Raw genomic sequence first — 72089 nt, forward strand, 5'->3', positions numbered from 1 at the left:
ATATGACAAAAATGGTTTTGAACCCATACTAGGTGTTTAATACGCGTAAAAAGCTACTTCAAGCGATTTCCGGGTTATACAGAAAATCTGAGTTTTCTGATCAGGTTATATAGTTCAAAATACTTTATTTATCATATAAAATCAATAGCAATTGGATTTGTGTCAAAATATTATGTAGAACTCGCTTTATGCCCGAAAAGGGTATCATTGGTATTTACCGAGTCAAGGCCATAACCTTAGGTTATGAGCAGGTTAAAAATAATTAAAATTCTTTAAAAATCTCAGAATATTATATTACATCAGTGGGTAAAAGGTTTGGTGCCAAAAGTTGGGTTTAGATAGGCTTTATGCTAAGTGCGCCGTTTAATTAACAAAAGCTTCTTAATTGCGCTATTTAGCATAACTCCTATTCTGGACCTCGAACTGTTATGAAACTTTAGGGACATGTTTATAAACAAGTAACAAAGATTTTTGCTCTCACACATTTCCAAAATTCTCGTTTTATGGTCAAAAGGGCATTATGGTCAACATTTAAGCATTTAACGAAACGTGTAATTTAATCGGACAATCAACGAACCAGTCACAGAGGGTTATAATATCATGTAACCTGGTCCTAAGGAAGTCCTAAGGCATTTCTAAACTCTACTAAAACGGATCAGAACTGAAGTCAAAGCAAAAGTCAAAGTTTTGCGACTTTCGGTTCCGAACCGGGTCAAAACAGAAAAATTGTCGGACCAAACAAGCTTAGACCAGTTCTTATACTTGTTACCAAGTTATATGAGTGCTAAAATAGGTTACACGTCTTCTACATTGTTAATTACGCGTTAATTCGAAAATTAGCATTCTGTTGACTTTTTCTAAACAACTTTGACTCGACATTTGATCTAGTTAGAGCGGGCATCAGAGGTGTCCTTTTAAGGGTTTAATGCCCACATAACTACCAACTTATAACTATCTTTGATTCGACTAAACACTGAACCATTAATGATTAATCGCTAAGTCAAACGTTAATTACGACGGTTTGACTTTCAAGCTAAAACTAAGTAAAAACTCAAATAAGGGAGGTCAAGGGTACTTACCAAAGACCAATGCACGACCAGGGATGCTTAGAGAAAGCCCTTGAGCTCCAGAGATGACCAGAAGTTGAGTTGGGAGTGAATGATCAAAGTTTCAACACAAGGCCTTTATATAGTGCCTTTAATCCATTATGATCATGACAAGCAAGTCTAGCATTTATCCCAGATCATTACAAGTGTTCCCTAGTGCCTAGGAACTGTTAGGGGTCGCCCATGCTGGTGAGAAGACATTTTTAAGTCGGTTACAAGGCTGAACAGGCTGCTGCCTGTGTTTTCTGCATCTAGGCGTCTGACGCGGCCCGCGTATGGTTTTGCTAAGCCTTACGCGGCCCGCCTGAGATCTGCTGTCAGATTTCAAATCTTCCAATTATTACAGCTTGGCTCTTGGCTCTTCGAAAGGTTATTACTTTATTTACTTATAAGGGCCTCAAGACTTATTCCCACTTTGTTAAGTCCTTGGTCACTTTGTTATTACCCGAAAAGTCATAATTTCCAACGTTTACGCTTTAACCCCTCATATACGAATTTGATCATAACTTTCTCATATTATAACGGAACTTTATGAAATTTTTATCGTGCATTCTAGTGAGCATAATTTACCGTTACAAAGCTTCAGGTTTGCTGAAAGGTCACTCAGAGGTATAACTTAAACATGTTGACACATTAAACCCCCGTAGTTTGTAATCTCTCACTTTCTTTCATATTTAGCTCCATATGATCCATGATTTATTCGTTTGAAGGTATGAGCATCATGTAGGGTTACTGTAAAGTATATTTATCCCTTGTTGACATTTTGAACCCTTGAATTCGCATACTTTCCATGTTTGTCAACTTTAGTCCCTCTAGAGTATTCTTTATTACGTTCAAGCTTATGACACGTGTCAATACATTATAGGGCGTGAATTTTTGAGGTGTTACATCCTCACCCCCTTAAAAGAAATCTCGACCTCGAGATTTACTGAAACAAATGAGCGTACTTTTCTTTCATTGTGGACTCTACCTCCCACGTATACTCGGGACCTCTATGGGCATCCCATTTTACCTTTACGATAGGCACATGCTTCCTTCGAAGCTTCTTAACCTGTCGATCCTCGATCGACACAGGTTTTTCAACAAACTTCAAGCTCTCTTCTATGTGCACATCTGTGTGTGGTATGACTAGTGAATCATCAGCGACACACTTCTTCAGATTGCAGATGTGGAATACATTGTGAATACCACTGAGCTCTTCAGGTAAGTTTAACTTATAAGCAACTGATCCGACACATTCGATGACCTCGAATGGTCCTATGTATCTCAGGCTTAACTTACCTTTCTTACCAAATCGCATCACTCCCTTCCATGGTGATACTTTAAGCAACACTTTATCACCTACCTCGAATTTCAGAGGTTTACGCTTTAGGTCTACGTAGCTTTTCTGCCTATCCCTGGCAGCTTTCAGGCGTTCACGAATCTGGACAATCTTGTCCGTCGTTTCAAAGACTATTTCCGGTCCTGTCAGTTGGACATCTCCAACTTCCGCCCAACAAACGGGCGTTCTGCACTTCCTACCGTACAAGGCCTCAAAAGGCGCAGCCTTGATGCTGGTATGATAGCTATTGTTGTACGAGAACTCGATTAATGGAAGTGGTTATCCCAACTACCACCTAAGTCAATCACACACGCACGAAGCATGTCTTCCAAGGTTTGGATTGTATGCTCACTCTGCCCATCCGTCTGAGGATGGTAAGCCGTACTGAAATTTAAGCGCGTGCCCAAAGATTGTTGGAAACTTTTCCAAAAATGAGATGTGTATCTAGTATCTCTGTCAGAGATAATTGACACAGGTACGCCATGTAGAGATACAATCTTATCTACGTACAATTGGGCTAACATGTCGGAGCTATAGGTCTCCTTAATGGGTAGGAAATGTGCTGACTTAGTTAGTCTGTCTACGATCACCCATATAGTATCATTTCCTTTCCTTGTCTTTGGCAACTTGGTGATGAAATCCATCGTCACCATTTCCCACTTCCATGTGGGAAGTTCAGGCTGTTGTAGCAAACCTGACGGCTTCTGATGTTCAACTTTGACTTGCGCACATGTCAAACATTTAGCTACATAGGTAGCTATAGACTTCTTCAAGCCTATCCACCAAATGTTTGCCTTCAAATCCTGGTACATCTTGTCAGCTCCAGGATGAACGGAGTATTTGGAACTGTGGGCTTCCTGGAGGATAACATCTCGAAGTCCTCCATAAACTGGAACCCATATTCGTCCATTTAACCTTAGAATTCCATCCTTTCCATAGGATAACTGTTCTTTGGTTACTCCCAGCTTTTCACTAGGATAGTTAGCTTCCAGCACAGCTTCCTTCTGCGTAGCTAACAACCTTTCATTTAAACTATTCTTTATCTCAATGCTCTTGGCATTGATTCTTATAGGCTTCACCCTTTCCTTTCGACTCAAGGCATCAGCGACTACATTTGCCTTGCCAGGATGGTATCTTATTTCACAATCATAATCATTCAAAGCTTCCATCCATCGTCGCTGCCTCATGTTCAAATCCTTTTGGTTAAACAGATGCTGGAGGCTCTTATGATCAGAATAGATCACACACTTGACGCCATATAAATAGTGCCTCCATAGCTTCAGTGCGAATACAACGGCACCAAACTCCAAGTCGTGGGTGGTGTAATTCTTTTCATGCACCTTTAACTGTCGAGAAGCATATGCAATAACCTTGCCTTTCTACATAAGCACACATCCCATCCCGGTGTGTGATGCATTACAATATACTACAAACTCTTCTATTCCATCAGGCAATATTAACACCGGTGCATTGCTTAGCTTCTGCTTAAGGATATCAAAGGCTTCTTGTTGCTTCGGTCCCCAGTCGAACTTAATTTTCTTCCTAGTCAGAGAAGTCAGGGGTGCAGCAATCCTTGAAAATTTTTCAATAAAACGCATGTAATATCCTGCCAATCCCAAGATGCTGCAAATTTCTATGGGCGTCTTCGGCTCTTGCCATTTCATGACAGCTTCCACCTTAGCGGGATCCACTTGGATACCACGCTCACTAACCATATGTCCAAGGAATTGGACTTCTCGAATCCAGAATTCACACTTCGAAAATTTGGCGTAAAGCTTCTCTTGTTGAAGTAGTGAAAGAATACATCGAAGATGCTTCTCATGATCAGCTTGGTTCTTTGAGTAGATGAGGATGTCGTCAACGAAGACGATGACAAATTTGTCCAAGTATGGTTTACAGACACGGTTCATGAGATCCATGAATGCCGCTGTTGCATTAGTGAGCCCGAAAGGCATCACTAGGAACTCGTAGTGACCATAACGGGTCCTAAATGCAGTCTTGTGTACGTCTTCATCTCTAACCTTCAGTTGGTGATAACCTGACCTCAAGTCAATCTTAGAGAAGTAACTTGCCCCTTGAAGTTGATCGAACAGATCGTCGATCCTGGGCAATAGATACCTATTCTTGATAGTGACCTTGTTAACCTCACGGTAATCGATGCACAGACGCATCGATCCATCCTTCTTCTTTACAAATAAGATTCGTGCTCCCCAAGGAGACGAACTAGGTCTAATGAAACCTTTGGCTAGCAATTCATCCAGTTGTGTTCTCAATTCCTTCATCTCTGTTGGTGCCAACCTATAAGGCGCCCTTGCTACTGGTGCTGCTCTAGGGATAATGTCAATTCTGAATTCTACTTGTCTATCTGGTGGTAAACCAGGTAGTTCTTCAGGGTATTCAGAAATGACGGGGATATCCTCAATCTTGGGTTTCGGCTCATCGATAGTCACTTGTGCCATGTAGATGACACAACCCTTCTTCAAACACCTAGAGGCCTTGAGCATAGATACTTGCTCTGGCAGTCCATACTGGGTATCTCCCTGAATGGTAAGTGACTCACCAGACGGAGTCTTGAGCACTACTTGCTTCTTATCGCAGACAATCTGGGCCTGGTTATGAGATAACCAGTCCATGCCTAAAACTATGTCGAAACCGGCTAACTTTAGAGGAAGTAGGGACAACGGAAAAGAGTGGTTCTTAATGGATATAAAACATCCATCTAATATGGTCGAGGCGGTTTCTAAGGTGCCATCTGCTAACTCCACCTCATACTTCACACTCAGGGTGTTAACAGGTAAATTCAACAATTTACAAAACTTATTATCTACGAAAGATTTATCAGCTCCTGAATCAAACAACACTCTCGCATAAATATCATTTATAAGGAAGGTACCTGTGATCACATTGTTATCCTGCACGACTTCCTTTGCATCCATTCTGAAGACCCTAGCATTGGTCTTCTTTCCTTCATCAGCTTTCTTCGCATATTTTGGGCAATTTGTCTTAGTGTGCCCTTTTTCGTTGCATCTGTAGCATGTTGCGTCCTTCAGCTTCTTACACTCCAGGGTTTTATGTTCCGTGGATTTGCAAATCCCACAAGGCCTCGACTGAGATTGGGATTTTGAGTCAAGTCTGCACCTCCCAAAGTGATGCTTCTGACAAATCTTACACTTGGGCTTATCTCCAGATTGATGCCCATCCTTCTTAGAACCAGACCCCTTCTTGTGGTCATTGTTTCCCCGGTGCTTCTTGTCTGACCTTCGTGAGTTGTCATCATCACGCTTCCTTTTCTCGGCATCCGTGTTCCTCAGCGATCTCTGCCTGACCGCGTCCAGTGTGAGGGACAAAGATATATCAGTTACAGATCTGAAAGTAGCTGGCCGAGAGGCTTTTATACTTGCCTTGATCTCCGGGGCTAAGCCCCCAATGAAACGGGCTATTCTTTTGGGTTCCAGGGTCACCAGATAAGGAACCAACCTTGACATCGTATTAAAGCTCGTAAGGTAAGCTTGGCAATCCAGATTCTTCATAACTAATGACAGAAAATCCGACTCAATCTTCTCTACCTCATGCTGAGGGCAGTAGTTCTCCTTGATGAGGGCAACAAATTGTTCCCATGACATACTGTACAGTGGCATCTTTCCCGTAGCTTGAATCAATGATCTCCACCAGGCTAAGGCCTCACCTTTGAATGATTGAGACACAAACTTTACCACATCCTTCTCAGCGCACCCGCTGATATCAACCACTGTGTCCATCTCATCCAACCAAGTCATGCAGTCTATAGCCCCTTTTTCCCCGGTGAAATCCATGGGTTTGCATGACACAAAGTATTTGTTGGAGCAACCCTTATCACGGGGTCCTTGATTCAGCACGATCTTTTGAGATGGGACACTTTGCCGGTTTGAAGAGTGACGATCATCATCGTCTTTCTTTGGTTCATCTTTCTTGGAGGGCGGTGGCTTGCTGTGGGCCTCAGAATGAGTCTTAGGCTTGGAATGCGGTGCGGATAGGGTACGACTCGGAGTACCGCTCGACTCATTATACTGCCTATCCAAGGCTTTTGCAACAGCATTGTCAATTAACGTTTGGAGCTCTGCACCCGCTATGTTAATCTGGGTGTTATCGTGATTCTCCCTTGCGTGACTGTTGATCTCATCCGAGTTAGCCATGTAGTTGAACTGTTACATAAGATATTGACACTAGTTTATTATGGAATTGTCTCTTTTATGGCAATTCATTAACCATGGTAAACACAGACCATATTTGGTTGATTTGTTAATCATATCTATTTAGGATTTTTATTTATAATTATCCTAATTATAAGACAATAGCAGTAATATTAGTGGCACAATAGGCCTATTCACAAGGACATTAAGCCATGATTTCAGAGAATCAAAGCATTAGGGTTCGAACATAGTTCTTTACCTTTTCTGACAGGGAGTCGTAGACTACTACTGTCTTTTGTCTTATATGACAATGAGTATGGCCCGTAGGCATTACATCACCTATGGATGTTTAATATACGATCATCTTAATTGATGATTTAAACCCATGATTTATAGATCATTAAGTTAGGCTTAGGAATCTTTTGAAGAATCCTTATATAAGAATGACGCATGTGATTTTAGCAAATCACGTCTGCCAAGAGTGTTAACATGTTTTCAGATGTTAACAGAGATTTGAATCTTTTAACCAGGTCTTACCATCTTGGCCAGGTCTTATCAGGACACGAAGGCTAGGTTATACCGTTAAGATTCTAAATTAATATTTGAATAGGCAGATAAATTTTAAAAGGAATGATTTTTGATTTATTTATTTCATATATTTATGCATATAATGATAAAATGAAACTCATAAACTTAGCATTCCATTATATATTAAAAAGGATTACACATTGCCCTAAACGGGACTTTTCAATTAGACAAATTTCTCATGCAGAGGCTAAACAGAAATACAAGTCCACGCAGGGACCAAATACTAAGATAGGTGTCCTCGCAGGGACTAAGAAGACAAGTCCACACGGGTACTAAAAGACAAGTCCACGCAGGGACTAAAAAGACAAGTCCACGCAGGGACTAAATACACAGATAAATGTCCACGCAGGGACTTGATTGAAATAGGGAATAATACATATAGGGATTAATGATCCCTCTTCTTCTTTCCTTTTAACAGGCTTGCCAGGCCCTTGAGGAAACCACGGTTGTTCTTACGCTCTTCTTCAAAATCTCGTTCCACTCTGTTTAACCGGTGGAGGATTTCTTCTTGCTCCGGTGGGGAAAAACGTGGTGGCTGCGACTGCTGTTGAATCGGAGGTCGAACAGGTATTTGATACCCATGAGCTGGGTATCCCATTCCCCAAGGAGTTCTATATGGTCCTTCAGGATGGAGGGCGTTGTAGTTTTCCGCTACTAGGTATGGGTCGGCTTCAATATAGTTGTATTGAGTGTGAGCTGGTTGCTCAAATGGGTTATATGCCATGGAACCGACGTGTGTAGGTATCGGGTTATCATAACCAAATGGTGGCGGTGGTGGTGCAACTGGTGCAGAATTCACCTCTTGAACTGGGTTTGAGGGCCCACCCATTTGTGGGTCTTCCTGGAGTGGCGGGTAATGACTGCCACTGGAATGTCGAGGGGTGCTAAAGTGAAAATCCCCACTTCGTGCGGATATCCGCGCGCCTGTTCTCCTACGCCTTGGTGGTTCTGGAGGTGCTTGATGAACTGGTGGCGGTGGAGGAGGTGGCGTGACTGCCACAAAATGTGAATCCCCCAAGGGATCCTGCTGCTGCTGCTGGTGAGGCGAGGAATGGTGAGAGGGCATAATATACCATTCATAATGGTTGATCCTTGCTTGGTAACTGTCTGGACCATGATAGGGTGTTCCGTGGAAAGATGATCCATCAGAGACTTCAATAGGGTGTGTGGGAGTTCCAGACGGTGGTTCAATAGGGTCGGTGTCCTCATCCATATCCATTGCATTGTATTCCGAGAAATGGTCCTCCGGTCCCAATGGGTTAAAACCCACTGGTTGTTGAACATAGTTTGCCGGGTTAAACCGGCCCTGAAAGACAGGAGTAGGATCGCCGAAGGAACGGTGCGAAACGGAACGGAACGCTGGAGAGGTATGTATGAAGGTTGTGGGTTATCGGGCTCGTTTTCCGAGTGCGGCCCAAAAGAGTGACGGTAAAAAGGTGTTGAACTGTGTGAGACAGACCGTCTAGCGGGCTCAAAAAGGTTCCTCCTGTTTCTCTGAGGTTCGGCACTCATTGTAGTGGAAGGAGTTCGCAGGTGAGAAGGCCCGGTCTCGTGATCATTGGGGGCAGTGATTGGCCCCTTGCCTCCTCCTCCTCCTCCTCTTCTGAATCTCGGTGGCATATTTCCTGATTAAACAATTGAAATAAATAACAAACAATAAAGGACAAACTAAAGCAACAATTTGGATTCGTCCTAAGTTCTTTTCTAGACTCGAGTATGTGCAATTGTGTCATTGAGATTAAACACATAAGGCTAGTGTTTAATTCACTCAACGTTGGCTCTGATACCAACCTGTCACACCTCGATATTTCCATGTTTCACCGGTGGGCCCGGTGGGGGATTATTGTGACGTAGTTGGTAACATTACAGTCAAACAACACAATATTTAAATGCACAGCGGAAGCAAAAGATAGTTATATTTCAACTTTAATAAATTGTAATATCAAGTATCACAACAGTTGAAAGTACTCCACAGGGGGATCAAAATAAATAGGAAACATCGTTCAACAGTTTTGACATCCAAGCTTGCGAGAGTTATTGTGGACGCTAGGAGAAAGCCAGTCTAGTTCGCGTAGTACCTGCACTTAACCTTTTTGGGAAAATACGTCAGTTTACACTGGTAAATACATTCAACCGACTCATTTTGAAAAATTTAATAAAATTGATTTGAATGCACGAGGCACAACTTTTTATAACTTGGGATAATTATTTGAATATAATCTTGTAAAAGAATTACATGTTCCTTATACGTTCAGTAGCCCGATCCGCAGACCGGGTTAAAGATCAATAGACACACCACATTATTTATTTTTGGCACTGACGGGTGTACGCCTACACCCCGTACTTAGGTCATGGCCATTTCGTAAAATGATGCCAGGGATATCCGGGACATGGTCATTAACCCCCCAAAGGCTTTAAGCAAACAAAACATTTCAAAACGGAGCATATCAATGATTTAACCTCTAATCGATTAAAGATTCAATGTCCGACCAAGCGGTAGTTTATATACCATACCCCAAGCCCGTATAGGGAAGATAAGTTAAAAGTATTTACCTTTGCAAGTATCAATCACAAATAGCAAGTGCGTGTAGCTTTTACCGGGTCTCCTATTCTGGAACGAAGGTTTATAATAACCTATTAGAATCCTAACGGATCTTTAATTAAGTCTAAACTTAGACCGGTTAGTTTTAAGGAAAGATACGGTTCAAACGCACGGTTAAGCGAAGACCGGAATAGAATGTGATTTAGACCCGACAAGTTTGAAGAGTTGTATGATGTGGGTAATCTAACCACATTCTGGATTTTGAGATAAAAACGACAAGGTTTGACCCGTTTCGGCTAATTTATGCAAACTAGTTACATAAACCGAACCGAACGCGTATTTAGCGTAACGGGTAACCGTAAGAGTCCTTGTAACACCTCGAATTTTTGCGTCCAATAATGTGTTAACACGTGTCATTTGATTTCACGTGGCATTTATATTAAATAAAGGACAAATTTTGACAAACCTTGAAAGTATATAAATTCGAGGGTTATAAATGTCAACAAGGGTAAATATACTGTATAGTAACCCTAAATAATGCTTGAACCTTCAAACGAATAAATCATAGATCGTACAGAAGCGAAACGCGAAAGAAAGTGAGAGATTACAAGCTACAGGGGTTAACCGTGTCAACATGTTTAATTATACCTCTGAGTGACCCTTTGACGTTCCCAAGGCTTTGTAACGGTATTGTACACTCACTAAAATATAATATATAAATTTCGCGAAGTTTCGTTATGAAACGAGAAAGTTACGATCGAATTCGTAGGAGAAGGGTTAAAAGCGTCAATAATGAAAGTTAAGGCTTTCTGAATAATTAATAAACTAACCGGGACTTAACAACGTGGGTAAATAACACGAGGTCCTTAGTTGTAATTAACCGAGGGCCAAACCGCAAAGTTACCCCTTCAAAACCGAAAGGTCAGGTAAATCAATTCGAAAGATTTCGTTATTAATTACCAGATTCTGTCATCATTGCAAAAAGATTTAAAAATCCTGAAAACATAACCTCTCGCGGCCCGCGTGAGGTTTAGGCTTAAGTTGAGGCGGGCCGCGAGCCTCCTCTTTTGCACGCCTGAAGTTTGAATCTCAGGCGGCCCGCGTAAAAGTAGCATGGATTCTCCATGCGGGCCGCGTAGGACGCCCAGATGCAGAAACTTTGTATTTTCTTGCCTTTTGAGCATTATGAACGATCAAACATCAATAAATGAGGCATGGGCACCCTATACTTGACCCATAGCTCTAAGGGACACATGCCCATCATCCATGATCAGCTGTAGGCTGTTGTGTGATGATCTTGAGTGCATTGTTTCACTATAAATAGGCTAGTTTGGTTCATAACATTCACACAACTCAAACACTCCTATCTGATCATTCTAAGAAGCTCTCTAGCATTCTCTTCTGCTCTCTAAGCAAGATACAACTTCTGTAAGTCGTTCACACCTATTTTGGCCATATATTTCCATAGTTTTAGCTTATAAACTCAACCGTCGTAACTAACGGTTGTCATAGCGATAAATCACAAATGGTCCAGTGAATTGTCGGATCAAAAGTAGTTTTGAGTTGGTATTTATGTGGGTAATAAACCCCTAAAAGGGTTCCCTCTGATCATCACTCTAACTATGTCAAATGTCGAGTCAAACGTGCACTTAAAAAGTCAACAGAAAGCTATTTTGCCGTTTTGTACATAATCTGTAATGTATATGTTATGAAACCTGTTTTGATGATCATAAAACATGATATTAAGAATATAAACTTGTTTACGCTCGTTTGAATCGACCATTTGCTATATTGACCCGGTTCGGAGCCGAAGGTCGCAAAAGTTTGACTTTTGCATTGACTTCAGTTCTGACCCGTTTTAGTGAGGTATAGATATACCTTAGGACTCTCTTAGGACCAGGTTACATGATGGTATAAACCTCTGTGATCGGTTCATGAGTTATCCGAGTCTTTTGCGCATTTCCGTTAATCGCCTAAAAGTTGACCGTAACGCCATTTTGAAAATAAAACGAGTATTTCGGACACGTGAACGGACCAGAACCTTGCTTATTAAATTATAAGCATGTCCTTAAAGTTTCACGTCAATCCGAGGTCTAGAATGAGAGTTATGCTAAATAGCGCAATTAAAGTAAACTTTTGTAATAAACGGCGCAATTAGCATAACACCTATCTAAACCAAGATTTGGTCACCAAAACTTTTACCCACTGTTATAAAATAATATTTTGGGAATTTTAGAGATTTTTAATAATTTTTACCTTGCTCATAACCTGCGGTTATGGCTACGGTTCGGTAAATACCGAATATGCCCTTTTTGGCCAAAACATGAGTTCTACAAGGTCTTTTGACCCGATTCCAGTTGCTACTGATTTTAAATAATAAATAAAGTATTTTAGACTTTATAAACTGTTCGGGAAACTCAGATTTCCTGTAGAACTTGAAAAGCTCTTTAAAAGTCTTTAAAATGACCGAAAAGCCCCTACGGGGCATAATATTAACTTAAACTCGTTACGGGCATCACGGGAGGTATCCTACTGATACCACAACCTCTTTAAGGCATATTGACTTAGGAAATAAGCGTAAGACTCTCATGGATAACCGTTTCGCCTATTGCGCGCACGGTTCGGCTTATGAAACTAGTTTTCATAAATCAGCCGATACGGGTCAAATTATATCATTTGAACCCCAAAATCCAGAGTGTGAACCTTGAACCCATATAAAACAAGTCTCTGAACTTGTTTGGGGCAGAATCACATTCCATTCTCGGTTTTCGCCTTTCACGCGATTAAACCATATTTATACTCCGGAACCAACCAGTCTAGGCTACGGCCAATATAAAGACCCGTTAGGATTCTAAGAGGTTAATTAAAACCTTCGTTCCAGATTAGGAGCCCAGTAAAAGCTATCGGTGATTTAATCGAACTAAGGAATAATACTTGCAAAGGTAAATACTTTAACTTATTTCCCCTATACGGGCTTGGGTTACGGTATGTTAATACCGCTTGATTGAGCATTATATTTTTCCATCACTTAGGTGGTTAATTAAATAATATGATCGGCTCATTTAAACAGTTTTGTTTCTTAAAAGCCTTTGGGGGGTTTAATGACCGTTGTCCCGGATATCCTTGGCATCATTTTACGAAATGGCCACGACCATCGACATCCCGGTGTAGGCGTACACCCGGTATACATTGTCGACATTAAATTAAAAGACGTAGCCGTTGGTTTTTATACTACGGTTTTACGCAATGTGGTGTGTCTATAAATCTTTAACCCGGCACGACCCGGGCTACTGAACGCATAAAAGAACATGTAATACGTTCACAAGATTTTAATAATTTTCCCAAGTTATAAAAGAGTTTGTGCCTTGTGCATTCAAATCAATTTTAATAAACATTTTCAAATGTGTCAGTTGAATGTATTTACCAGTGTAAACTGACGTATTTTTCCCCAAAAAGATTAAGTGCAGGTACTATACGAAATTGGCTGGTATTAGCTTCCTAAGCATCACGAATAGTCTCGCAAACTCGATGCCGTATCTGAATGAACAATATTTTATTATTTTTGATCCGCCGTGGATACATTCGACTTCTGTAATACATTTGATATTACAACCAGAGGTTGAAGTATATATTTATCTTTAAGCTTCCGCTGTGCATTTATATAATTGTGTGGTTTGACTATATTGTTGCCAACTACGTCACGGTAATCCCCCACCGGGCCCACCGGTGATACACGTGGAAATCGGGGTGTGACAGTCCTATACAGGTTTCCTAAGTCAATATGCTTTAAATATGTTGTGATATCAGTAGGATATCTCTCATTATGCCCAAAACGAGTTTAATCTCATATTAAGCCCCGTAGGGGTATTTTGGTCATTTTAAAGATTATAAAAGAGGTTAATTATAATTCTGAGATTCGGGTCTGAAATAATCAATAGGACAATTTATTTTAACAGGTTATATCGGTTGGTGATAAGTCTTATATGACAAAAATGGTTTTGAACCCATACTAGGTGTTTAATACGCGTAAAAAGTTATTTTAAGCGATTTCCGGGTTATACAGGAAATCTGAGTTTTCTAATCAGGCTATATAGTTCAAAATACTTTATTTATCATATAAAACCAGTAGCAATTTGTTGGGATTGAACCCTACCAAAGGAACAGATAATGTAAAGCCAAAACCTGGTCACAACAGTGGATTCACAATAAGCAGATGTTTACACTAAGCTCTCCCCTTGACAGTGGTTATCTATCTGCTGATACACTCTAAACACTGCTCAGAAGAACAACTGATGAACCAAACACTGATGGAACAACTAAAGACTGCTAAAAGGCAAACGCTGAGCTCTATATACTGCTGTCTCTTAAGTGCTGCTGAAGATTCAAGCACTGCTCATTCAAAGACTGATCACCTTTTGAAGAAAGCACTGATGTTCAAGTAATCAGTGCTTAGGCTACAACAGTGGAACGTGAACAGTGTTAGACTTGTTTTGTATTGTACTATCAATCAGTTGTTAGACATCAGTAGTTTTGTATAGATCAGTGTCTATAGGTTGTTAGGCTGTTAGAAGTCACTATCATGGTGACGTCAGCTGAAGTACATCAGTAGTTTGGTTTGCCTATAAATATAACAGTACTCTGAACTGTTATATTTGATTCGTTTTGAGTGAGTTCTTCTCCTCAATTCAATCCTTTCATCTTGTGCAACCAACTCTGGAGTATCAGGCTGAGGGGGAGTTTAGTCTGTAAGCTTGCATTGTAACCTTTTGCTTTTCATTGTAATCATTCGACTCAAGGTGAAACAAGTGTTTAAACATACTACTCTCTTCTATGTTTGTTTTTACAAAGTTTGACTATATTGTTGGTTTGACTATATTGTTGCCAACTACGTCACGGTAATCCCCCACCGGGCCCACCGGTGATACACGTGGAAATCGGGGTGTGACAGGTTGGTATCAGAGCCAACATTGAGTGAATTAAACACTATCCTATTGTGTTTAATCTCAATGACACAATTGCACATACTTGAGTCTAGACAAGAACTTAGGACAAATTCGAATTGCTATTCCAATTTTGTCTTTTCTTTTATTATTGGAATTTAAGGTTTTATAAAGCAGGAAAATGCCGCCCGTAATATTCCGAGGAAGAGGAAGGGGAAGAAGAGGCAGAGGAGATGTCGTGACACATCACGATCACGAAGCTGGACCGTCAGGTACAAGACCTCCTTCAATGACAAGGAGCGAAGAACCACAACGACGAAGAGACCTTTACGAACCCGCGAGGCATTCCACCTCGCACAGCTCAACGCCATCATACCGGCACTCCTTTGGGCCAAACTCAGAAAATGATCCCAACAACCCACAACCTTCCTTCATACCTCTACAACGTTCGGTATCACACCGGAATTACGACGACCCTACTCCATACTTCATAGGTCAGTTTAATCCGGCTGACTACATACAGGAACCCTCAGGCTTTGTTCCACTAGGGCCACAAGATCACTTCTCCGAAGACCATATGGATGAAGATACTGATCCAACTGAACCTGCTCGTGGTACGCCCACGCATCCGATAGAAGTCTCTGATGGGTCATCCTTCCATGGCACACCCTATCAGGGACCAGACAGTTTCCAAGCGTTGTTCGACCGACATGAGTGGTACTACACACCACCTCAACAGACATCACAACAACCGCGACATCCACAGGATCCCTCTGAGGATTCACGCTTTGTGGCAGTTACGCCACCACCTCCGCCACCGGCGCAACCAGTAATGCCTGATCCGCCAAGGCGTAGGAGGACAAATGCTCGTATGTCCACACGAGGAGGAGGGGGTATCCACTTCAGCACCCCTCGACACTCTAGTAGTAGCCACTATCCGCCACTACAAGAAGAAGGACCTTCAAGTCCTATACAGGAGGCGAACTCCGCACCAGCTGCACCAAATTCGCCACCATTTGGGTATGACCAACCCATACCTGCTTACACGGGTCCAACGGCTTACAACCCGTTCGAACCGTCACAAGCACAATACAACTACAATTATGAGCGCGACCCGTATGTGGTGTCGGCTAGATATAATGCGCGCTACCCCGACGGAGCTCATGGGAACATGGGACCACCGGACTACTCAGCTCATGGGTATCCAATACCTCCCAGACCCCCAGCTCCGCAACACGCGCCACAACCACGATTTTCTCCTCCTGAACAGGAAGAAATACTCCATCGACTAGATCGTGTGGAGAGAGAGTTCGAGGAAGAGAAGAAAAGCCACCGAGGATTTCTCAAAGGCTTGGCGAACCTACTAAAGGGCAAAAAGAAGAAACGTGACCATTAGCCCTTAATAGTTGTACTAATGTAATTTCTATTTTGAAATAAGTCCCTGCGTGGACACTTATCGTATTTCAGTCCCTACGTGGACTTATCTTTTAGTCCTTACATGGACACCTATCTTGTATTAGTCCCTGCGTGGACTTGTCACTTATTTTAAACCTCTATGGAGGTATGTACTATTTGAAAGACCCATTTAGGGCAATGTGTGATTGTATTTAAGATTATGGAATGTATGTTATGAGTTTTGTTTTAATATGTATAAATCAAAACCATTCCTTTTAAATTGATCTGCCTAAATAAAGAATCTTAAAGAGTGAAACCTAGCCTGGTGTCTTTTAAGATCCGGTCAAGATGGTAGGACTTAATTAAAAGATTCAGATTCCTTGTTAACCGCTGCAAGCATGTTAACAACCATGGCAGATGTGATTCGTTAAAATCACGCGCGTCATTCTTATACAATAATCCTTTAAGGATTTCAAAGCCCAACTAAATGGTTTATAAATCGTGGGTTGAATCACCTATGCAGGTGATCAATCTTATTAAAACATCCATTAGTGATGTAGTGCCTACGGGCCAATCTTATTAAAACATCCATTGGTGATGTAGTGCCTATGGGCCAACCTTATTAAAACATCCATTAGTGATGTAGTGCCTACGGGCCAATCTTATTAAAACTTCCATTAGTGATGTAGTGCCTACGGGCCAACCCTATTTAAACATCCATTGGTGATGTAGTGCCTACGGGCCAACCTTATTAAAACGTCCATTAGTGATGTAGTGCCTACGGGCCAACCTTGATAAAGCATCCATTTGTGGTGTAGTGCCTATGGGCCGTAATAATTGTCTTATAAAGACAAAAGACAGTGGTGGTCTATGACTCCCTGCCAGAAAAGGGTAAGAGAACTACGGTTCAAACCTCTATGCCTTTGATTCTCTGAAATCTCGGCTAATATTATAAAACATCCTCGTGATTAGGCTTTATGCCGCCAATATTATTGATATAGCTGAAATAGGATATATTCAGATCCTAATATCTAATGAAGTAATAAGTTAACCAAATATGGTCTCTGTTACCATGGTTGACAAATTGTCATAAAAGACAATTATATAATAATCTCCTGAATAAAAAAAATTTTGTTATCTTCTGTAACAGATTCAAGTTACAATGGCGGATCCCAATGGAGAGAATAGCCATACAAATGAAGATGACTACGACAATGCGCCAGTGCATCTGACAGGCGTACAGCTAAAGGCTCTGATTGACAATGCTGTTCAGGCAGCTCTTGATCGTTAATATACTGAGTCCCAAGGCAGAACCGTATCAAAACCACCCTCTAAACCAAAGACACACTCCAAACCACCCTCTCAACCCAAGAAAGATGACGACAAACACTCGTCCACTGAGAACAGCGTTCATCGCGATAGAGAATATACTGATGCATCCAATGCTAAGGGTTGCACCTACAAATACTTTGTATCTTGTAAGCCCCGGGAATTTACAGGGGAGAAAGGTGCTGTTGATTGTATCACCTGGCTAGATGAGATGGACACTATTGTGGACATCAGCGGGTGTGCAGAGAAGGATGTGGTGAAGTATGTGTCCCAGTCATTTAAGGGCGAGGCCCTGGCATGGTGGAGAGCGTTGGTGCAGGCATCAGGTAAGTCTGCTTTATACAAGATGACATGGGAGGAATTTATTGCTCTCATTAAGGAGAACTACTGCCCTCAGCATGAGGTTGAGAAGATCGAGGCTGACTTTGTGTCACTGGTGATGACGAACCTGGACTGCCAGGCTTATTTGACGAGCTTCAATACGATGTCTCGCCTGGTTCCGTACCTTGTGACACCAGAGTCTAGAAGAATCGCCCGTTTCATTGGGGGCTTGGAGCCTGCGATAAAGGCGAGTGTAAAGGCCTCCCGGCCGACGACCTTCAGGTCAGTTACTGACCTCTCCTTGTCTCTCACCTTAGACGCTGTCCGTCTGAGGACACTAAGGAGCAAGGAGGCTGAGAAGAGAAAACGTGGGGATGATACCTCACGAAGATCAGGGAAGAAGCACCGTGGAAACGGTGAAGGCAAAAGAGGGTCGGAGGCAAAGAAAGATGGGCAAGCTGGTGAAAGGCCCAACTGCAAAATCTGCAAGAAACCCCACTCTGGGAAGTGCAGGTTTGCATCGAATTCACAGTCACAACCAAAGACTCCTTCCTGTGGACTGTGCAAGTCCAAGGATCATAAGACTGTGGAATGCAAGAAGATCAAGGATGCAACCTGCTATGGTTGCAACGAAAAGGGGCATATCAAGAGTAACTGCCCTAAGAACGCCAAGAAGGCGGAGGAGACCAAGAAGACAAACGCGAGAGTCTTCCGCATGGATGCAAAGGAGGCGGTTCAGGACGACAATGTGCTTACAGGTACTTTTCTCGTAAATAATATATTTGCAAGAGTACTATTCGATTCTGGCGCCGATAAATCCTTTGTAGACCAGAAATTTTGCCAACTGTTAAATATGCCGATCAAAACCCTAGATATGAAATACGAGGTAGAGTTAGCAGACGGCACGATAGAAACCGTCTCCACCGTATTAGAGGGATGTGAAATGTCCATTAAGAACCACTCTTTTCCTCTATCTCTACTTCCCTTCAAACTAGCGGGTTTCGACATTGTTCTAGGCATGGACTGGTTATCCCGTAATCAGGCCCAAATCATTTGCGGCAAGAGGCACATAGTGCTAAAGACTCCGAGTGGTGAATCGCTTACCATTCGAGGAGATACGCAGTACGGGTTACCCGAGGACGTATCTATGCTCAAAGCTTTAAGGTGTTTGAACAGAGGCTGCGTAATTTACATGGCTCAGGTGATAATAGAAGAACCTAAGCTGAAGATCGAGGATCTTCCTGTCATTTCTGAATACCCCGAGGTTTTTCCTGAAGAACTACCTGGTTTGCCACCAGATAGACAAGTGGAGTTCAGAATAGACATCATTCCTGGAGCAGCTCCGATAGCAAGAGCACCTTACAGGCTAGCTCCAACGGAAATGAAGGAACTGAGGACCCAGTTGGATGAACTGCTGGCGAAAGGTTTTATCAGACCTAGTTCATCTCCCTGGGGAGCACCAGTCCTATTTGTAAAGAAGAAGGACGGATCGATGCGGTTGTGCATCGACTATCGAGAGCTAAATAAAGTTACCATAAAGAATAGATATCCTTTGCCGAGGATCGATGATCTATTCGATCAGCTGCAAGGAGCAAGCTATTTCTCGAAGATCGACTTGAGGTCGGGCTATCATCAGCTAAGGGTCAGAGATGAGGATGTACATAAGATAGCATTTAGGACTCGCTATGGTCATTACGAGTTCCTAGTGATGCCTTTTGGGCTCACAAATGCACCGGCTGCATTCATGGATCTCATGAATCGCGTCTGCAAGCCGTATTTGGACAAATTTGTCATAGTCTTCATCGACGATATCCTTATATATTCTAAGAACCAAGCCGACCACGAGAAGCACCTCCGTTGCATTCTCGAATTACTACAGCGTGAGAAACTCTACGCCAAATTCTCGAAATGTGAATTCTGGCTACGAGAGGTTCAGTTTTTAGGTCACGTTGTGAGTGAGCGTGGTATCCAAGTGGATCCCGCTAAGGTAGAGGCAGTCATGAACTGGCAAGAGCCAAAGACGCCTACCGAAATTCGTAGTTTCCTGGGGTTAGCAGGATACTACAGGAGGTTTATTGAGAATTTTTCCAGGATTGCTGCGCCCTTGACTTCCCTGACCAAGAAGAAAGAAAAGTTTATTTGGGGCCCAAAGCAGCAAGAATCCTTCGAAATACTGAAGCAAAAGCTGAGCAACGCACCTGTGTTGACCTTACCTGAGGGTACAGAAGAATTTGTAGTTTACTGCGATGCATCGCACACAGGCATGGGGTGTGTGCTTATGCAGAAGGGCAAGGTTATTGCCTACGCTTCACGACAATTAAAGGTGCACGAAAAGAATTACACCACCCATGATTTGGAGTTGGGTGCCGTTGTATTTGCACTAAAATTGTGGAGGCATTACCTTTATGGTATTAAATTTGTGGTTTATTCTGATCACAAAAGCCTCCAGCACCTGTTCAACCAGAAGGAGTTGAACATGAGGCAGCGCCGTTGGATGGAAACCTTGAATGACTATGATTGCGAGATCAGGTACCATCCCGGCAAGGCGAATGTAGTCGCTGATGCCTTGAGCAGGAAAGAAAGGGTAAAACCTATTCGAATCAATGCCAAGAGCATTGAGGTCAAGAACAATTTAATTGAAAGGATTTTAGCTGCACAGCGAGAGGCTGTGTTGGAAGCTAATTATCCTAATGAAAAGTTAGGAGTAACTGAGGAGCAGTTGACTCTTAGCAAGGATGGAATCCTTAGATTAAACAGACGAATATGGGTTCCGATTTATGGGGGACTACGAGATGTTATCCTCCAGGAAGCCCATAGTTCCAAATATTCTGTCCATCCTGGAGCAGACAAAATGTATCAAGATTTAAAGGCAAATTATTGGTGGATAGGCTTGAAAAAGTCTGTGGCCGCCCACGTAGCAAAGTGCTTGACTTGTGCTCAAGTCAAAGCCGAGAACCAAAAGCCGTCTGGCTTGCTACAACAGCCTGAACTTCCCGAGTGGAAGTGGGAATGCGTAACTATGGACTTCATAACCAAGTTACCCAAAACCAGGAAAGGAAACGATACAATATGGGTCATAGTCGATAGGCTGACTAAATCAGCTCATTTTCTACCCATCAAGGAGACGTATAGCTCCGATATGCTAGCCCAACTTTATGTTGATAAGATTGTAGCCTTACACGGCATACCTGTGACTATTATCTCTGATAGGGATACTAGGTACACGTCTCATTTCTGGAAGAGTTTCCAGCAATCTTTGGGCACGCGTTTAAACTTTAGTACGACTTACCATCCATAGACGGACGGTCAAAGTGAGCGTACTATCCAAACGCTAGAAGACATGCTTCGTGCATGTGCAATCGATTTAGGCGGTAACTGGGATAAGAATCTACCCCTGATCGAATTCTCCTACAATAATAGCTACCACACCAGCATAAAGGCTGCGCCTTTCGAGGCATTATACGGTAGGAAATGTAGATCGCCTGTTTGTTGGGCGGAAGTAGGAGAGGTCCAATTATCAGGACCAGAGATTGTTTTCCAGACAACGGACAAGATTGTCCAGATCCGGGAACGTCTCAAGGCTGCCCGCGATAGGCAGAAGAGCTACGCTGATCCAAAACGTAAGGATTTTCACTTCGAAGTGGGTGAAAAGGTGTTGCTTAAAGTATCGCCCTGGAAAGGGGTGATGCGTTTCGGCAAGAAAGGCAAACTGAGTCCGAGATACATAGGACCTTTTGAGGTCATTGAACGTGCCGGATCAGTTGCCTATAAATTGAATTTGCCTGAAGAGCTCAATGGAATTCATAACGTGTTCCACATCTGCAATCTCAAGAAGTGCTTCGCCGATGAATCATTGGTGATTCCACATACAGATGTGCATATAGATGAGAGCTTAAAATTCATAGAAAAGCCTTTGTCGATTGAAGATCGACAGGTGAAGAAGCTTCGCAGAAAACACGTACCGATTGTAAAAGTCAAATGGGATGCTCGTAGAGGTCCTGAATATACGTGGGAAGACGAAGCTACAATGAAAGAAAAGTACCCCTATTTATTTGAGTAAATCTCGGGTCGAGATTTATTTTAAGGGGGTGAGGATGTAACACCTCGAATTTTTGCGTCCAATAATGTGTTAACACGTGTCATTTGATTTCACGTGGCATTTATATTAAATAAAGGACAAATTTTGACAAACCTTGAAAGTATATAAATTCGAGGGTTATAAATGTCAACAAGGGTAAATATACTGTATAGTAACCCTAAATAATGCTTGAACCTTCAAACGAATAAATCATAGATCGTACAGAAGCGAAACGCGAAAGAAAGTGAGAGATTACAAGCTACAGGGGTTAACCGTGTCAACATGTTTAATTATACCTCTGAGTGACCCTTTGACGTTCCCAAGGCTTTGTAACGGTATTGTACACTCACTAAAATATAATATATAAATTTCGCGAAGTTTCGTTATGAAACGAGAAAGTTACGATCGAATTCGTAGGAGAAGGGTTAAAAGCGTCAATAATGAAAGTTAAGGCTTTCTGAATAATTAATAAACTAACCGGGGACTTAACAACGCGGGTAAATAACACGAGGTCCTTAGTTGTAATTAACCGAGGGCCAAACCGCAAAGTTACCCCTTCAAAACCGAAAGGTCAGGTAAATCAATTCGAAAGATTTCGTTATTAATTACCGATTCTGTCATCATTGCAAAAAGATTTAAAAATCCTGAAAACATAACCTCTCGCGGCCCGCGTGAGGTTTAGGCTTAAGTTGAGGCGGGCCGCGAGCCTCCTCTTTTGCACGCCTGAAGTTTGAATCTCAGGCGGCCCGCGTAAAAGTAGCATGGATTCTCCATGCGGGCCGCGTGGGACGCCCAGATGCAGAAACTTTGTATTTTCTTGCCTTTTGAGCATTATGAACGATCAAACATCATTAAATGAGGCATGGGCACCCTATACTTGACCCATAGCACTAAGGGACACATGCCCATCATCCATGATCAGCTGTAGGCTGTTGTGTGATGATCTTGAGTGCATTGTTTCACTATAAATAGGCTAGTTTGGTTCATAACATTCACACAACTCAAACACTCCTATCTGATCATTCTAAGAAGCTCTCTAGCATTCTCTTCTGCTCTCTAAGCAAGATACAACTTCTGTAAGTCGTTCACACCCATTTTGGTCATATATTTCCATAGTTTTAGCTTATAAACTCAACCGTCGTAACTAACGGTTGTCATAGCGATAAATCACAAATGGTCCAGTGAATTGTCGGATCAAAAGTAGTTTTGAGTTGGTATTTATGTGGGTAATAAACCCCTAAAAGGGTTCCCTCTGATCATCACTCTAACTATGTCAAATGTCGAGTCAAACGTGCACTTAAAAAGTCAACAGAAAGCTATTTTGCCGTTTTGTACATAATCTGTAATGTATATGTTATGAAACCTGTTTTGATGATCATAAAACATGATATTAAGAATATAAACTTGTTTACGCTCGTTTGAATCGACCATTTGCTATATTGACCCGGTTCGGAGCCGAAGGTCGCAAAAGTTTGACTTTTGCATTGACTTCAGTTCTGACCCGTTTTAGTGAGGTATAGATATACCTTAGGACTCTCTTAGGACCAGGTTACATGATGGTATAAACCTCTGTGATCGGTTCATGAGTTATCCAAGTCTTTTGCGCATTTCCGTTAATCGCCTAAAAGTTGACCGTAACGCCATTTTGAAAATAAAACGAGTATTTCGGACACGTGAACGGACCAGAACCTTTCTTATTAAATTATAAGCATGTCCTTAAAGTTTAACGTCAATCCGAGGTCTAGAATGAGAGTTATGCTAAATAGCGCAATTAATGTAAACTTTTGTAATAAACGGCGCAATTAGCATAACACCTATCTAAACCAAGATTTGGTCACCAAAACTTTTATCCACTGTTATAAAATAATATTTTGGGAATTTTAGAGATTTTTAATAATTTTTACCTTGCTCATAACCTGCGGTTATGGCTACGGTTCGGTAAATACCGAATATGCCCTTTTTGGCCAAAACATGAGTTCTACAAGGTCTTTTGACCCGATTCCAGTTGCTACTGATTTTAAATAATAAATAAAGTATTTTAGACTTTATAAACTGTTCGGGAAACTCAGATTTCCTGTAGAACTCGAAAAGCTCTTTAAAAGTCTTTAAAATGACCGAAAAGCCCCTACGGGGCATAATATTAACTTAAACTCGTTACGGGCATCACGGGAGGTATCCTACTGATACCACAACCTCTTTAAGGCATATTGACTTAGGAAATAAGCGTAAGACTCTCATGGATAACCGTTTCGCCTATTGCGCGCACGGTTCGGCTTATGAAACTAGTTTTCATAAATCAGCCGATACGGGTCAAATTATATCATTTGAACCCCAAAATCCAGAGTGTGAACCTTGAACCCATATAAAACAAGTCTCTGAACTTTTTTGGGGCAGAATCACATTCCATTCTCGGTTTTCGCCTTTCACGCGATTAAACCATATTTATACTCCGGAACCAACCAGTCTAGGCTACGGCCAATATAAAGACCCGTTAGGATTCTAAGAGGTTAATTAAAACCTTCGTTCCAGATTAGGAGCCCAGTAAAAGCTATCGGTGATTTAATCGAACTAAGGAATAATACTTGCAAAGGTAAATACTTTAACTTATTTCCCCTATACGGGCTTGGGTTACGGTATGTTAATACCGCTTGATTGAGCATTATATTTTTCCATCGCTTAGGTGGTTAATTAAATAATATGATCGGCTCATTTAAACAGTTTTGTTTCTTAAAAGCCTTTGGGGGGTTTAATGACCGTTGTCCCGGATATCCTTGGCATCATTTTACGAAATGGCCACGACCATCGACATCCCGGTGTAGGCGTACACCCGGTATACATTGTCGACATTAAATTAAAAGACGTAGCCGTTGGTTTTTATACTACGGTTTTACGCAATGTGGCGTGTCTATAAATCTTTAACCCGGCACGACCCGGGCTACTGAACGCATAAAAGAACATGTAATACGTTCACAAGATTTTAATAATTTTCCCAAGTTATAAAAGAGTTTGTGCCTTGTGCATTCAAATCAATTTTAATAAACATTTTCAAATGTGTCAGTTGAATGTATTTACCAGTGTAAACTGACGTATTTTTCCCCAAAAAGATTAAGTGCAGGTACTATACGAAATTGGCTGGTATTAGCTTCCTAAGCATCACGAATAGTCTCGCAAACTCGATGCCGTATCTGAATGAACAATATTTTATTATTTTTGATCCGCTGTGGATACATTCGACTTCTGTAATACATTTGATATTACAACCAGAGGTTGAAGTATATATTTATCTTTAAGCTTCCGCTGTGCATTTATATAATTGTGTGGTTTGACTATATTGTTGCCAACTACGTCACGGTAATCCCCCACCGGGCCCACCGGTGATACACGTGGAAATCGGGGTGTGACAGTCCTATACAGGTTTCCTAAGTCAATATGCTTTAAATATGTTGTGATATCAGTAGGATATCTCTCATTATGCCCAAAACGAGTTTAATCTCATATTAAGCCCCGTAGGGGTATTTTGGTCATTTTAAAGATTATAAAAGAGGTTAATTATAATTCTGAGATTCGGGTCTGAAATAATCAATAGGACAATTTATTTTAACAGGTTATATCGGTTGGTGATAAGTCTTATATGACAAAAATGGTTTTGAACCCATACTAGGTGTTTAATACGCGTAAAAAGTTATTTTAAGCGATTTCCGGGTTATACAGGAAATCTGAGTTTTCCAATCAGGTTATATAGTTCAAAATACTTTATTTATCGTATAAAACCAGTAGCAATTTGTTGGGATTGAACCCTACCAAAGGAACAGATAATGTAAAGCCAAAACCTGGTCACAACAGTGGATTCACAATAAGCAGATGTTTACACTAAGCTCTCCCCTTGACAGTGGTTATCTATCTGCTGATACACTCTAAACACTGCTCAGAAGAACAACTGATGAACCAAACACTGATGGAACAACTAAAGACTGCTAAAAGGCAAACGCTGAGCTCTATATACTGCTGTCTCTTAAGTGCTGCTGAAGATTCAAGCACTGCTCATTCAAAGACTGATCACCTTTTGAAGAAAGCACTGATGTTCAAGTAATCAGTGCTTAGGCTACAACAGTGGAACGTGAACAGTGTTAGACTTGTTTTGTATTGTACTATCAATCAGTTGTTAGACATCAGTAGTTTTGTATAGATCAGTGTCTATAGGTTGTTAGGCTGTTAGAAGTCACTATCATGGTGACGTCAGCTGAAGTACATCAGTAGTTTGGTTTGCCTATAAATATAACAGTACTCTGAACTGTTATATTTGATTCGTTTTGAGTGAGTTCTTCTCCTCAATTCAATCCTTTCATCTTGTGCAACCAACTCTGGAGTATCAGGCTGAGGGGGAGTTTAGTCTGTAAGCTTGCATTGTAACCTTTTGCTTTTCATTGTAATCATTCGACTCAAGGTGAAACAAGTGTTTAAACATACTACTCTCTTCTATGTTTGTGTTTACAAAGTTTGACTATATTGTTGGTTTGACTATATTGTTTGTGTTTATATAATTGTGTGGTTTGACTATATTGTTGCCAACTACGTCACGGTAATCCCCCACCGGGCCCACCGGTGATACACGTGGAAATCGGGGTGTGACAGGTTGGTATCAGAGCCAACATTGAGTGAATTAAACACTATCCTATTGTGTTTAATCTCAATGACACAATTGCACATACTTGAGTCTAGACAAGAACTTAGGACAAATTCGAATTGCTATTCCAATTTTGTCTTTTCTTTTATTATTGGAATTTAAGGTTTTATAAAGCAGGAAAATGCCGCCCGTAATATTCCGAGGAAGAGGAAGGGGAAGAAGAGGCAGAGGAGATGTCGTGACACATCACGATCACGAAGCTGGACCGTCAGGTACAAGACCTCCTTCAATGACAAGGAGCGAAGAACCACAACGACGAAGAGACCTTTACGAACCCGCGAGGCATTCCACCTCGCACAGCTCAACGCCATCATACCGGCACTCCTTTGGGCCAAACTCAGAAAATGATCCCAACAACCCACAACCTTCCTTCATACCTCTACAACGTTCGGTATCACACCGGAATTACGACGACCCTACTCCATACTTCATAGGTCAGTTTAATCCGGCTGACTACATACAGGAACCTTCAGGCTTTGTTCCACTAGGGCCACAAGATCACTTCTCCGAAGACCATATGGATGAAGATACTGATCCAACTGAACCTGCTCGTGGTACGCCCACGCATCCGATAGAAGTCTCTGATGGGTCATCCTTCCATGGCACACCCTATCAGGGACCAGACAGTTTCCAAGCGTTGTTCGACCGACATGAGTGGTACTACACACCACCTCAACAGACATCACAACAACCGCGACATCCACAGGATCCCTCTGAGGATTCACGCTTTGTGGCAGTTACGCCACCACCTCCGCCACCGGCGCAACCAGTAATGCCTGATCCGCCAAGGCGTAGGAGGACAAATGCTCGTATGTCCACACGAGGAGGAGGGGGTATCCACTTCAGCACCCCTCGACACTCTAGTAGTAGCCACTATCCGCCACTACAAGAAGAAGGACCTTCAAGTCCTATACAGGAGGCGAACTCCGCACCAGCTGCACCAAATTCGCCACCATTTGGGTATGACCAACCCATACCTGCTTACACGGGTCCAACGGCTTACAACCCGTTCGAACCGTCACAAGCACAATACAACTACAATTATGAGCGCGACCCGTATGTGGTGTCGGCTAGATATAATGCGCGCTACCCCGACGGAGCTCATGGGAACATGGGACCACCGGACTACTCAGCTCATGGGTATCCAATACCTCCCAGACCCCCAGCTCCGCAACACGCGCCACAACCACGATTTTCTCCTCCTGAACAGGAAGAAATACTCCATCGACTAGATCGTGTGGAGAGAGAGTTCGAGGAAGAGAAGAAAAGCCACCGAGGATTTCTCAAAGGCTTGGCGAACCTACTAAAGGGCAAAAAGAAGAAACGTGACCATTAGCCCTTAATAGTTGTACTAATGTAATTTCTATTTTGAAATAAGTCCCTGCGTGGACACTTATCGTATTTCAGTCCCTACGTGGACTTATCTTTTAGTCCTTACATGGACACCTATCTTGTATTAGTCCCTGCGTGGACTTGTCACTTATTTTAAACCTCTATGGAGGTATGTACTATTTGAAAGACCCATTTAGGGCAATGTGTGATTGTATTTAAGATTATGGAATGTATGTTATGAGTTTTGTTTTAATATGTATAAATCAAAACCATTCCTTTTAAATTGATCTGCCTAAATAAAGAATCTTAAAGAGTGAAACCTAGCCTGGTGTCTTTTAAGATCCGGTCAAGATGGTAGGACTTAATTAAAAGATTCAGATTCCTTGTTAACCGCTGCAAGCATGTTAACAACCATGGCAGATGTGATTCGTTAAAATCACGCGCGTCATTCTTATACAATAATCCTTTAAGGATTTCAAAGCCCAACTAAATGGTTTATAAATCATGGGTTGAATCACCTATGCAGGTGATCAATCTTATTAAAACATCCATTAGTGATGTAGTGCCTACGGGCCAATCTTATTAAAACATCCATTGGTGATGTAGTGCCTACGGGCCAACCTTATTAAAACATCCATTAGTGATGTAGTGCCTACGGGCCAATCTTATTAAAACTTCCATTAGTGATGTAGTGCCTACGGGCCAACCCTATTTAAACATCCATTGGTGATGTAGTGCCTACGGGCCAACCTTATTAAAACGTCCATTAGTGATGTAGTGCCTACGGGCCAACCTTGATAAAGCATCCATTTGTGGTGTAGTGCCTATGGGCCGTAATAATTGTCTTATAAAGACAAAAGACAGTGGTGGTCTATGACTCCCTGCCAGAAAAGGGTAAGAGAACTACGGTTCAAACCTCTATGCCTTTGATTCTCTGAAATCTCGGCTAATATTATAAAACATCCTCGTGATTAGGCTTTATGCCGCCAATATTATTGATATAGCTGAAATAGGATATATTCAGATCCTAATATCTAATGAAGTAATAAGTTAACCAAATATGGTCTCTGTTACCATGGTTGACAAATTGTCATAAAAGACAATTATATAATAATCTCCTGAATAAAAAAAATTTTTGTTATCTTCTGTAACAGATTCAAGTTACAATGGCGGATCCCAATGGAGAGAATAGCCATACAAATGAAGATGACTACGACAATGCGCCAGTGCATCTGACAGGCGTACAGCTAAAGGCTCTGATTGACAATGCTGTTCAGGCAGCTCTTGATCGTTAATATACTGAGTCCCAAGGCAGAACCGTATAAAAACCACCCTCTAAACCAAAGACACACTCCAAACCACCCTCTCAACCCAAGAAAGATGACGACAAACACTCGTCCACTGAGAACAGCGTTCATCGCGATAGAGAATATACTGATGCATCCAATGCTAAGGGTTGCACCTACAAATACTTTGTATCTTGTAAGCCCCGGGAATTTACAGGGGAGAAAGGTGCTGTTGATTGTATCACCTGGCTAGATGAGATGGACACTATTGTGGACATCAGCGGGTGTGCAGAGAAGGATGTGGTGAAGTATGTGTCCCAGTCATTTAAGGGCGAGGCCCTGGCATGGTGGAGAGCGTTGGTGCAGGCATCAGGTAAGTCTGCTTTATACAAGATGACATGGGAGGAATTTATTGCTCTCATTAAGGAGAACTACTGCCCTCAGCATGAGGTTGAGAAGATCGAGGCTGACTTTGTGTCACTGGTGATGACGAACCTGGACTGCCAGGCTTATTTGACGAGCTTCAATACGATGTCTCGCCTGGTTCCGTACCTTGTGACACCAGAGTCTAGAAGAATCGCCCGTTTCATTGGGGGCTTGGAGCCTGCGATAAAGGCGAGTGTAAAGGCCTCCCGGCCGACGACCTTCAGGTCAGTTACTGACCTCTCCTTGTCTCTCACCTTAGACGCTGTCCGTCTGAGGACACTAAGGAGCAAGGAGGCTGAGAAGAGAAAACGTGGGGATGATACCTCACGAAGATCAGGGAAGAAGCACCGTGGAAACGGTGAAGGCAAAAGAGGGTCGGAGGCAAAGAAAGATGGGCAAGCTGGTGAAAGGCCCAACTGCAAAATCTGCAAGAAACCCCACTCTGGGAAGTGCAGGTTTGCATCGAATTCACAGTCACAACCAAAGACTCCTTCCTGTGGACTGTGCAAGTCCAAGGATCATAAGACTGTGGAATGCAAGAAGATCAAGGATGCAACCTGCTATGGTTGCAACGAAAAGGGGCATATCAAGAGTAACTGCCCTAAGAACGCCAAGAAGGCGGAGGAGACCAAGAAGACAAACGCGAGAGTCTTCCGCATGGATGCAAAGGAGGCGGTTCAGGACGACAATGTGCTTACAGGTACTTTTCTCGTAAATAATATATTTGCAAGAGTACTATTCGATTCTGGCGCCGATAAATCCTTTGTAGACCAGAAATTTTGCCAACTGTCAAATATGCCGATCAAAACCCTAGATATGAAATACGAGGTAGAGTTAGCAGACGGCACGATAGAAACCGTCTCCACCGTATTAGAGGGATGTGAAATGTCCATTAAGAACCACTCTTTTCCTCTATCTCTACTTCCCTTCAAACTAGCGGGTTTCGACATTGTTCTAGGCATGGACTGGTTATCCCGTAATCAGGCCCAAATCATTTGCGGCAAGAGGCACATAGTGCTAAAGACTCCGAGTGGTGAATCGCTTACCATTCGAGGAGATACGCAGTACGGGTTACCCGAGGACGTATCTATGCTCAAAGCTTTAAGGTGTTTGAACAGAGGCTGCGTAATTTACATGGCTCAGGTGATAATAGAAGAACCTAAGCTGAAGATCGAGGATCTTCCTGTCATTTCTGAATACCCCGAGGTTTTTCCTGAAGAACTACCTGGTTTGCCACCAGATAGACAAGTGGAGTTCAGAATAGACATCATTCCTGGAGCAGCTCCGATAGCAAGAGCACCTTACAGGCTAGCTCCAACGGAAATGAAGGAACTGAGGACCCAGTTGGATGAACTGCTGGCGAAAGGTTTTATCAGACCTAGTTCATCTCCCTGGGGAGCACCAGTCCTATTTGTAAAGAAGAAGGACGAATCGATGCGGTTGTGCATCGACTATCGAGAGCTAAATAAAGTTACCATAAAGAATAGATATCCTTTGCCGAGGATCGATGATCTATTCGATCAGCTGCAAGGAGCAAGCTATTTCTCGAAGATCGACTTGAGGTCGGGCTATCATTAGCTAAGGGTCAGAGATGAGGATGTACATAAGATAGCATTTAGGACTCGCTATGGTCATTACGAGTTCCTAGTGATGCCTTTTGGGCTCACAAATGCACCGGCTGCATTCATGGATCTCATGAATCGCGTCTGCAAGCCGTATTTGGACAAATTTGTCATAGTCTTCATCGACGATATCCTTATATATTCTAAGAACCAAGCCGACCACGAGAAGCACCTCCGTTGCATTCTCGAATTACTACAGCGTGAGAAACTCTACGCCAAATTCTCGAAATGTGAATTCTGGCTACGAGAGGTTCAGTTTTTAGGTCACGTTGTGAGTGAGCGTGGTATCCAAGTGGATCCCGCTAAGGTAGAGGCAGTCATGAACTGGCAAGAGCCAAAGACGCCTACCGAAATTCGTAGTTTTCTGGGGTTAGCAGGATACTACAGGAGGTTTATTGAGAATTTTTCCAGGATTGCTGCGCTCTTGACTTCCCTGACCAAGAAGAAAGAAAAGTTTATTTGGGGCCCAAAGCAGCAAGAATCCTTCGAAATACTGAAGCAAAAGCTGAGCAACGCACCTGTGTTGACCTTACCTGAGGGTACAGAAGAATTCGTAGTTTACTGCGATGCATCGCACACAGGCATGGGGTGTGTGCTTATGCAGAAGGGCAAGGTTATTGCCTACGCTTCACGACAATTAAAGGTGCACGAAAAGAATTACACCACCCATGATTTGGAGTTGGGTGCCGTTGTATTTGCACTAAAATTGTGGACGCATTACCTTTATGGTATTAAATTTGTGGTTTATTCTGATCACAAAAGCCTCCAGCACCTGTTCAACCAGAAGGAGTTGAACATGAGGCAGCGCCGTTGGATGGAAACCTTGAATGACTATGATTGCGAGATCAGGTACCATCCCGGCAAGGCGAATGTAGTCGCTGATGCCTTGAGCAGGAAAGAAAGGGTAAAACCTATTCGAATCAATGCCAAAAGCATTGAGGTCAAGAACAATTTAATTGAAAGGATTTTAGCTGCACAGCGAGAGGCTGTGTTGGAAGCTAATTATCCTAATGAAAAGTTAGGAGTAACTGAGGAGCAGTTGACTCTTAGCAAGGATGGAATCCTTAGATTAAACAGACGAATATGGGTTCCGATTTATGGGGGACTACGAGATGTTATCCTCCAGGAAGCCCATAGTTCCAAATATTCTGTCCATCCTGGAGCAGACAAAATGTATCAAGATTTAAAGGCAAATTATTGGTGGATAGGCTTGAAAAAGTCTGTGGCCGCCCACGTAGCAAAGTGCTTGACTTGTGCTCAAGTCAAAGCCGAGAACCAAAAGCCGTCTGGCTTGCTACAACAGCCTGAACTTCCCGAGTGGAAGTGGGAATGCGTAACTATGGACTTCATAACCAAGTTACCCAAAACCAGGAAAGGAAACGATACAATATGGGTCATAGTCGATAGGCTGACTAAATCAGCTCATTTTCTACCCATCAAGGAGACGTATAGCTCCGATATGCTAGCCCAACTTTATGTTGATAAGATTGTAGCCTTACACGGCATACCTGTGACTATTATCTCTGATAGGGATACCAGGTACACGTCTCATTTCTGGAAGAGTTTCCAGCAATCTTTGGGCACGCGTTTAAACTTTAGTACGACTTACCATCCATAGACGGACGGTCAAAGTGAGCGTACTATCCAAACGCTAGAAGACATGCTTCGTGCATGTGCAATCGATTTAGGCGGTAACTGGGATAAGAATCTACCCCTGATCGAATTCTCCTACAATAATAGCTACCACACCAGCATAAAGGCTGCGCCTTTCGAGGCATTATACGGTAGGAAATGTAGATCGCCTGTTTGTTGGGCGGAAGTAGGAGAGGTCCAATTATCAGGACCAGAGATTGTTTTCCAGACAACGGACAAGATTGTCCAGATCCGGGAACGTCTCAAGGCTGCCCGCGATAGGCAGAAGAGCTACGCTGATCCAAAACGTAAGGATTTTCACTTCGAAGTGGGTGAAAAGGTGTTGCTTAAAGTATCGCCCTGGAAAGGGGTGATGCGTTTCGGCAAGAAAGGCAAACTGAGTCCGAGATACATAGGACCTTTTGAGGTCATTGAACGTGCCGGATCAGTTGCCTATAAATTGAATTTGCCTGAAGAGCTCAATGGAATTCATAACGTGTTCCACATCTGCAATCTCAAGAAGTGCTTCGCCGATGAATCATTGGTGATTCCACATACAGATGTGCATATAGATGAGAGCTTAAAATTCATAGAAAAGCCTTTGTCGATTGAAGATCGACAGGTGAAGAAGCTTCGCAGAAAACACGTACCGATTGTAAAAGTCAAATGGGATGCTCGTAGAGGTCCTGAATATACGTGGGAAGTCGAAGCTACAATGAAAGAAAAGTACCCCTATTTATTTGAGTAAATCTCGGGTCGAGATTTATTTTAAGGGGGTGAGGATGTAACACCTCGAAATTTTGCGTCCAATAATGTGTTAACACGTGTCATTTGATTTCACGTGGCATTTATATTAAATAAAGGACAAATTTTGACAAACCTTGAAAGTATATAAATTCGAGGGTTATAAATGTCAACAAGGGTAAATATACTGTATAGTAACCCTAAATAATGCTTGAACCTTCAAACGAATAAATCATAGATCGTACAGAAGCGAAACGCGAAAGAAAGTGAGAGATTACAAGCTACAGGGGTTAACCGTGTCAACATGTTTAATTATACCTCTGAGTGACCCTTTGACGTTCCCAAGGCTTTGTAACAGTATTGTACACTCACTAAAATATAATATATAAATTTCGCGAAGTTTCGTTATGAAACGAGAAAGTTACGATCGAATTCGTAGGAGAAGGGTTAAAAGCGTCAATAATGAAAGTTAAGGCTTTCTGAATAATTAATAAACTAACCGGGGACCAACGCGGGTAAATAACACGAGGTCCTTAGTTGTAATTAACCGAGGGCCAAACCGCAAAGTTACCCCTTCAAAACCGAAAGGTCAGGTAAATCAATTCGAAAGATTTCGTTATTAATTACCGATTCTGTCATCATTGCAAAAAGATTTAAAAATCCTGAAAACATAACCTCTCGCGGCCCGCGTGAGGTTTAGGCTTAAGTTGAGGCGGGCCGCGAGCCTCCTCTTTTGCACGCCTGAAGTTTGAATCTCAGGCGGCCCGCGTAAAAGTAGCATGGATTCTCCATGCGGGCCGTGTGGGACGCCCAGATGAAGAAACTTTGTATTTTCTTGCCTTTTGAGCATTATGAACGATCAAACATCAATAAATGAGGCATGGGCACCCTATACTTGACCCATAGCTCTAAGGGACACATGCCCATCATCCATGATCAGCTGTAGGCTGTTGTGTGATGATCTTGAGTGCATTGTTTCACTATAAATAGGCTAGTTTGGTTCATAACATTCACACAACTCAAACACTCCTATCTGATCATTCTAAGAAGCTCTCTAGCATTCTCTTCTGCTCTCTAAGCAAGATACAACTTCTGTAAGTCGTTCACACCCATTTTGGTCATATATTTCCATAGTTTTAGCTTATAAACTCAACCGTCGTAACTAACGGTTGTCATAGCGATAAATCACAAATGGTCCAGTGAATTGTCGGATCAAAAGTAGTTTTGAGTTGGTATTTATGTGGGTAATAAACCCCTAAAAGGGTTCCCTCTGATCATCACTCTAACTATATCAAATGTCGAGTCAAACGTGCACTTAAAAAGTCAACAGAAAGCTATTTTGCCGTTTTGTACATAATCTGTAATGTATATGTTATGAAACCTGTTTTGATGATCATAAAACATGATATTAAGAATATAAACTTGTTTACGCTCGTTTGAATCGACCATTTGCTATATTGACCCGGTTCGGAGCCGAAGGTCGCAAAAGTTTGACTTTTGCATTGACTTCAGTTCTGACCCGTTTTAGTGAGGTATAGATATACCTTAGGACTCTCTTAGGACCAGGTTACATGATGGTATAAACCTCTGTGATCGGTTCATGAGTTATCCGAGTCTTTTGCGCATTTCCGTTAATCGCCTAAAAGTTGACCGTAACGCCATTTTGAAAATAAAACGAGTATTTCGGACACGTGAACGGACCAGAACCTTGCTTATTAAATTATAAGCATGTCCTTAAAGTTTAACGTCAATCCGAAGTCTAGAATGAGAGTTATGCTAAATAGCGCAATTAATGTAAACTTTTGTAATAAACGGCGCAATTAGCATAACACCTATCTAAACCAAGATTTCGTCACCAAAACTTTTACCCACTGTTATAAAATAATATTTTGGGAATTTTAGAGATTTTTAATAATTTTTACCTTGCTCATAACCTGCGGTTATGGCTACGGTTCGGTAAATACCGAATATGCCCTTTTTGGCCAAAACATGAGTTCTACAAGGTCTTTTGACCCGATTCCAGTTGCTACTGATTTTAAATAATAAATAAAGTATTTTAGACTTTATAAACTGTTCGGGAAACTCAGATTTCCTGTAGAACTCGAAAAGCTCTTTAAAAGTCTTTAAAATGACCGAAAAGCCCCTACGGGGCATAATATTAACTTAAACTCGTTACGGGCATCACGGGAGGTATCCTACTGATACCACAACCTCTTTAAGGCATATTGACTTAGGAAATAAGCGTAAGACTCTCATGGATAACCGTTTCGCCTATTGCGCGCACGGTTCGGCTTATGAAACTAGTTTTCATAAATCAGCCGATACGGGTCAAATTATATCATTTGAACCCCAAAATCCAGAGTGTGAACCTTGAACCCATATAAAACAAGTCTCTGAACTTGTTTGGGGCAGAATCACATTCCATTCTCGGTTTTCGCCTTTCACGCGATTAAACCATATTTATACTCCGGAACCAACCAGTCTAGGCTACGGCCAATATAAAGACCCGTTAGGATTCTAAGAGGTTAATTAAAACCTTCGTTCCAGATTAGGAGCCCAGTAAAAGCTATCGGTGATTTAATCGAACTAAGGAATAATACTTGCAAAGGTAAATACTTTAACTTATTTCCCCTATACGGGCTTGGGTTACGGTATGTTAATACCGCTTGATTGAGCATTATATTTTTCCATCGCTTAGGTGGTTAATTAAATAATATGATCGGCTCATTTAAACAGTTTTGTTTCTTAAAAGCCTTTGGGGGGTTTAATGACCGTTGTCCCGGATATCCTTGGCATCATTTTACGAAATGGCCACGACCATCGACATCCCGGTGTAGGCGTACACCCGGTATACATTGTCGACATTAAATTAAAAGACGTAGCCGTTGGTTTTTATACTACGGTTTTACGCAATGTGGCGTGTCTATAAATCTTTAACCCGGCACGACCCGGGCTACTGAACGCATAAAAGAACATGTAATACGTTCACAAGATTTTAATAATTTTCCCAAGTTATAAAAGAGTTTGTGCCTTGTGCATTCAAATCAATTTTAATAAACATTTTCAAATGTGTCAGTTGAATGTATTTACCAGTGTAAACTGACGTATTTTTCCCCAAAAAGATTAAGTGCAGGTACTATACGAAATTGGCTGGTATTAGCTTCCTAAGCATCACGAATAGTCTCGCAAACTCGATGCCGTATCTGAATGAACAATATTTTATTATTTTTGATCCGCTGTGGATACATTCGACTTCTGTAATACATTTGATATTACAACCAGAGGTTGAAGTATATATTTATCTTTAAGCTTCCGCTGTGCATTTATATAATTGTGTGGTTTGACTATATTGTTGCCAACTACGTCACGGTAATCCCCCACCGGGCCCACCGGTGATACACGTGGAAATCGGGGTGTGACAGTCCTATACAGGTTTCCTAAGTCAATATGCTTTAAATATGTTGTGATATCAGTAGGATATCTCTCATTATGCCCAAAACGAGTTTAATCTCATATTAAGCCCCGTAGGGGTATTTTGGTCATTTTAAAGATTATAAAAGAGGTTAATTATAATTCTGAGATTCGGGTCTGAAATAATCAATAGGACAATTTATTTTAACAGGTTATATCGGTTGGTGATAAGTCTTATATGACAAAAATGGTTTTGAACCCATACTAGGTGTTTAATACGCGTAAAAAGTTATTTTAAGCGATTTCCGGGTTATACAGGAAATCTGAGTTTTCTAATCAGGTTATATAGTTCAAAATACTTTATTTATCATATAAAACCAGTAGCAATTTGTTGGGATTGAACCCTACCAAAGGAACAGATAATGTAAAGCCAAAACCTGGTCACAACAGTGGATTCACAATAAGCAGATGTTTACACTAAGCTCTCCCCTTGACAGTGGTTATCTATCTGCTGATACACTCTAAACACTGCTCAGAAGAACAACTGATGAACCAAACACTGATGGAACAACTAAAGACTGCTAAAAGGCAAACGCTGAGCTCTATATACTGCTGTCTCTTAAGTGCTGCTGAAGATTCAAGCACTGCTCATTCAAAGACTGATCACCTTTTGAAGAAAGCACTGATGTTCAAGTAATCAGTGCTTAGGCTACAACAGTGGAACGTGAACAGTGTTAGACTTGTTTTGTATTGTACTATCAATCAGTTGTTAGACATCAGTAGTTTTGTATAGATCAGTGTCTATAGGTTGTTAGGCTGTTAGAAGTCACTATCATGGTGACGTCAGCTGAAGTACATCAGTAGTTTGGTTTGCCTATAAATATAACAGTACTCTGAACTGTTATATTTGATTCGTTTTGAGTGAGTTCTTCTCCTCAATTCAATCCTTTCATCTTGTGCAACCAACTCTGGAGTATCAGGCTGAGGGGGAGTTTAGTCTGTAAGCTTGCATTGTAACCTTTTGCTTTTCATTGTAATCATTCGACTCAAGGTGAAACAAGTGTTTAAACATACTACTCTCTTCTATGTTTGTGTTTACAAAGTTTGTATACAATTCCGCTGCACTTTACATAATTTTATATTCACTGAATGTTCATTTTGTACAAACAAACATAATCATGAGAGCCTCGGATCCTAACAATTGGTATCAGAGCTTGGACAGTCAAATTCGATCTAACAATCATTTTGACATAACAGTTCAGCTCACAATTCATTGATGCTAAGGTTGGTCGTATTTCAGTTGAAAAACAGAGTAACGAGAAATCATGTTCAAAATGATGACTCAAAAGCTCTGTAAAACAACCAAGATGTCATAATATTCACAAATCTCATACAACTAATGATGTCATGCACAAATCACTCATAGTTTCCAGATCTGGAAACTTATTTGGTAACTATGATGTGTTCATCTTCATTCAAAATTGATTTCAACTGTTGTTATGAAATTTTGTGATGTTTTTATATTTTACACTAAAGCTTTATTCAAAATTCTTATGTGCTCAAAGGCAGGTTGAGAATCCTCAAAAGGACCAAAACAACCTTGTCAAAACACATTAAGAAAATAAGAGGTCAAAACAGTCCAAATCATACGTAGTGTGAGATCTGGTAATAAAACATGTACAAATGTGTCCAGATCTCCCAAAACATTACTTCAAAATGATTCTGGACTAATCTTCTTCAAAATAACATCTCCCAGTGAGTATTTCTGTACTTGTGAACGGGAAGGGTAAAAAGGGTAAAAAGGGAAAAAGAAAATGAACAAATCTCAAAGTGTGGTTATCTCAGAACTTTTGAAATCAAAAGGAAAGAGTATAAGCATAAAACACTCTTGAGGTTGAAGTTGGGTTAAACAATGGGGTCATGCCACTGTGTGCATTCATCAATACAGGAATTGTTCAGGTTTCTATGACATTCCCAATGATTGACCTTAAAAGAAGAATTTACAATCAATTGACAAGAAAATGACCCCAAACAATGGTCAAAATAACTTGAGAATGATATGATCTTGAACTTATTGGAAAGCTGTCAGATCCTTTTGATAATTTTCAAAACATCCTTTAATTTTTAAAGGTGTTTTTCTCCAAATAAAACCAGACATATATTACTTTTTATAAAATATATTTTGTACTTTTACTCATTGTTGATAGTAAAAGTTCTTCTCTGGTCAGGATGCAATTTCCTTATTTTTGTGTGAAATTACTATCCTAAATCTGATCAAAAGGAAATGGCACACATACCAAGGTCATGTTAAGCTTAAGTTTGGTTGTCACAGATCAAAATTGATTGCAAATTGATTTTGAACTACTGAGATACTCATGTTCTAGTTCAAGTAATTAGACACAAAATGAGTTGTATTAGTAGAAAAAGTTTTCATCATCTGGAATGTTAAACCACTGTCTGGAATAATGGACATTTGGCAAAACCTTGAACAAAAATATCTGTAGATAACTGCTGGCAATTTAATCTTGATAATATACATCTAAAATGTATTTTGTCAAGAATAGCAATTCTGGTGTTCAACAGATGCTAGATAAGATATTGTGCTTTCACAAGACAAAATCAATTCCTAGATCTGGACAAGCAGATGCTAAAATTATTTGTCAAAAGTCAAAACACTGCTGCAGAAACAGTTGTTACACAAATGATCCTCATTATTGTTTTCAACCACTGCTGTTCCTTAAATGTTGTTGTGCTCAACATCTGCCCTCTAAAGTCTGTCCACTGCTGACAGTCAACCTCTGTTTCTTACAAAAACACTGATGTTTAAAATCTTTGTTCCATCCACTGATACACCCACTGCTTCATTTCATTACCGTTGTAACTACTGATGATTGATCCATCAGTGGTTGTCAAAACAACTGTCCTCCATTATTTACCATTTCATCAGGGGTTGGCACGTGGTCAGTTTTTTAGCCGTCAGATCATTATAACCGCTGCCACATCAGCATTCATTCTTCCCTGAATAAAACCCCGATTAAACCCAAACAGGGGCTCACACTGTCGAATTGAACTCTAAACATTCTCTTCTCAAAGCAGTTTCCCTCTCATAACTCCAAAAACCTTCTTCGATCTTCTTCATCAAATATGACGAAACCAAAATCTAAGTCAAAATCTAAACCATCTTCTTCCTCCACCACATCAGATGCCACTCAAATGGTCGATGAAACTACGGAGATTCACTACAAATCTCCTCACAACTATGTGGGTATACTCACAAAACCCACAACTGACAACACCTTCGACTCCATCATCGACATCTTATCTACATCAAAGTACAAAACTTTGATAACAGCAGACGCTCCTATTTATCTTCAAACCCAGAGAGAGTTCTGGAAGAATGCCACCCTTGAAAAACAAGGAGACATCATCACAACCATCAACTCCTCGATACAGGGTAAGAAGGTTGAAATCTCTCCACAATCCATTTCTGAAATCTTTAAACTCGATGATTTAAAAGGAAAAACTTCATTTTCAAAAGACGAGTTGAAAAAGGATTTCATAAACAGGGGCTATGCAGAGCAACCGATAAGGGATACCTTACAAAAAAGGATATTTTCCTTCTGCACCCAGATTTTTATTTCACACACTGCTAATGTGTGTTTCTAATAAAACAACGTCTTTTAATGAAATACCAACAAAAATCCAATGCCTGGGGTATGCAATTTTAAACAATAAAAACTTTAATTACTCCCAGGAAATATTTGATGATTTGGTAAAAAACGTTGATAATAAGACATTTCTGCTCTTTCCACGATTTCTAAGCTACTATTTTGAACAAAAATTTGTAAAGGAAGATGCAGAATTGCCCAAACAAGGTGCCTCTTTTAAAATAAACTGCTTAACGCCTGAAACATTCTCTAGAATGTTGGCACCAATAAAAACAAAGCAGAGGTACCTGAGCAGAATTTAGCAGATGAAACTGCTTCTCAGGTATCTTCTGCTGAGCCCATTGCTCCAGGTGATCAAAGCAGCACACCCACTGCTTTGAAACCCACACCTGCCACCAATTTGTTGGGATTGAACCCTACCAGAGGAACAGATAATGTAAAGCCAAAACCTGGTCACAACAGTGGATTCACAATAAGCAGATGTTTACACTAAGCTCTCCCCTTGACAGTGGTTATCTATCTGCTGATACACTCTAAACACTGCTCAGAAGAACAACTGATGAACCAAACACTGATGGAACAACTAAAGACTGCTAAAAGGCAAACGCTGAGCTCTATCTACTGCTGTCTCTTAAGTGCTGCTGAAGATTCAAGCACTGCTCATTCAAAGACTGATCACCTTTTGAAGAAAGCACTGATGTTCAAGTAATCAGTGCTTAGGCTACAACAGTGGAACGTGAACAGTGTTAGACTTGTTTTGTATTGTACTATCAATCAGTTGTTAGACATCAGTAGTTTTGTATAGATCAGTGTCTATAGGTTGTTAGGCTGTTAGAAGTCACTATCATGGTGACGTCAGCTGAAGTACATCAGTAGTTTGGTTTGCCTATAAATATAACAGTACTCTGTACTGTTATATTTGATTCGTTTTGAGTGAGTTCTTCTCCTCAATTCAATCCTTTCATCTTGTGCAACCAACTCTGGAGTATCAGGCTGAGGGGGAGTTTAGTCTGTAAGCTTGCATTGTAACCTTTTGCTTTTCATTGTAATCATTCGACTCAAGGTGAAACAAGTGTTTAAACATACTACTCTCTTCTATGTTTGTGTTTACAAAGTTTGTATACAATTCCGCTTCACTTTACATAATTTTATATTCACTGGATGTTCATTTTGTACAAACAAACATAATCATGAGAGCCTCGGATCCTAACACAATTGGATTTGTGTCAAAATATTATGTAGAATTCGCTTTATGCCCTAAAAGGGTATAATCGGTATTTACCGAGTCAAGGCCATAACCTTAGGTTATGAGCAGGTTAAAAATAATTAAAAATCTTTAAAAATCTCAGAATATTATATTACATCAGTGGGTAAAAGGTTTGGTGCCAAAAGTTGGGTTTAGATAGGCTTTATGCTAAGTGCGCCGTTTAATTAACAAAAGCTTCTTAATTGCGCTATTTAGCATAACTCCTATTCTGGACCTCGAACTGTTATGAAACTTTAGGGACATGTTTATAAACTAGTAACAAAGATTTTTGCTCTCACACATTTCCAAAATTCTCGTTTTATGGTCAAAAGGGCATTATGGTCAACATTTAAGCATTTAACGGAAACGTGTAATTTAATCAGACAATCAACGAACCAGTCACAGAGGGTTATAATATCATGTAACCTAGTCCTAAGGAAGTCCTAAGGCATTTCTAAACTCTACTAAAACGGATCAGAACTGAAGTCAAAGCAAAAGTCAAAGTTTTGCGACTTTCGGTTCCGAACCGGGTCAAAACAAAAAAATTGTCGGACTAAACAAGCTTAGACCAGTTCTTATACTTGTTACCAAGTTATATGAGTGATAAAATAGGTTACACGTCTTCTACATTGTTAATTACGCGTTAATTCGAAAATTAGCATTCTGTTGACTTTTTCTAAACAACTTTGACCCGACATTTGATCTAGTTAGAACGGGCATCAGAGGTGTCCTTTTAAGGGTTTAATGCCCACATAACTACCAACTTATAACTATCTATGATTCGACTAAGCACTGAACCATTAATGATTAATCGCTAAGTCAAACGTTAATTACGACGGTTTGACTTTCAAGCTAAAACTAAGTAAAAACTCAAATAAGGGAGGTCAAGGGTACTTACCAAAGACCTATGCACGACCAGGGATGCTTAGAGAAAGCCCTTGAGCTCCAGAGATGACCAGAAGTTGAGTTGGGAGTGAATGATCAAAGTTGCAACACAAGGCCTTTATATAGTGCCTTTAATCCATTATGATCATGACAAGCAAGTCTAGCATTTATCCCAGATCATTACAAGTGTTCCCTAGTGCCTAGGAACTGTTAGGGGTCGCCCATGCTGGTGAGAAGACCTTTTAAAGTCGGTTACAAGGTTGAACAGGCTGCTGCCTGTGTTTTCTGCATCTGGGCGTCTGACGCGGCCCGCGTAAGGTTCTGCTAAGCCTTACGCGGCCCGCCTGAGATCTGCTGTCAGATTTCAAATCTTCCAATTATTACAGCTTGGCTCTTGGCTCTTCGAAAGGTTATTACTTGCATTATGAGCCCTTCATATTTACTTATAAGGGCCTCAAGACTTATTCCCACTTTGTTAAGTCCTTGGTCACTTTGTTATTACCCGAAAAGTCATAATTTCCAACGTTTACGCTTTAACCCCTCATATACGAATTTGATCATAACTTTCTCATATTATAACGAAACTTTATGAAATTTTTATCGTGCATTCTAGTGAGCATAATTTACTGTTACAAAGCTTCGGGTTTGCTGAAAGGTCACTCAGAGGTATAACTTAAACATGTTGACACATTAAACCCCCGTAGTTTGTAATCTCTCACTTTCTTTCATATTTAGCTCCGTATGATCCATGATTTATTCGTTTGAAGGTATGAGCATCATGTAGGGTTATTGTAAAGTATATTTATCCCTTGTTGACATTTTGAACCCTTGAATTCGCATACTTTCCATGTTTGTCAACTTTAGTCCCTCTAGAGTATTCTTTATTACGTTCAAGCTTATGACACTTATCAATACATTATAGCGCGTGAATTTTTGAGGTGTTACAAAAAGTCAGCGTGTGACAGCTTGGTATCAGAGCTTCGATTGTAGCGAACTAGGATTCCTTCTCGAGTCTAGACTACAATCATTAGTGCTCTCACAAAAACGTTTTTACAAACATGTTTTCATTGCATACACGAAACGCCAAGATCCAGGAAACAAACACTTTTACAAACAAAAGACACGAAACACATTTCAAATGCTTATGATTCAGTCTGAGAGACTGGGAAGGGTAGTCTGAGAGACTAGGGAGTTCAGTCTGAGAGACTGGGAAGGGTAGTCTGAGAGACTGGGAAGTTTAGTCTGAGAGACTAGGAAGGATAGCAAGTTTCATGAAGAATAATGTGAATACACGATTACATGATGAATTATCCTTGTTTGCAATATACTAAGTGTTAGTGATTGCTATGAATATACATGCTATGATTATTATGTTCCGGCACACATGTCACCTTCTTCCGAGAGTGAGGAATCAGACATTGACGACCCTACGGCCACCGCCACAGGAAATGAGATTGTACCTACACCGGAGATATTTGCGCCAGACACTGAGAGTGATCTTGATATAATGATCGAGGACGAGGACGACTTCCAACCGTCCGCGCTGCCAGACTTTGGTGATGATTTACCCTTGCTGATGGTTTCCCTGACGAGAATCCTTCTGTCATTCTTGTTTCGGTCCATGACCACCATATCATTTGGACACCCCGATGGCGATCACATCATGGCTCCGATCCTCGACGCCGTACCTCTCATGGTCATTCCTCCCGAGGATATGCCTTTTGACGATTTGTTTGATGATGACGTTGATTTGTTTATTGATAATCCTCCTGTAGACGCCCAGGGTGATAGCTGAGGATGTCATTGCTATTCTACCTCCTGAGATTCCCGCCATTGAAGTATCCTCTGCTTCCATTTTGCACTCGATTTCAGACTCCTTTGAATCTGTGACATCTGCAGCCTTACAGACGGCCAGATTGGAACTTTCTACTACTGACTCAGACGCCGACACCGCTATGACTACTGCACTATCACCTGCTCGAGATCCCACACCTTCACACGACCCAGCGCCTGCTCCTGAGCCAGCTCCTGTTCATCTTAGGTCAGCCTGATGTTGCACCTATTGATCTTGAGCCGATTTCTGATCCTGACTATGTTCCGTTTGAGTTACCAGATAATACACTCCTTATTCCCGACCCAGCACCTGTACCCGTCGATCTTCCTTTTAAGACATTTGTTCCTGCACCCGCACTCGTTGATGTTGCTCCTTTCCTCTTGTGGATTCCGACGTCAAACGCACCGGTTTGCCTATTGCTTTCTTTCAAGACATACCCACACCCCATCCAGGGGAAGGTACCTTTGGCCAGCACCTGCGTGACGATCATTTTGTATCAGCAGCTTTTCCACAGATCCTTTAGGCTATACTGTTCATTTCTTCACCGCTGGACGAGCCATTCCAATGGTTCCTATCATGCCCTATGCTGATTTCAGACCCCTACCATCCCTCACATTATGGAAGCTACACACGGGATGAGTTGCTCTTGTTACTTCAGCTACAGTTTGAGGTTTTGAGTTATAGAGTTTTGGAGCTCGAGCTGACATTACGTCCTCCACCCTGTCAATGCCAGTATACTTTGATCCTCCACATTCATCACTGTCTCCTTTTGCACTCTCACCTGCTGCTATTACAGCTTCTTAGGTTTTGATGCTCGTTTCTTTACTATCAAGCAGCAGATCAGATACTTACTTCGCCGTATATTCAAGCTCGAGGAGAAAGTCGCACATGTTAGCAGTTTGCTTTTCTTCACTCCTCCACCTCAGACACCAGTATAGTTGGCTTTTGGTTTTATGCGGATTGCATTGCTTTTGGGAAAAGACACTACTAATAAGCCGATATTGTAGAGACTTTTGAAGACCACTTTTGACCCCGCGATTTTGGTACACTGATAGACTTATTGGACGAGGGTAGGGTGACCCTGTGTCCCTTTTGATGTAATGCACTTTGTAAACAGTGTGATTGTGGTCGGTAAACAATGAAAGCTCAGTTGCCATGTCCTCACTAAGCACATTGATGATCTGCATGTTTGCGCTATAATTGTGATGCTACGTGCTTGCTTGTTATGTTCTCATTAAACATGTTCCTATCTACAAGTTGTGCTATAGTTGTGATGTTATGTGATTAATTGTTATAACGATTACTTATATATGTGTATATATACACATCTCCTAGGTCTCATTTGTTAAGTAGATGCTTATGTGCTTGTGACTTTAATGAGACCTGACCCATCCGATCTTCCTCTTAGAAGATGTCGATTCAAAGGAACACTGATACCAACAACCCTCTACCGACGACAGAGGCGGAATTACAAGAGCGCATCTCACAGGCCATCGCACAACACGAGGCCCTTCGCTTCGAGCGCAGCGGAGGTACCACAGGAAACAACCCACCCAACGGTAATGTTTAGTCACTTAAGACACATTACAAAAACGTTTGGACATTTCCAAGTGTGCCTTGCTAATGCCTCTCATGAATGATATTTCTTATATCGCAGGCTGCACCTACAAGCAGTTCTTGGGCTGCAAGCCCCTGGATTTCGACAGCACTGGGGGTGCCTTAGCCTTCCTGCGCTGGGTTGAGAAGACGGATTCTGCTTTAGGGTTGAGCAAATGTGCCCCAGAGCATCAGGTCACGTACATTTCCGGACTGCTTCAAGATGGGGCTATGTCATGGTGGAACCTTCAGGTTTAGACCTTGGGCGAGGCTGCTGCGTATGCTTTGACATGCGACGAACTGAAAGAACTAATGCATAAGAAGTACTGGTCGAGAGCAGAAATCCAGAAGTTGGAAACTGAGTTCTGGAACTTGAAGATGGAAGGTCCAAAGATAGCTGAGTACGTGCAGAGATTCCATGATCTGTCTCGTGTTGTCCCCTACATGGTAGATCCAGAGTTTAAGAAGGTCGAACGTTTCATCGGGGGATTGGCACCTCAGATTCTAAGCCCGGTGACAACATCTAAACCTCCAACAATTAACGCAACTATTGACTTGAGCGTGGCGCTCACTGAAGAAGCAATAAGACTAGGAAGATTTCAACCTCTGAGGAGAAAAAGGAGACTCATGTGGAGTCATCTGGAGATAACAAGAGAAAGTTCAGAAACTTCAAACAGGGTACTCAGACGAATAACCACAACAAGGCCAAAAAGGGAAAAGAGTACATGGGTAAACTACCTAAGTGCAACAAGTGTCGACGACATCATACCGGGCGATGTAAAAATGGAAAGTGTGACAACTGTGGCAAAGTGGGGCACTGCAAGGAGACGTATTGGCATGAGACGAGACGTGGAAAGAGAGGTCAAGGGTGTTTTAACTGCGGTGACATGGGGCACTTTAGGAAAGATTGCCCACGGGAGATTAAACAAGAGCGTGGGAAAAATGTCTAACACCGGAGCTAGGGAAGCACGCCAGGATCCAAACATGGCCATCGGTACGTCTCATAGTAGTCAATGTTATGCGTCGGTGCTCTTTGACATTGTTGTCAAATTTTAGCTTCAGAATATACTTGTTTTAGTAGTAAGTAAGATAGATATCCAGTACTCGATAGAACTAGCGTAAGGGAAGCTTCAACGTGGTAATTGGGATGGATTGGTTGTCGAGCAATCGAGCGGAGATTATTACCTGCACCCCAGTGGCAAATGAAGAAACAATTATGATTCATGGAGGTAAGCAGAATACGCCCCTACAGCTTCCAAATTGCTTTAAGGCACGAAAGTTGTTGCGTAATGGATGCGTTGTGTTCTAGGCTCATGTCGTGGACAAGGGAACCGAAGAACCAAAACTCGAAGATATCCCTATGATAAGGGAATATCCTGAAGTCTTCCCCGAAGACTTGCCAGAATTATCTCCTCAACGACAAGTCGAATTTCGCATCGATTTGATTCCAGGCGCCGCGCCTGCAGTCAATGCACCTTAGCGACTTACACCTTCGGAGATGCAAGGATTGTCAGTGTAGCTTCAGTAGTTGATAGAGAAGGAAGATAACAGACCAAGTTTCCCGCTTTGGGTAACCCTAGTTTTGCTCGTCAAGAAGAAGGACGATAGCTTTCGTACGAACATCAAACTACCAGGAGCCAAACGAGCTAACCAACAAGAGTCGGTGACTCTTGCTAAGGATTGATGAATTACTTATTTAACTAACTGTGAGGATCCAACTACTATTTCACGATTGATCGATGATCGAGTGTCATTAGCTGTGAATTCAGTAAGAAAGTATACCGGGGAAATTGTGGGACAATAACTTGTTTTAGACGTACACAAAAATGGTTTCCTACACGATGCACAAAACAGTTTTACACGGAATACGAAACTTTGAGAATATAGAAAACATGTACTTAGGACCTTTGGGAACCCAGGTCCAAACCCGTAAAGGTTGCTTAGGAACCACACCCGTTAACTCAAGCAAACCCCATTATCCTGACGTATATGCTATTTCAGTTAACCATACTCAAATTTCTTTTGTTAAAATCTTCGCTTTTGCTTCTAGCGAGTAGATGTTTACATCTCTACTCCCTTTAATGGTAGTTACATCGGTTAATTTTCTTCACTGAGAGCGAACACACATTTGCTTCGATACTTGTTCATTTCTTCATTTTAGCAAATACTCATTGTTTCATTACTTGAAAACTTATATCTTACGCATGCACCATTTGCTACGCATGCGGTTTCATTTCGAATAAACCCTTCATTGAAGTGCAAGCATTATGTTGCTAAATCTAATTATTGATTTGTGATTCGAATGACCTACGTTATGGTAATTGTTGGCTTCCTTGTTATCAAGTCAACAGACTTTCTTGAAACTTCTTTCCTTTCAAGTTACATTCATGATTTATCTTCGTAACCATGCTGAGATTCCCTTGTTGGTACATACGTTTATTGTCAGATTGCGCTGAAACCAAGTTCAATTGCTTGAACTTGTCCATTTTGCATATTCAATTTAAAACGCCATATGATGTATTGAGAGCATCATATTCAAATTTTGCGAAGGGTCTTTTGTTTCGAGTCGTAGTAGACTTGTTTGGTCTACACCTCCACTAAATCGTTTGTTGGTTTCGACACCTTGCGGTGATACATTCACAAAAAAAAAAAATTGAAGCTTGTGCTAATTTGGTTACGCACCTCATACACGGATCTAATTGCTTATTTATCAACTTGCTCTAAATCCGTCTTGTTTATCACGATTAAAGCGGTCTCAACATAGTTGTCTGTTAAGACAATGGTACATAGGTTCATTTCATGTCAAGATGTACATCCTAACGATTCTTTCATCATCGATCGAATGCCTTGCGGTACTTATTACTTTTTCATCTTCGATCGGAAACAGTGGCTCTTTAAAATTCTATATTCAATTGAAAGGTCCTACTATGCTGTTTGAATCAAATCCCCAGGACTGTTTCATTACACTTTCGTTTGATCTCAAGCACGATGAATTTGTTCGGTCACCGCTATTATTGAAATATGTCAATTATGACACCTTGTGGTGTCATTACAAATTTGTAGCCTGTGCTAATCATGGACAACTGTTTCACACAAAACTACACATACTTTTGATTGACTTGTCATTTAAACTTTCCTAAAGCAACTACGAATTAAGACAATGATAAACCAGATTCGCTTGTATTTCATTCGGTGAAATTTCGAAATTCAAGAATGTCAACACACTAATCCTTACCATTTATTTATTCGAAAGTTGACAGATCACTTTCACATCCAAGTTGTTGATTTTTTAGTTCATATAGCAGATGCTATGGTTTGTGAAAACTCGTTTGCATATTGTGACCGATTGTTTGAGAATCCATTGGTCAAGACTCCTTTGTTACACCCCTATTAACTGAGTTACACTAGATTATACATCTATACATCTCGTGTCCTTTGACATCAAATGCTAGAACACATACCTTTTAACCACTGGGTCCCTGTTGTTGTAATACATCCTTAGATTCACCTGATATGAATAAGATTTGATTCGGTTTTGTGGTTATCTACCTTAGTATTATTCATATACATACACGCATAATGTAACCCTAAGGAGTTAAGGTAGTACAAATTTCGAGGACGAAATTTTCTTAACAGAGGGAGAATGTGACAACTGTCAAATTTGCATGCATCCGTACAATTATTAAATGATGATTAGTGCTTAATGACTGTGCTGATTTACAATTTTTGACTTGAATTGCTTTCTGATTACTGCATCATACTTACATGTGCATCACATACTGCAAATGACACATCATTGACTGCATGCAAACATATTGACATAAATGATGTACAAAGCACAGTTAACAGACAAACCGGGAAAATGTTGACGGAGTTCAGTACATAGACAGACGTTGTTTTGAGACACAGTTTGAACAGAAAACAAGTATGACACTAGTATAGTGTGTAGGGAAGTAAGGGTCATAAAACTGCCTTCCTAGAGATAGATAAAGTACCGGAAAGTGCCTAAAACTCAATTAAAGTGCTGAATTCAGCATAATTCAGCAAAATTCAGCTATTTAACACTCTTATATCATGGAGAAAAATGATTAACTGGTCCAGAATACTTTCCTAAGTGTCAGGAATTAAAAGTGTCACAAAAGGGTACACAAAGAACACTAAACGGTATAGTTTAGCACTTTAACGAACCAGTATCTAACCGAACAACTGGACACTACCCGAAACATCAAAATTACACTAGAAGCACTGTTTTAATGTTTCCAAGCTAGTTATGATCCCCGAATATCATAACATCCACTAAAAATATCTACTAACTAAAGTATGTAACTAATACTTAAAAATTAACTAGATTGTTAACTACATGGTTTAAACCTAAGCTAATACCCCCATCCCCCACCTATGTAATCGGCCAAGCATGGCCCCACCATCAAGATTTCCTTTGATTCATTTTGATATGTAAAAGATTATGTCTTGTAATTAGAGGACACATTACACATTGGATTATTATGGATGAAAGATTATAAGAATACCCATAAGGATCATAACCATCATTTGCATCACATTTCACCAACACCCTTTCTTTTCTTCTTCTTCCCCTACCTTCGGCCATAACCCACTCCCCATACACCCACCATCATCAATCATCTTCTATACAATCCATATATCTACAAAGGTGTTAGAAGGTGCATGAGGAAGCTTGGTGCTCTTGAAAGTTGAAGGACCTCTCTCTAGTGCTTTTATCCACTTGTTTTCTTCATTTGATCATCCCTAACCTTGTCCTAGTGGTAAGAGTCTTGATCTCTTCATTTTACATCTATTTCAAGTGGTTAAAGAATGATACATTTTGAAAATCATGAAGAACACTAAGAAACTAGAAGATGAAACTTTAACATAAGCTTAATAACATAAGAATACATGTTGATTAGTGTTGATTTGCTTCTTGATGATTGATGACGTGATGTTAGACATCATATGAAACCTACTAGATTGTGATTCAATACATGATCTAGTAAGTTAAGGTGGTGATCTTGTGAAAGACTAAGATCATCATAATTTATGTCTCTCATGAACTTGAAGAATGAAAATGATTTTATGAATGATAAAGTATGTAACATGTTACTAGTCATAAACTTGGATGATTTCAAAACTAGTTTTCTCAAGAAACTAAAGTTATACACAAGATTTACTAAAACATTGTTTTTAAAGAAACTAATCATGTTTCTAGTGGTGAAACAAGTATAAAAGTACATGGTTAACAAGAAAAATACAAGAAGATTAATTTTTGAAAAATCATCATACAAGTTGTAAAGATCTAAAATCTTCAAGAATGATGTTATTAAATAAATAATCATATTTTTTAAGGGTAACTAGGCTTACTAAAAACACTAGTAAGTTACTACAAGTTTTTATAAAAGTTCAAGTTCATGTTGTTATATAAATAGCATTGTTTTGCCACTTGGTAAGTGTTGGTTAAGTTATTGATTGTTTCTGATGATTTTAAAAAGAAAATGATATGCTTTGATAGCATGGAAACCTCCATTTTTAGGGGAAACTATGGCAACATTTTCTAAAAATATAAACACTTAGAAAAATATTTTCTAACAAATATTTACAAGTGTATTTTAACTATGGTTTTCAATATAAACTTTTCCATAATTTTTGAAACAAAAATACAAATATTGGAGGTTGGTTTTTGTAAATATAAATAACTAAATATGTATTTGAAAGGTATATATTTAGAAGACACATGTGTGTGATTATTTGAATACCTTATGTATTAGTTATATTATTTTAGGATTTGAAATAATATAACTTAACAAATACCAAGAATTTACAATCCAAAATATTACCAAAAATCACAAGGAATAAATACACAAGTCACACACACAATATTGGGAAACCGAACGAAAGAATGTAACTTACAAAATATTCCAGAAAATACATTTATAAGTATATTTTTGGTGAATAATATTTTGGACACAAGAAAGGAAAACATGATTTTGCCAATTATTACGAAGTTATATAATATTTTTGACAAGGAGAAAATATATTATTTGGGGAAGTAAAAATATATTTTCTTAGAAGATATGCTATTTTGGGGAAAAATATATATTTTATTGGATAAACTTGAAATACATTATTGGATAGAATAAGTTTATAAATATTTTCTAAGTGAGACTTTAAAAATATATTATTTTGGAACTACAAATATTTTTGCTAAAAGGAAAAATTATAAATAATTTTTCTAAACAATAATTCTAAAATAGATATATGTGGGAAATATATATATATATATATATATATATATATATATATATATATATATATATATATATATATATATATATATATATATATATATAGAGAGAGAGAGAGAGAGCAGGAGTTGGGTGGAAAGTCTATTTTTCCTAGAAAGTCTAGGAAGGAATAAGAATTGGACATGTGTCATTGAGGGATTTTAAGTAGAAGGGCTATCATGTAATTTCACATTTTAATTTTATTTTTGGAATGTATCTTCATTAACTAAAATTCCATGATTTTTGGAATTTATATTATTTTCGAATTCAAATCTGGAAGTCAATGTGTTCATTAACTAAAATTCCATGTCACATTACATCGCATATTCCATTGTTCAGAAGATTACTGGAATTTATCAGCATGTTCTTGGTGCTGTGTTTTAACAGTTTACAGGGCTAAAGTCAATTTTTTTTTATAGATCCCACAATATAAAGATGGTAAAACACAGTGTATGAATCTGATTGCTGTTAAAACACAACTGTATGAATCTGAATGCTAAAACACAACTGTATGAATCTGATTGCTGTTAAAACACAACTGTATGAATCTGAATGCTAAAACACAAGTGTATGAATCTGCTTGCTGTTAAAACACAACTGTATGAATCTGTTTGCTGTTAAAACACAACTGTATGAATCTGAATGCTAAAACACAACTGTATGAATCTGCTTGCTGTTAAAACACATCTGTATGAATCTGGATGCTAAAACACAACTGTATGAATCTGAATGCTAAAACACATCTGTATGAATCTGCTTGCTGTTAAAACACATCTGTATGAATCTGCTTGCTGTTAAAACACATCTGTATGAATCTGGATGCTAAAACACAACTGTATGAATCTGAATGCTAAAACACAACTGTATGAATCTGCTTGCTGTTAAAACACATCTGTATGAATCTACTTACTGTTAAAACACATCTGTATGAATCTGCTTACTGTTAAAACACAACTGTATAAATATGTTTGCTGTTAAAACACATCTGTATAAATCTGAATGCTAAAACACAACTGTATGAATCTGCTTGCTGTTAAAACACATATGTATGAATCTGGATGCTAAACCACAACTGTATGAATCTGCTTGCTGCTAAAACACAACTGTATTAATTTGCTTGCTGTTAAAACACATCGTCAAGAAAACGGAGATGATAAGAACAATATTTGCTTGCTGCTAAAACACATCGTCAAGAAAACGGAGATGATAAGAACAATATTTGAATGGTGATGATGAACTCGGAGATGGTGGAGATGGAGAAGTGTTTTAATTTGATCCGGTGCTCTCCATCGTTTCTAAAGTTATCTTCTTCCATGATTGTAGTTATTTTTGGTAGGGATTGGGGTTTCCAAGAAGGGTTTGGAGAGAGAGAGAGGGAGGGAAAATCGCTTGAATTTAGGAACTGGGTGGTTATCTAATTGATTTAAAACACGACCATTGACAAAATTGCCCCTACTCATTTAAAACAATCAATTAATTAAACTCAAATATTACAAGATTGCCATTGATTTAATCTCAACCCTTAAACACACCAATCGGATGGACCAGATCGCTTCCTAGACTTTCTAGGAAAAACACACTTTCCGTGCGAACCCTACTCTATATATATATATATATATATATATATATATATATATATATATATATATATATATATATATATATATATATATATATATATATATATATATTAGTGGACCTTTATTAGAAATAATATTCCGGAAAGTTTAACACAAAATTAAGTAAAAAAAAACTTAACTATTACAAGAAGATACGTATCCTCGTACGTATAAATCCACACCGGAATACGACGCCAATACATGGCAAGTTATACAAATACAAATATACCCATCCTTGGGAAGGATATACATGTTTTAATACTTGGGAAGTGTTAAGTTAAAATATTAATTATTTTAACAAATAATTAAACACTTGGAATATTTGAAGGCACCTTGGAACATAACTCAAAGACACTAGTCATTACCAAGTCAAGGCACGACCCGCTCGTCTAATGGACCGTAGTACGCATGTAGGTAGTCGTGCGTTCTAGAGGAAACTTTGAGATTACATCGGATACAAGGAACGCAAAACTGTTAGTTCATGTCCCCCTTTTCTTTTAACTGTTTTCAGTTTTATAACTTCGGGGGTGAAATACATGTTACAATTGTTTACAAACAATTACAAATGGTATGGTTAGCTAAGGAATGAACTGCTAGATCACGTGAATGGGTAGGCGATTAACTTAAGACCATTAACCCTTGTATAAGGACCGAGGGACATGAGTGATAGATCTATTGGGTGTTGCGAGCCCCACCCATGGGCCTGTGAGTTGGCCGCATGTGGTGACTATGTCGTTCCGCCGGAGGGGCCGGTACGAAATACGCATACAGGGTTGATTGCTTCCTATGCCATGTCACTTATATTAATGTATTAGCTACACATTAATTGATCTGTTTTTCCTTGTTGCTTCATACCAGTTTACAAGTACATACATACATACAAAGGTTTTCAAGGATGATTCGTGCACACATACTAAACACATGAACTCGCTCAACTTTTGTTGATGTTTTCCAACTACATGTATTTCAGGGAATTAGTAAGTGGATCTGGTGGGCGTTGGAAGTTTTATGCTGCAATAGGAATAAAGATGTCATCCATGGTCTTTGGGTTTGGTCAGTGTGTCTTATTCCTGGACGAGACACGTCTTCCAAACCTTAGTTACATCTAATATCTTTTGACGAGTCCTTAGTGAACTCATAAACAATTTGTATGGTTTGTAAAACTTGAATTTGAAGTCTGCATTTTAAACAATGTTATATTTTAAACTCATTTAATGGATGACAAATCTATGGTTTTATCACATAGTTGTTGTTATGATTGAATGCAATGGTATTAAGAATGTCACGCCATAATCACGCTTCCGCAAAAGTCAGGGTGTGACAACCAACACGGACGAACTTCATGTCGCACCGGTAACACAAGATGCACAACAGTTCCAGACACCTCCCTCTACACGAGCTCATCCATCTTCACCAAGTAAAGTACTTTTCCCGGTTGAAACCATGGAAATAACCCCCAAGGGAGTAAGGAGTAACTTTATGCAGTTGAGGAAGCTCTTGAACGGGTATGTTCGAGAGGAACGAACCAAAGGAGTTAGGGTACAGTTATTTTATGATGAACCAGAAGTGTAAGCCGAGCAGGACCTAGTCCTGACCCAAATCTATATCTCATGCCTGATGGATCACTCTGGACCGTGAGCTATCACACTAGCTCCCCTCTTTTCCTTCCAAAAAGCCTAGAGTATACTGTCAAGCAGCTTCTCCAACAAGCTCAAGCTGTTCACCGACATCCACAGACAACCTTTAAAGAAGTACTCAGATCATTGCCTTTAGCTAGCAGAGCTGTAGTTTCTCACCATCTTTAAGCTTTCAGCAGGGCTTCCCCATGTACAGTGCCCGGTATCCCCAAGTACCTGCCCTCCTGGCTCAGTTAAGCCAACAACTTACAAGGAACGAAATTTGGAAAGCTACTTAGGTTGGACCACAAGCTTATGTCCAAGCTATTACCCAAGCAGGCATCAGCACGGGCGGAGCAGGGGTAAACCCTGATATACCCTCCATGCCTTACAAGCCAAGCTCGTTGTCATGCATCTCTGAAGAAATAGCTAATATGTCATCCAGTCAAAGATAAAGATGCCATCGAACATTAAGACATATGATGGTTTGGAGGACCCTGAAGACCATCTCCAGGTCTTCATGGGGCAGCTACATTTGAACGATGGAATAATGCTGAGTGTTGCCACATGTTTATGCAAACTCTCATTGGACCAGCTAGGTTATGGTTCTGTGGGCTCCCACCAGAAGCATAACATCTTTCAATAACCTACACAAAAGCTTCCTAGCCAACCTTACCCCTCAGAAGAGATACACTAGGGATGCAACTATCATGCATCAAATCCAACAGAAAGATCATGAGGACCTTCGAGCTTTCATAGAGAGGTTCAAGAGGGAAGGATTAATGTACAGTGGGGCAACTGAAAAGACGAGGGTATCAGGTGGTGAAGAAATTGAATCAACGGCACCGAATGCAAGCTCTGATAAAGTTTTATTTTGATTTATGGACTACAACGACCTAACGTAGCTAAATAAGGGCTAAATGGCTTCGACTCCTAATTCTACCTTTAAAGGGCTTCGTCCGTGTTCAACGCCTGCTTGACTAGCTCAAAAGGAGGCAGCTGGAGTGTGTAGATGGACTTTGAAGCAGGGCCACAGATATTTCAAACGGAGACGGGATGGAAAGACTTTCGTGAGAAGAGATGGTCTAAGAGAAAGAGCGAGTTCTTGCTCATAGATGGGGAGAGATTGGCCAAGCTCCGCACCAGGATATCAAAAACTGCAGAATGCCACACCAGTGCAAGAGCAGGAAAGAGAGGATCAGTAGTTTTGGTATCCGTGAACTGAGCATATTATACATCTTAAGCTTTTCTATCCTTCTAGCCCAAGTGAGACTCATTTCCTTTTTCTCAGTAGTGAATGGATTCATGCCAGTAGCACGCTAGCCAAGCAAGGACAGCGGGGAATGAGAAAGATACATACATCTAGAAGGACAAAGGCCTAAAAAGAGCCCTAAAAGAGGCGTCTACTTCTGATCTAAAGACGGATTGATAGCAATCGATTTCTTTCCTTCTTCTAGTTCTTGAGTGATAGTAGCTCATCTCTCTTCTTTCTTCTGTCAACTGTCCTTTACCGGTAACTGGATCAATCGCTAGCTGGAAAGTTTCCACTGTCAACTGCTGTAAGAGGTCCTTTTCCAAAATAGAGAATAGGGCCCAGCTCTACCTCAATTCCCTTCTTAGCCTCAACAGCTAAAGCATCCCTTTCTGCAACTCCAGGAACAGCAGAAGAGGTTCTTTTATAGCTAAGCAGGCTTGCTACAAACTGGGTAATAAAACCCACTATCTCTATCTAACCAAACTGCGCATTCTATAACAACTATCAAACTAATTCTATGACCATTGTAGACCTTTCAAATCAAAACACAGTTTAACAACCTCTCTCATGGTGAAGCGAACACTGGAGAGATTTCATTCTTAGTGTCAGGGAATTTACTAGCCCCTTCGAGTTGGCCGCGGGGCAACAGCCTCTGACGCCCCACACCGTTGCGACAGGAGGGGGCTTTCCCAGCAGCCTACTTTGCCAAGAGGTGGCAGCTTCATGAACGCTATAAAGCCCAAGAAGCTCCTAAGGAGGTTCTATGAAAACAACCCCCAGATGATAGAGGAAGCTTTCAAAAGGGCAGAATCCTTCCTAAAAGCTGAAGAAGCTTTAGAAAAACACGCTTCCAAGAAGCGGGAACAAGGAAGCTAGAGGGAGCCACCTCCCTCATCCAAAAGGTCAAGATTTCAACCCTTCGTAGAATGACGACCATTCAGGTCCTATGAAGGAAGGATATTCGAAGATAGAAGAAGATCTCCCCATCCAAGCAAGAATCAGGACAAAGATAAACACATCTTTACTCTCCTCGGCAAAACACCCCCAGAAATCTTATCAATAGAGGAAGTCAAATACAACTTCCGACCTCCTAGACCCTTCACAAAACCTTCCAGTAAAAGAGACACAAGTAAGTTTTGTGCCTTCAATAATGATACGGGGCATCACACTAATGACTACTTCCAACTAAAGAATATGATAAAGGAAGCTGTTAAATTGGGGGAACTAGCTCAACTAGTGAAAGAGATAAAAGATAAGAAGGAAGGGAAGAAAGAGGTCAACATAAAATGGTATGTTTAGAAGAAAAGCAAGAAGAAAAAAGAAGAAGGACCACACCATGGAACCAACAGTTAATTTGCTTCCTTCCTACAGATCCAGATGACAAGCTAGAGCTTCCCATCATCATGGAAGCTGAGCTAGAAGGTTCCCTCACCCCGACATAGTATACATGGATCCAGGAGCTGCTTCCAATGTCATGTACCAAAGATGTTTCGACCAACTCAGAAGTGAAATGAAGGCTTGTCTATAAGCTACCGACACATCCCTTAGAAGCTTCACCTGGGGAAAGGTACAAACCCTAGGGAAGCTAACACTTAACCTATGTTTCAGGGATGGTGACTTGTCAAGAACAGATGAGCTTATTTTCATTGTTATAAGCTCCTGATATACGTTAAATTATACATGTTTTTATCCCACAAAACACTTTCGTTTTAAGCATTTTTGACCGAAGCTACAATGTCTAGGTACCAAATCAGTTACTTTTATATTTTCAGTTCTTAAACAAAGTGTGAAAGACAAATCTGGTGAAAACGACGCAATTTTGATGATATTGGCAAAAATCTGGTAGACTGCCAGAACACGCACGACCGTGCGATCCAAATGCACGACCGTGCATGAGCTCCGACCTCAGAAGAACTGCCAGTGCAAATGGGAGTGCCGTTGTTGACTCGGAACGCACTACTGTGCGACCCAGTGCACGACTGTGCACCACCTGGACCATAATTTCTGATGACCCTTCTGATGATCTCGCACTACCATGTGACCTGAAGCATGACCGTGCCGATATTGTGATTGAGACAACTTGTCCACTAGTCCACTTGTCTGAACCCGAAACGGATAAATGACGTCACCCGGCAGTGCAGGACCGTGCGATCAACTGCACGACCGTGCGGATCGAGATTTTAACTATAAATAGCAGCATTCGCTACTGGTTAGTGTGTTGGGTTTTTCTCCATGTTTCTGGACGATTTCTGGGTTCCGAAGCTCTCCTGATCAGACCGCATTGAAGCCTAAAGATCGAGTGGAGGCATAACCGATCCAACCCATCAATTCCTTGCTTGTTTATGGTTCAATTCTTTGTTCTTATGCATGTATTCTGATCATTATTCAAGTATTGAGCTGATGTTAGTTTATGTTTAATGTAGTATTGTGTAATAGTAGTATTGAACTTGTTTTATGAATGATCTTTATGTTGTAATCTTGTTTGTATGAATCTTTAGTACTTTTTCATGTTTGAATCTTCATGATTATATGATGAATGTTTCATTGATGTTGAGTTCTTGATTATGTTTGATTGTCTTGGATAATGAATCTGTGGTTAGTGAAGATTGTTAACAATTACTTGATTAATCACTTGTTTGTAAACTTGTTTACACCATGAGACTCGAGAGGGGTATTGGTTTTATCAAAGATAAATCTTATTTTGATCAAGAATGCTTTCTTGCACGTAAGGGTTCTAACGAATTATATGGTGTTGTTACATGTTCTTGACGCGGTTTATGATCTTTGTTTAGTACTTTTGGTCTGAAATTGCTATCTTGGTAGATTTGTGATCAAGACGTGTAAGATGAAATATTTTGTTATATGATCTACTTAAATGCTTATCCTCATGGCTATATTGTGACCATCGGTATTGCTTTCTTTGATAAGTGAGGTTAGAAAACTCCTAGCGGGTGACTAATCTATCTTTAAAGGTTCATATGAATACATATCAATAGATCGCTAAAGAATGATTTTAGGTGGTTAACGTGTGTTTATCGCGTTAACTTTCCGAAGAATCATCATGTTAGAAAACTCCTAGTGGATGACCAACTGTCTTAAAATTGGAAAGCTGATCAAGTGCTTTTATGACATATCTGATGTAGATAACATGTTTAGGTTGTTTGTGGAACAAGATAATATATATATATATATATATATCATATTTTTCATTTGTTGAGGCGTTGATCAAATGCCTAAATACACAAAGTTCTTAAAAGACATCCTCACAAACAAGCAGAAACTTGAAAGCTTGTCTTGTGTGTTGATGAATGAAAACTGTTCAACCCTTCTCCAAAATCGTTTACCTGAAAAGATGGGAGATTCGGGCAGTTTTACTCTTCCCTGCTTCATTGGCAGCATGTCTGTCAGTCACGCATTGGCTGATTTAGGAGCGAGCATAAATCTTATACCTTATAAGGTTTTTGCTAAATTAGATCCGGGTGAACCTTCACCCACTAGAATGGGCATTCGACTTGCAGATCGTTCAATTAAGTATCTGCGTGGATTCCTCGAAAATATGCTTGTTAAAATCGAAAAATTTGTGTTTCACGTGGATTTTCATTATTTTGGACATGGACAAAGACTCAAAGGTGCCATTAATACTTAGACGCCCGTTCCTCAATACTGCGAGGACGATTGTTGTCACACCCCAACCGATGGCGGAATCATCGGGGCGCGACACTAGGCGAATCAGATTGCTCAAGAGAATCCATAACAACTATTTAGTGTCAATATTTAATGCGTTCATTATCCCATACTAATAAACAATATTTCAGCAAACAGTCATACAGATTGACAAATCTGGTGAAAATGGTGCAAACCAGTTACTTTTATATTTCAGGTCTTTAAAAAAGTACGAAAGACAAATCTGGTGAAAATGGTGCAATTCTGATGAAATTAGCAAAAATATGGTAAACTGCCAGAACACGCACGACCGTGCGATCCAAATGCACGACCGTGCATGAGCTCCGACCTCGGAAGCACTGCTAGTGCAAGTGGGAGTGCCGTTGTAGACTTGGAACACACTTCCGTGCGACCCAGTGCACGACCGTGCACCACCTGGACCATAATTTCTGATGACCCTTCTGATGATCTCGCACTACCGTGCGACTTGAAGCATGACCGTGCCGATATTGTGACCGAGACAACTTGTCCACTAGTCCACTTGTATGAACCCGAAACGGATAAATGACGTCACCCGACAAGTGCCAGTGCACGACCGTGCGACCAATTGCACGGCCGTGCGGATCGAGATTTTCACTATAAATAGAAGCATTCGCTACTAGTTAGAGTGTTGGGTTTTTCTCCATGTTTCTGGGCGATTTCTGGGTTCCGAAGCTCTCCTGATCAGACCGCATTGAAGCCTAAAGATTGAGTGGAAGCATAACCGATCCAACCCATCAATTCCTTGCTTGTTTATGGTTCAGTTCCATGTTCTTATGCATGTATTCTAATCATTATTCAAGTACTGAGCCGATGTTAGTTTATGTTTAATGTAGTATTGTGTAATAGTAGTATTAAACTTGTTTTATGAATGATCTTTATGTTGTAATCTTATTTGTATGAATCTTTAGTACTTTTTCATGTTTGAATCTTCATGATTATATGATGAATGTTTCATTGATGTTTAGTTGTTGATTATGTTTGATTGTCTTGGATAATGAATCTGTGGTTAGTGAAGATTGTTAACAATTACTTGATTAATTACTTGTTTGTAAACTTGTTTACACCATGAGACTCGAGAGGGGTATTGGTTTTATCAAAGATAAATCTTATTTTGATCAAGAATGCTTTCTTGCACGTAAGGGTTCTAACAAATTATATGGTGTTGTTACATGTTCTTGACGCGGTTTATGATCTTTGTTTAGTAGTTTTGGTCTGAAATTGCTATCTTGGTAGATTTGTGATCAAGACTTGTAAGATGAAATATTTTGTTATATGATCTACTTAAATGCTTATCCTCGTGGCTGTATTGTGACCATCGGTATTGCATTCTTTGATAAGGGAGGTTAGAAAACTCCTAGCGGATGACTAATCTATCTTTAAAGGTTCACATGAATACATATCAATAGCTCACTAAAGAATGATTTTAGGTGGTTAACGTGTGTTTATCATGTTAACTTTCCAAAGAATCATCATGTTAGAAAACTCCTAGCGGATGATTAACTGCCTTGAAATTGGAAAGTTGATCAAGTGCTTTTGTGACATATCTGATGTAGATAACATGTTTAGGTTGTCTGTGCAACAAGATAATATATATTTTTCATATTTGGAGTCTAATATGTTTTAAATATAGTTTAGATAATTTTAGTTAAAAACTCATTCACTTATCCTTTTACTGGTGAATCAATGACAAAGATTTAGTACGCTACTCCTCCTGTGTTCCATGGATCGATATCTGGTTCTTACCAATACTTTACTACATATAAGACATGATACACTTGTCCTTTTGTGTGTGTTTTAATGTTAAGGTATAATCATTTTTATAAATATTTAAACAAAGTTCATGTGTAAATTCACTGTAAAAACCTATGTACATAGACACGCACCAGCTCCCCTTCAAACTACAACTTGTTGATAGGAAGGCCGGAACTTGCAGCATTCTACGCTGTAGTACCCCGGCACACAGAATGACGAAGTTTCCAACGAATAAGGGTATTGCCTCATTAGCACCAACGTAAGAAGCTCTTTTGATTGCATCCTAGGAAATGGAAGAAAGGGAAAACAGTAAGGCAAGAGAAAGTCCATTTGAGGAAGTAAGAATTAGTGACTCCTACCCGAAACGGGAGATAAAAATCAATAACCACCTCCCTAAAGCAGCCAAATATAGGCTAAAGTACCTCCTTCGAGGGAACACAGACGTGTTTGCCTGGTGCTCAGGAGATATGGTATGTGTTATTGCTTATTGGAATTATATCTGACATCTGGCTTCACCTTGTCTATTTGAAGGTAATTATGAATCTGTTTTAGACTTCCAGTGTTATGTTAATATGTTATTTGTTTGAATTTATTCATGTGAATGATTGATGGTGTTTGATTTTGTTATTAATATTTTTAATTTATTATTTTAGGAAAATGATATTCTTTTCCAATGATTAAAAATTTAAGTTCACTTTTGGGATATTGTAATTTATGAAACATGATGTGATTGAATCTTTTGAGCTCCATGTAGGTATGTAGCTTTTTGTATGTTGAAACTTCAAAGCAAACATCTTTCTACTACATATTATGCTTATGTGGAGTTGCAAGTAAGTATTTTCAGGTTCCAAAAAAGGAAAACGAAATGAAAATGTTTTAGTTGGTGTTCTCACTAAGTACATTGTTTTACTCACAACAACTTTTAATGTTTTTATCTCTTTTGGCAGTTAAATTCCAAGCAATACAATGGATATGTACACATTGTGAGTCAGATAAGCATATGTATGGCCATTCAAAGTATAAAGATACCAAGGATTTGTATATGAAATTGCTTTGGCGTGCATCATTATCACAATACTTATGCGTGGCATTTGTTACAATGATCATGTATGGAGTTTAGGCCAAAGAAAATTTTTCCTTAAAGCAACTACTACAAATAACTTCACTCAAAGAAGATAATCTCCAATTTAAACTACACTTTATATAGATGAAAGACGCCACTTTCTTCTTATATTCATTTTTTTTCACAATATGTGATATTTGAGATATGGTATGTAGATCCCTGCATCAAGTTGAATAGTGTTTATGTTAAATGCCTTAATCTTGTAGTTTTCTTATTTTTGTTTACCCTTTAAAGGCATTAAGCAAAGTTAATGGCTAAAAAACAGGTTTGGTTTATTAAAAGGTACTGAATTAGCTCTTTTTTTACCATTGAAAAGTGTTTGTTGCTTTAGGATTGTTGACACCAATTTGACCTGTTGGCTAAACACATTGGGGTAGCTGCATGGGCAAAAGTTTTATGTCTGGTACACTTACAAGGTGAGTTTTTTTAGTATTATTTCTGTCTACAAATGATGAGTTCACCACATGCACTTTATCTAAAAGTTGCAGTTTCCTTTTTTTTCTTAGTAGGCGATTTTTATACAACGAGTGAACTAGCAGATTTTTTATATGAAAGTCACGAATTCATAAGTAATGGGTAAAAGATGCCTTTCTTGCTTTTGAAACGCTATGGTTTTTTTTAATTTATGGACTAATCTACTTAAATCTTCCCCACCGTTATACTTATGTTTGCTTGGTATTTGGGAGTTATATTCTTGCCTCAAGGTGCACGCCTTGAGTGTTTTTAAACCATGTTTATGGCATTTAATTAAAATATTATCGATGGTTTTATAAATGTGTAGTACTTGTAAATAATGAGAATGCTTCACTTCTTTCATTAACAAATGGAAGAAATATATACAGAGAAAAGTGTAACTACCCTACAAATAAATAAGGAAATACAATCAAGAGATAATTACAAAATGAATATACATAATCACAATAATACTCTCCATATATAATCGGTTAATAGTCCCCCGCAGTCGAAGCGGCAGTGGAGCGAATGCAAAGACTGGACTTGAATCTGTTAAACAATTGCTTCGGAAGTCCCTTGGTAAATATGTCCGCATACTGATAGTCGGCTGGAATGTGCAACACGCGGATGTCCCCTATACGAACTCTTTCCCGAACGAAGTGGATGTCAATTTCAACATGCTTCGTTCGTTGATGTTGAAGCGGGTTATCGGATAAATAAACCGCAGAAACATTATCACAGAAAATGATGGTCGCCTCGCGAGCCGGGATGTGAAGTTCCAGAAGTAGATTACGAACCTAACTCGTCTCTGCAGCAGTGTTAGCAACCCCGCGGTATTCAGCTTCAGCACTAGATCGGGATACAGTGTGCTGTCGTTTAGAGGACCAAGAAATTAAATTTTCACCGAGAAACACACAATACCCCGAGGTTGATCATCGAGAATCCGAACAACCTCCCCAATCGGCATCCGAATAAGCAGTGAGTTTTAAGGACGAGGATGGTCGAATGTGGAAAACATGGTCACTCGTACCCTTTAGGTACCGAAGAATACGTTTAAGATATTGAAAACGTGGTTCCCTTGGTGCATGCATAAAGAGGCAAACCTGTTGTACTGCATATGCGATGTCAGGCCGAGTGATTGTGAGGTATTGCAAAGCACCAGCTAAGCTGCGATACAAAGTGTCGTCAGAGATAAGGGCACCTGTTTGAGCACTAAGTTTGGAATCTGTGTCACATGGGGGTGCTGTAAGGCTTGCAATTGGACATGTTCGCCCGAGCCAAAATATCTCGAATATACGCTTCCTGTGATAGTTGGAGGCCAGCTTTGTTACGTCTAACATGAATACTCAGAAAGTGATGAAGAGAGCCCAAATCAGTCATTGCAAACTCAGTCGACAAGGTTTGTATAACCTGTTTAAGAAAGTTGTCATCTGAGGCGGTTAGAATAATGTCATCAACGTACAACAATAAATAGGCCGTGCGGTTCCCTTTTTGATAAACAAAGAGAGATGTGTCACAAGAGGCACTACGAAACCCACATTTAATAATGAAGGAAGCAAAACGGTGGTACCATGCGCGGGGTGCCTGCTTAAGACCATACAGGGATTTTTGCAATCTGCAACATAATGCGGGTGACATTTATCAACAAAACCCGGTGGTTGGTCATATATACTGTTTCATTGAGGTCTCCATGCACAAATGCATTTTTTACATCAAGCTGATGGATGGATCATTGATGAGACACCGCAATACTGAGAACTGTCCGAATAGTAGTCGGTTTGACAACCGGACTAAATGTTTCAAAACAATCGATGCCGACCTGTTGAGATTTCCCATTAACAACCAGCCTTGCTTTATAACGTTGTAACCTGCCATTAGCATGAAATTTGTGGCGATATAGCCACATACACCGAATAATATGAGCATTGGCGGGGCGCGAAACTAACTCCCAAGTTTTATTTTCCATTAATGCCCTATATTCATCATTCATGGCCTCTTTCCAACTCGGATCGGATAACGCGTGCGAGTAGGATTTAGGGACAAGAGATAGTTGAGGTTTAGTGGTAGTATGAAGATTAATAGGTGCTTTGGGTTTGGTGATATCGGCTTTTAGCCGAGTTGTCATTGGATGAATGTTGGTAGGCAGGTTTGTGTTAGGCTGAGGAGTGTTTGTGTTAGGCTGAGGATTGTTCGGTTGGGGTGAGGTAGAGGGAGACAGAGGAGGGTGAACATGGGAAGATTTGGTTGGGGATGGGTGGGCCGAGAGGTGTGGAGCAAAAGGGTATTGGGTTGAAGGTGGGTTAGCGGAAGGTGAGGAGCGGGCTGAAGGTGGATTGGGTTGGGATTGGGCTGAAGGTGGGGATTGGGCTAGTGGATTCGCGGTAGTGGAGTGGCTATATGGTTTGGATTGATGAAACGAGTTGGGGTGGGTGAATATAGGATTAGACAGATCCGATTCAAAAGGAGTGTAATCACATGGTGGGTGTGACTGAGTAAAGGGAAAAACAGTCTCATCAAAGGTAACGTGTCGAGAGAAAATAGTTTTCCCGGTGGACAAGTTAAGACATCGGTAGCCTCGGTAATCAGACGGATAACCAAGAAAGATGCATGGAGAGGACCGATGGGCAAGTTTATGAGGCCGAGTGGAGGACTGGTTTGGGAAGCACACGCATCCGAAGACACGGAGATGGTCATATTCCGGGTGACGAAGGTATAAAGCAGCGATGGGCGTATGATTATTTAGGAGTTTGGTTGGCAGGATGTTGTGAAGATAAACAGCGGTGTGGACGGCCTCAACCTAGTAGGTGGTGGGAATAGAGGCATGGGTCAAGAGGGAAAGCATGATTTCGTTGATGCGACGAATCATGCGTTCAGCTTTCCCATTTTGTTGGGAAGTATGAGGACACGAGAAACGAAACTGCATGTTGTTTTTGGCTGCAAAGGTTTTGAATTGGTGATTATCAAATTCTCCACCATTGTCACATTGAAATGATTTTATGGGGAGATTGAATTGGGTTCGAATATATGTAAAAAAAATTAATAAATTTTGTTATTGTTTCGGATTTGTAACGTAGTGGAAACACCTAGGTGTATTTGGTATAATCATCAATTAAAATCATATAATACTTGTACCCAGTGTTAGAGACAACGGGTGACGTCCACATATCACAGTGCACGATATCAAATGGTAAAATAGTACTAGAAGTAGATAAAGAAAACGGTAACCGTTTATGCTTGGCAAGCTGACAAGAGTTGCAAAACAAATGACTAGTCTTATTACAAGTGATAAATTTATTTGAAGACAAATAATCAATAACGGAAACCCTCGGGTGGCCGAGGCGATCATGCCATGATTCGGGAGCAAAAGCAGCAAAAACGGTGGGAGTGACCTTACCAGGGGCAGTGACGGGATATAGATGGTTGTCACTGTTGTGACGACTCAGAAGCTTCCCAGTCTTGAGGTCCTTCACAGAGAAACCAAACGGATCAAATTCCACAGATAATGAATTGTCAGTTGTAAATTTTCGAACGGATATGAGGTTTTTAATGACATGAGGCGTATAAAGGACATTGTTTAGGTGAAGATTGTTTTAGCGGTTAGGGAAATACGCATGACCCGAGCCGAGAATTGGCATTTTCTGGCCATTTCCGACTAATATAGATTTAATGGAATTAAAAGATTGAGAGTTAGAGCATATACCTTCCTCATCTGTCAGATGATCTGAAGCCCCGGTGTCCATGTTCCACTGTGGGTCTTCCGAGTTAACCGCAAGAGCCTGAAATGCCTGACCAATGTCTGTGGGTTCAAGAGGGTCAAAGTCTGTTATGTGAGCCTGACTTGATGACGAACCGGACTGCTGCTTGTTGCCATTGGGCCGAGAGGTGGCTGTTCCATTGGTCTGCCAGGGACCGTTTTGCCAAGGGGCAGCCCACCCAGCTTGTGTTGGATACGGGCAAGGAGGTGGAGCCCAACCGTAGTTAGGCCCAGATGGACCAGCCCACCAAGGAGGGTAAGCCCACTGCTGAGATGAACCCCATTGTCCAGACCGGTTAGGAGTGCTGTTATTGGGCCGAGACTGATTTGAGTTCCGGTTGAAATTGGAGCGGTTTTGCTGCCAATTATCACTGTTGTTTCGGCACTGATGTGGGCCAGTTCTGTGAGACTGATTGGGCCTGGACTGTGGAGAGGGGCGAGAGGTTGGTGGGTGCGATGGTGGCTGTGTAGGTTCGGGTACAACAGCTGCAACAACAGGAGTTTGTCTGGCTTGTTGGCGGCGTTCTTCAGCATCAAGTAGGTTAATGGCATCCTCCCAAGGTGACAAGTCTTTGTTCAACTGGGCGGCTATGACGTCATATTCAGCAGGAAGGCTGCTCACTAGTTGGATTATGAGACGGCTTTCGGACACGGGTTGGTCAACATCCGCAAGTTGGGCTGCAAGTTCGCGGAGCTTTTGACAATACGCCTGAAGAGAGGGCATGGATTGTAGGGTCAGATTAGTGAAGGTTTTCTCCAAAGCAGCGGCCCGAGGACCTTTGTTATTAAGGTAAATCTTCTTTAGGCGATTCCACGCATCAAGGGCCGTGGACTCGTCAACCAGAATTCTACCAAGCAAGTCATCAGAAACAGCGGAATAAATCCACTGTAATACAATGGCATCGATCTCAAGCCATTGGTCACGAGTGGGATCTTCTTTGGCCGGTGGAAGAGTGCCGTCGATGTGATCAAGCACTTTGTACCCACGAGCGTTCAACTGAAAAAGTTTGACCCATTGAGAATAGGTCACCTTTGTGCCGTGCAGAACACGGACTTTGTTTTGGATGTTTGTCATGGTGTAAACAGGGTGAAGGGAAGGTATGCTTTTACCGGAAGTGTTGGATGAATCTGGGTTGTCGCCCATGGCTGATTAGCAGAGAGTGGGTTGAAAAAAAGGAAAAAATAGGCTGAGAAGAGCACAGATGAAGGTCGTAGCCTGCAATGGTGGCCTAGCCAACAGAAAGAAAAAATTAGGGCTGTGATACCATGTAAATAATGAAAATGCTTCACTTCTTTCATTAACAAAGTGAAGAAATATATACAGAGAAAAGTGTAACTACCCTACAAATAAATAAGGAAATAAAATCAAGAGATAATTACAAAATGAATATACATAATCACAATAATACTCTCCATATATAATCGGTTAATAGTACTTATTAATTTCGATTTTGTTGGCTTAATTCAAAGGGATAAAAAACATAAAATTGATTGTTAATTTCTCAAGGAGATAACGAGATTGATGCTTCTGATAGACAAATAAAAACTAATGGGTCAACTGAATTTCATGGTTAACCAAGTAGGCATTCTAGGACTTCTTGTTCTTTCTTGAAATCCAAAGTTGAACCTTTAGCTCCAAATATGCAAATGAGAGATTTTATGGATGTACGGCATACATTAAACCTTGAGCAAGAATTGTTCCCTGGCATAAGTTTTTATGATACAGAATGGTGGGAGAATCAGGAACTAGGTAACTAACTTACTTATGTCTGTAGACAAATCAGGATAAGTTGGTCCTCCTATTGCGTGTGTTGGAGGTTAGGTTTTATTCATGAAATGGATCTCTTATTTATTACATGTAGTGATATTGTTGCTTATATAAGATAACCAAATCGGATAATTCACATGCTCCTTTATTATATATGTTGCGATTATAGATGGAAAGATGGACGGGTGGGACAGTTTGGGTAACATGTCAAAATGGGTTTGGGTGAACATATCATTTTTTAGTATGGGTTAGGATGTACAGATGTTTATTTATCTTGTTATAGTTACATTAATAAGATGGATGGTGGTTTAAATCATATTATTTTTTTCACTTTGTAGATTAACAAAATAGTTGACCTAGTGATTGATTCCACCAACAAAGATATATGGATGGTGATCTCAAGGGTAAGATCCTTTTCTAATATTCTTCCTGAATTATTGTATCACAGTGTTAGGTTTGTCGTAACATCAATTTTCAAGAGTGTGCTTTCTGAATTTGGGATAAGTTATGTGTTGAACTTAAACAATTTTATGCAGCCTGTTAGCTTTTGTTGACTTTCAACCATAATAATGTAGGTGCAACATTTCAATTGGACAAAAGTAGGTACTTTGTTATATATTTTTGGAGACAACCTAGAAATTGACATTGCATTGATATTTCTCACCATCCCAACATCTAATTTATATAACTATAGCTCAAAGCATGTTACTTTTCTTTTTCTAGTTGCATATATATTGGATTACTGATACTTGATTATATGGTTGGTGGCAGAGTTGATAGCATGTGAAGCCTGATATAAAAGATTCATGGCATGCTTGGATTTAAGTTTTTTTTATAGTAAGATTCTTATCCAAAAGAACATCTTGACTTCTCTTGTACACACTTGAATATGTTCCGGATTGAATTTGTGATTGATGTTATGATATTATGATTTCTACATTTTGTAGTCTTACTTTTGTTTTATATTGTAGAAAACAATGATTTTATTAATCAAGTTAAGAAGATAAACATTTGTAGTGGTATTTAATTTGATGTTTTCACCGACCCAAAACTTGTGCCACGAAAGTCTATATATTATGGCAAAAACAAAAGTATCACGTAGTAAGTACATGTAACAAAAATAGTTTTTACTGACACAAAAAAGCGTGCCATAAAGTCGTTTTTTAAACTGTGGCAAAACAAAGTGCCACTAAAAGCACAAAAGTCTGTTGTGACACATTGAAAAAGTGCCACTAAGGGTTTAACATCAGCGCTTCCAGTGATACTTTTTTTGTGTGCCGCCTATTCCTTCAAGTGTCTTTTGTGGCACTTTGTTGGCTTTTTGTGTCATTTTTATATGCCACTAAATGACAATTTTTTTTGCAGTGTTTCTTTATAAATAGTAACTAGAAGACTGACCCGCGCGCGTTGCGTTGCGGCCAACGAAATTAACATGCTGTTGATCAGATTCACATTTACAATGTGTTAAAGATGTTTTTGTCGGTTAAGTCTGTATTACTATCTTATACAAATAAGCAATTCACCAAATAATCTCAATACAATTAATAGTATCATAATTACTACGTTACATGACTTGTATCCATATAAATAATCTATGGTATTAAGCTCCCCGCGTTGCGGCGAGGGTGTAAAACCATGAGAAATAGCACCAATGTCACACTATAGCCAACGATGACCAACATTGAAGTTGTGGCGTCTTAACGTGGAAAAATTAGACCGACATATAAAACATATATAAAATAATAACTAACTCGATTTAGGACTCGCGCGTTGTGACGAACTTATTAAACGGGAAAAAAATAGACGACGTAAACACACTGAACCACACACATACGTTGCAAAACATGAAAACATAGGGGATCAAAGTTGAAAGTAAAAAGGTTGTGAGGTTAAATTGGAAAAACTAAAAACTTTTGGGTTAAAATTACAAAATCAAGTAGTTTTGGGTTTAAAGTGTAACATCACTTTTTTTTTTTTTTTTGAAAACCCATCAAAACATAATGTACAACACCCCAATACCTCAACTTATTGTAAATTTATATCATGTAAATTTGCCCTCACGAGGAAAGTTACATTGTTAGTGGTAAGTCTCTTCAGCAATAAATCTTTATCACCATCATGTTTCCTACTTTATCATTCACCGTCAACAGTAACACCATGTCAACTTAATCTTTTATAATCAATGCTAACCATCATTAGTGGTACTTGCTTGTGTTAGGTAACCATCGTTTTTTAGAAACATAAACCTCAAAAAAGTTATATGACTTACAATTTCAAAACATATGACACTAAAACAACTTAAATGATCAACATATGATCAATCTTTCACTGTTTTACATCACTATTATGTTTGACTTACGAATCATAACATATAATACATATAAATTAGCATTCAAATGTCTTTCTCTGTATAACTAACTATATGCAAGTGTTTCATACCTAACAATCTCTCCATATTTGTTAGCAAATATTTTATATTATAGGAGTGTTTAGTCATTTCCTCAACTAATGAGATTCTTTAAAGCATGCGTATAGTAGATCTTTTTTTTCTTTTCTTTTTCGAATCTTCACGATTTAGGGCAATGTGATCTTT

The sequence above is a fragment of the Helianthus annuus genome, chromosome 15 (genome assembly GCF_002127325.2).
Source record: "Helianthus annuus cultivar XRQ/B chromosome 15, HanXRQr2.0-SUNRISE, whole genome shotgun sequence".
NCBI classification, from domain to species: domain Eukaryota; kingdom Viridiplantae; phylum Streptophyta; class Magnoliopsida; order Asterales; family Asteraceae; genus Helianthus; species Helianthus annuus.